This window comes from Pelodiscus sinensis, chromosome 30 (assembly GCF_049634645.1).
Source record: "Pelodiscus sinensis isolate JC-2024 chromosome 30, ASM4963464v1, whole genome shotgun sequence".
NCBI lineage: Eukaryota > Metazoa > Chordata > Testudines > Trionychidae > Pelodiscus > Pelodiscus sinensis.
Window position 1 is genome coordinate 6197219 of NC_134740.1, and position 70452 is coordinate 6267670.

At 53.6% G+C, this 70452-nt stretch overlaps 1 protein-coding gene and 1 gene segment (V, D, J or C); both read right to left on the reverse strand.

Moving 5' to 3' along the window:
* Positions 1 to 22887: 22887 nt before the first annotated feature.
* LOC142821185 (Ig heavy chain V region 3-like) lies at positions 22888 to 23917 on the reverse strand. The segment is given in 2 exon segments: positions 22888 to 23654; positions 23748 to 23917. Coding segments are annotated over 2 exon segments (540 nt in total).
* Positions 23918 to 46050: 22133 nt separating this feature from the next.
* Positions 46051 to 52865, reverse strand: LOC142821322 (Fc receptor-like protein 5). The gene is made up of 5 exons (XM_075912201.1): positions 52374 to 52865; positions 52231 to 52269; positions 49824 to 50120; positions 48559 to 48861; positions 46051 to 46777 (listed from the first exon to the last, which is right to left on the reverse strand). Exons 1-5 carry the CDS (start codon positions 52402 to 52404, stop codon positions 46311 to 46313), a joined length of 1137 nt encoding a protein of 378 aa, XP_075768316.1. The 5' UTR covers positions 52405 to 52865; the 3' UTR covers positions 46051 to 46310.
* Positions 52866 to 70452: the final 17587 nt, after the last annotated feature.

Below are 70452 nucleotides of genomic sequence, written 5' to 3' on the forward strand. Positions count from 1 at the left end.
ATTCCTGTGTCCTAAAAAAACCAAAAAGCAGGAGGTTCTGTGCAGACGTTTGAGACTGAAGCGCCACTATTAAGGAATTACGTTCTGTTTTCAAGCCTTCTCCTAAGGGAGAGCTGAAGAGTTTGGGGTTTCCCACAGGGAGACGTTCCCAAGCACTTTTTCCTGGCTTTCAAAGGGGTTTTGCATTTGGGTGGTGGATGCATGTACAAATCTGATCTTTCTTCAGTTAATTTAAGGTAGGCTGCATCCAATGACTGAGATTTTGGGAACTTGCAAACAGCCACAATCTCATCTCTGGGTGATGGTTTAAAATGTTTCTTTTGGTAGCCTGGGGGAGGTCTCCTGGTTCTCAGCAGACATGTGACTGGCTGTTGCTTTTCTAAACAGTGACGAGGATGCTCACCCATCCCACTGGCTCCTTAACACTTTGTATAACGTGTGTTGCTCCTGTCCTCACAGGCTCAGGCATGCAAATGGCCCCTTTCCCCAAGGATGGATCCCTGGTGGGACCTGCCTGTTTATCTGGATTGTATGTTCATCCTTCCAGCAACCCAGCCCTGGAAACAGGCCATGATGTTCTCGAGTGAGAGCCCCAGAGAGTTCAGTGTGAGCGTGTAGTGAGAGCACCCGATTCCCAGACTGAGTTCCTCACCCACAGCCAGGCCTGACACTGGTGTCACGTCTCTTGGCACCGCACTGAATGGGAGCCTGGACACGGGGTATTTTTAAGGCTAATACAAGCTGCCAATGTGCCCCCCCTTCGTTGCTACCTTTGTTCCAGAATAACCACTTCCTTGTGCTGAATGAATTGGATGGGCCTCTATGTTCAGCATCCAAATGACACTAAAAGCTACATATGGGACACTTACAGCCCACTCAACTAGCCTCGTTAGCACCGACACTTCAATGGACAAGAACATTTTTCTCCTCCTCTCCCTTTGTATTCTGTTCTAAATTGGAAGGTTCCCCCTTTTTTCTTCCACTCTCATCTGAGGCAGTGGGTTTTGTCCCCAATAGATATAGATATGATAGTCTCAATGGTACTACAGGACTTTCGTTGTGTTTTTAGTGTTACAGGTTAACAGGGCTCCCCCCTCTGACACTCCCTTGTGCTTGTCTTCAGCCCAGGTTTGGTTTTACTTTTGCTTTCTCCTCATCGCACTCAGACAGAATGTGAACCTGAGTTCCTGTGGCCAGTGTCCGTGGGAGAAAAGTTCCCGTCCCCTCCCTAGGCCAGGTCCAGTCCCGCTCCTCAGGCCTGCTCGATCCTGTGAGACACCTCTCAGTTAGATTGCCTGTCACTCAGAGCACTTGAATTACCAGTGTCTGGGATCCGCAGCACTGAGCAAAGTGTTTATTTTCTCATGTTTATGACTGAATATCGCAGAGGAGCACGCTGCTTGGGGCCAGGCTGTGATCCACATTGGCAAGACTATTCCCCACCTGGGCACTGCAAATGCAGAAATTGGGGGTTCCACAAGAGATTAAAATGACTAATGATTTTGTTCAAACTGTCCAAGGTCTCAGATTTGGTATCGCTGCCCCCACCCAAATGCAACAACCCCCTTTGGATCCCAGGAAACCCTCATGCTCTTTTACCCTCCCTCTGGAGAGAGCTTGGACCAACCCCTGTAATTGTTCTGAAGATTGGCTCTGCTATCTTAGCCAGATGCACCCAGAACCACTGCCTTCTAGGGCACAGAGCTCAGAGCACGCTCTGACAACAGTGATTTTATAAACAAAATTAAGAGAACATCCAGGTGAAAGTCACACCTAGCCCTTATGTATGAATCACACCTGGCCCTTCTGTAACCACACCCCACACATGGCTGCAGCAATGTGCACACACCATCTGTCTCTTGAGGTACCTTTGACAACTCCCAATGCACTGGTTATGATCCTCCTGGGGAGTATCAGTGTGAAATCCACAGAGGGAACCAGTCTGTCTTACCGGCTGCATGGTGAGAAAGAGGCACTAAGGCTATTGAGGGCTTAAATGCAAAAGAAGCAGGGGGCCAGCAGTGTCCCTCTAAGATTTTCCATCTGAGCGCAGTGAGTTTTGTCTTGTGACCCAATATTCAGGCCATGTGCACTGGTTCAGCTGGGTGCCACCGTGGTACACGCCAGTTACTAACAAATAGCTGAGCTGTATTTATTTTTTAAATACTATAGAAGAAAAATATTAAAACGAGGGATAATGAGCAATGTACCTGACTTTATTTCTTTATTTAATATGAAATCAAATAAAGGGAAATGAATACTGCAGATTTTTCAGTAGCCATTTGGTATCTTATACGTATCTGTTCCTTTGAGGCATAAAACTAAAACTCCGCCAGCGGAGTCATGGCTGTCATGTGCTAATGTGTGTTAAGTTTCTATTGGAGCAAAAGGGAACCAAGTCTGCCCAGGGCTTCATTAGAAATAAAGCCAGGTGAGCAGTGAGAAGGCAACTGCTATGTCCCTGTTAAGATCAATCAGGAATTGAGCCAGTGTGGAGAGGAGATGATGACTCAGCTATCAAACAGGTAGGAGATGTCCTGCTGACCCCATGCTGCTCCTGGAAGCAGGATAAATGCACGTGCATGCCTGCAGGGCAGCAGAGATCACAAAGCACGAAGCAGCCATCAGGGCAGGCATCATGGGATACTGGTGGAAGCCAGTTCTCTTGACAAAACAAACTGGCTGTTTGTTGACAATGAAGGGAGGAGAAAAGACAGGTCTCACGGGGATGGTCACCAAAGCTGGGTGTTTCTCCCAATAAAAGTAGGGTGTACGCACTCACTGTTTTGTCAACAAAAGGCAGGTTTTGGTGACAAAACATGCCAATATAAACAAGGCCCAAGTTTTTCATCCATCTTGCCCTCCCCCAGTGCAGAGAGAGCAACGCACCTGAGCCTGTTCGTGAGCACAGTGCCCCTGGCACTTTGACAAATTCCCCAGCCCAGATTTTGTTCCTAAGGTGTTTGCAGGTGGCGAGTTGCAGGAGTGAGGTCACATAGTGATGTCACCTCCCCTTTCACAGCTTCTCCTGTGTGGTGAGAATGTTGCTGTCCCAGACACCTCCCCAGTGCAGGTTATGGGAAAGCAGAGGCACACAGTGGCGTCCAGTGTCCCATGAGTGGGTCACATCCCCTGTGGGCTTTGGTCTGTCATAGCAGGAGCCATTCAAGCTAGAACGTTCACAGGAAATGCCATCAGATGGGATCTGAATCCCCCAAGGCCTGTTGTGTTTCCTAATGAGCCATCCCCCCGAAAGGTTCGACCACATGGTGCTGGTGGGACTGGATGTGAACTTCTCTGTGGGTGTCATGCCAGGAGCAAACAGATTGAAATGTGGGCACAGAGTCAGTGCTGATCCCGTCAGACACAAGGGCAGTGCACACAGCCCAGCCAGGTCTGAGCGCTCAGCAGGGGAGGATTTTCAGAATGATCCCTTATAGGCAACTTTGAACAAAACCTGTGTGATGGACCATCCCCGTCCTCCCCTGCCCCACGCTTTGTGAAATGGACTCATGGACATGAATATACACAACTCAAAGGTGGTTTGAGCGAATTATTTCATGTTACCCGTCGATCTTCATGTCATGATCCGCTGGTTCTGTTTATCTTACTCTGTTGTATGTAGCATTGTTGTGTGTAAAATTAGACATGTGGAGTGGGGAATACTTGGTGAGTTTCAAATGTGTGAATGGGAGACACAGAGGGTGTTACCTGCAACTTCTAGATGAGCCCATTAAACAATCTTTTGTCCTTACCTCTGAGCAGTGGTTGGGAGGGAGGGGCCTCAACTCCTTAACAAAAGGAATAGGAAAGGAGAGGCCTGGATCTTTTGGTTGGGCTGCACCTGAAGGAAGGAGCCTGAGACCCCAGGGTGGGGAAGAGAGCCCTTGTTTAGACTGGCAACTGGAAAAGAGGATTTAGGGTGAGTTTAAGTTTGCACTGAGGTTTCAGTGGAGAATTAGCCAAGCGGTTTTGTTTCTTTTGATTTCTAACCTACTTTGCTCTGCCTGTTCTCACTTATTACAACTTAAATCCTGCTGCTCCCACTTAATAAAACCATTTTTATTTTCTATCAAGCCCAGTGTAGATAATTGTTACCGGGGGGCGGGGGGGGAGGCAACCAGCATGCACATTCCCCCTTTCATTGTTAAAGGAGGGTTACCTAATTCTTTACCTAATTCTTTGGGGTGTGAGCCCATCCGGGGGTGCTCTCTCAGGAGGCTGGGCCCTAACCTGCACTCTCCTTCGACCTGAAGTGGTTCAGTGTCTGTGCTGCTCCTCGGTGGGGGCAGGGACCTCAGCTCGGGGCCTTGGCTGGGAGAGACCAGGGAGCTGGCCCAGCAGGGGCAGTGAGGCGCCCCAGAGAGCGGGAAGGCGAGTGCCAGTGGCTGTGTCAGCACCCCGGGAGGCCCCCCCAAGGGGTCGTCTGTGACCACCCCCCATCACAACCTGCCATCCTTCTATCACCACAGAGCCCTGGCCAATGAGGACAGAGATCTTAGAAGGAGCCAATCAGAGGGCAGCTGGCTGGAACTGCCCTGGCTATAAGAAGCTGCGTATCAGAGCAGAGGGCAGTTGGGTGCAGGCCAGGAAGGTGCAGGAGGGTTCCCAGAGATGCACCTTAGAGGCTCAGGGGGCTAAGGAGAGGGATGCTCCAGCCTGAGACCTGCCAGGCTGCTGGTCCTGATACAAGGTCCACTCAGGTGCAAAAGTGGCAGGGGAAGTAGCCCACGGAAAAGGCAGTTAAGGGAGAGTGAGGAAGTGGGAGACGGGAGGGATCACGTGAGGATTATTGTTGTGATCCCTCCCTCTGGGGCATCTGGCATTGGCCACTGTCGTCAGACAGGACACTGGGCTGGATGGACCATTGCTCTGACCCAGTCTGGCCGTTCTTATGTTCTTAAGGGAGGGCAGGACGAGGCTGATGCCAAAGAGTCCCTAGGCTGGGACCTGGAGCAGTGAGTGGGTGGGCTGAGTTGTGGACACAGCTGGAGGCAGTGTCCTGGGGGGAGGGGCTGCCAAGATCGGAAGAGGGACATGGGAGCAGAAGAAAGCATGGAGAGTGGCAAGAGCATGGTGTGTCAACGGATGAGACATGACCCAAAAGGGCAGGGTGGGGAACCTGCACCCCCTTGGCCTGCCTGGAGCTGTCCCCTGATGCTTGGGGCTCTCCCCCACAGCATTGGGGTGCCTATACTGATGCTCCAGCCTCTCCCCCTTGCTATGCCACCATGAGGCTGAAGCACACCAAATCTACTTGCCTCAAGGTCAGCAGCCCATGACCCAGAAAAGGTTCCCCACTCCTGCAGAAGGGGATGCCCTGCTGAGGACAGAGCTAATTATCAGTGTGACCGACAGGAGGCACCATGGGGGCAGGCAGAGCCCTGTTACACCCTGGCAAACATAGGGTTGCCAGGGGTTGCTTTGGGGTACACAATGCCTCACCATCACTTGGGGCTGAGTGTGGGGATTGGAACTCGCCTGGCCCTGTCACTCCCTGTCTGCACAGCGCTGCCTGGGATGGAGCAGAAACTCCAAACATTAGCTTAAGTCACACTCCCAGGCCACCTGGGTCAATGGGCCGTAGCTCCATTGGAGTCAAGGGGGCAGATCCCAGCGGAGGTCAACAGGCCAGGGCTACAGTGGAGTCAATGGGGCCAGCTGCCAATGGGTGTAAATCAGTGTAACTCAGGGGAGGTTCCAATGCACCAGCTGAGACCATGGGCCACTCCTGGAAGATTTGACCCCCAGAGGCTGCCCCCAGCCCCTCCCAGCAGCGCTGGGTGACACTGCAAAGCCCAGAGCCAGGCCGGATGGCGGGGGAGGAGGTGGCGGGAAGTGGGCAGTTGCTTTCAGTCCCGCCTAAGGTGAGTTGCTGCTGCTGGTCCAACCGCTGAGCGCTGTGTGCAACTGAGCCTGTGACTTCCCTTGTCTGTATTGGAGGGGAGGGGCCCATCCCCCTCCCTGCACTCACATGGGGCCAGAGGCTGAGATGAGAATCCAGCTCCCAGCCCAGAGCCACCAGCTCAGCATGGTGCTGCCTCTGCTCCTGCCCCTGCTGGGTAAGTGACCTGCCTCCGCCCCCAACCCTCAGGCCCCATGTGTCTGGAGACTCCCCCAACCCTACTCCACATCTCCCTCTGTCCCCTCTGTGAGCTCTCACCCCCTCTCTGCTCTTCTCTTCCAGCTTCTCTCCAGAGTCTCCCCAGCCTGGTGTCCCCCGCAGGTAATGACGTCTCCTGGCCTTGCTGAGATGCTCACGGTGGGGTGGAAGGTACTTGGGCAGTGAGATTGGGGATCCCCCTCCTCTTCCATTGTGTGTTTGGACTTGCCAGGATGGGGGGGTCTCTAGGTGTCCCATGTCATCCCATGGGTGGGTCCATCTGCCCCATTCACAGGCGTCTCACGTGGAACTTACAGCTGCAGCTCCAGTCCAGATCCACATCTGTGGGGGCAAAAAAGCAACCCCCGCTGATGGCTGCTTGGGGCATCTCTTTGGAGAGACCCAGCCCAGGCCATAGGGGAGAAGCTGCCCCCAGCCCCATGTGCACTGCCCAGCCCCTTACCGGTAGTCCCAGCAGAGAGAGAGAGGGCCGGACAAGCCATGAAGACTGAGCTCTCACCTCAGCGTGACACTGAGCCCCTGGGCAGAGCCCATTGCTGTGGTGCTGTGTGTGGGGATCTCTGAGCCCCACCTCTGGGATACCACAGACCGGGGCACAGACCCAGCACCACCCAGCGAGGCACTGAAAGCAGGTTCTGCAGAGACCCCAGGGGAGAGGCGGTGAGTGGAAAAACTCTCCCCTCCCTTCCCCACACCCAGCCAACCCCTCTCACTTCTGTTTCTCCTCCCTGTCTTCTAGTGAGTGGGGTCACTGTGTGAGTCTGTAACTAAAAGCCGAGTGGTCCTGCGGGAATCTAGTGAGCTGGCTCCACAAGCTTCGGTGGGCACCACCCGCTTCCTCAGGTGAGCAGAGACTCTGCTCCTCTGCCCACCTGGGGCTGTGGGTTTGCCCACCCAAGTGCATGACACTCTCTGTGTATCTCTATGGGTTAGTCTCTACGGTGCCACAGGACGACTTGTCTTCTAGTTAGTGCCAGGGGGTCTGGAGCCCGGCTGACGGGTTCTCCCCCATCTTCTGCCTCTGCCCCTGGCTCTGTGGGCTCAACACCTTGATGGAATGCAGGATGCTGGGGTTGAATTAGTATCAACGACCCGTCCACCACTTCAGTCCTGTCTGGGCATCCCACTGCCGCCAGTATGGGGGGGGGGGGGATTCTGGGGCTGCTACAGCACATGAAGGACCCTTCCTGCCCCAGTTCTGCTCTTGATCCCACAGTGAGAAGAGCAGATTCCCTCCTGGGCTCCTTCCTGGTCCCTGAATTGCCTCTCAGCACTGACTGGGTCCCATGCCCACGGTTCCTGCGCCAGGCATGGGAGGTGGCGGTGGGGGGAGTCGGCTGTGGAAAGATGGGGACAGGCTGGCGTTTGACCAGCTGCATGGTGGGTGGGTTCATCTCGCAGTGAGCGACTGCAGGTGCTGGAGCTGTTTAGCGTAACTCAGAGTACGCCCCGGGGGGACTCGATCCCAGTCTAGCAGCTCCTACGCAGGAAACAGAAATCTGGGAGGTGAGGGCTCTTCAGTGAAACCGACGAGGGTCCAGCGACCCAGGACTCAATGGCTGGGAGCTGAAGCCAATTGAAATGAGAGAGGAAATTAGCACAGACTTGCCCAGTGAGGGGCACTGATCGGGGGACAATATCCAGGGCTCACGGGGGATTCTCCAATGCTGGCCATTTCTGAGTCAGGCCTGAATGTGCTTCTCAGAGCCCTGCAGCAGGTCACAGGAGTCAGGGCAGGGGAGCCCTAGGGCCTGGGTGACATGGGAGCTGGGGCCCCCTGGCCACATTGGTCCCTTCCACCATTGGGATATAAAAACCTGAGTGTGTGAGAAGGAGCCAGGACAGGGGGTATTTGCCAAGGGCTATTTCCCAGCGTGGGGGCAGGTGCTGAGCAGTGAGATGAGGCTGGTTTGTGCTCAGATCTGACTAAAACTCACCTCTTCCCCCTTCTCCCCTTTCCTCCTTCCTCCCAGGTCCCTCCCTCCACACGGACCCCTCGGCCTCTGTTCTAGGTCTCCAGCCGGCCCCCAGGCTCTCTCACTCCCCTGGGAACAGAGAGTATCTCCCAGGGGACTCCGTCACCCTCACGTGCCAGGCCCCTGAGCAGGTTCGGGCTTCGGGATATAGATTCTTCTATCGAAAAGGGCAGCAAGATGCCATTGAAGTGCCACCCACTAACACAAGAACCCAGCTGGAGTTCCCAGCTGAGAAGGGACGGGCTGGGTCCTACACCTGTGCGTACTGGAGATGGCAACACACTCAGCAGATCTTCTCTGAGAACAGCAGCTCCATCTCCATCGCTGTGACAGGTGAGCCCCTGCTGTTTGGCACCTGGGTCACTGAGAATCTGAAGTTCACCCCAATCCCTCAGCCTGGCCCCCCAGCTCTGGTGAGGGACACTCCCTCCAGCACTGACGCTCTGTGGTGGAGTTGGGGGCCCAATTGAAGCTCAGAGACTGGGCAGTGCTATGGGTTTGAGGGGCTCGTGTAGGGTATGCTCTGAAATTCTGTAATGCTGCATGAATGCCCAGCTTACGGTGAGCATGGACCAGAGTCCTCCCCTGCCCACGTCATCAGTGGGGCAGATCTCAGCTGCATTTAGGGAGCTGTAGCCCCACTAGCGTCAATGCAGCAGAGCCCAGCTGGTGTGTGTGACACTATCTGGGGGTATCCACGGCTCTGAGGCACGTTGCAACCACCTGCCCTTAGTGCAGGGCAGCCTGGTCTGTGCCTGCTGGAGGCAGCACCTTGACACCCCAACCCCAGCTGCTAAAAACCTACCTCCCACCACATGCAGGCTGAGCTGGCCTGGGCAGGAGCTGCTCCCTGATGGACCCAGCAGTGGAGGCTGGTCCCACTGGGTTCCCAGCAGGGAGATCTCTGCTGCTCTAGGTTTGCCTGGCCTGGTGGGAACGTAGTTCCTGGGCACAGAGCTAGGTCTGGCTGGGGTCTGTGTCCAGGATCCCTCCCTCCTCTGCCCTTCCCTGGCTCTTCCTTTTTTCCTGTCCCCAATTGGGAACCGTCTCCACCCTCTAACCCCCTTGTTTTTTCAAGCCCCCCAGCTCTCCGTGTCCCCGCAGCATCCTGTCTATGTCACTGGGGAACCCGTGACCCTGATGTGCTCAGCTGCTGGGCTGCACACCCTGCCCGGGATCCGGTTCTTCAGGGATGAAGAGCAAATCCAACCCCAGGAATTTCTCTCACTCTCCTACCTTCATACGGCCAAGCTGCAGCTGTCGGGAGTGACCAGGGTGGATGCTGGTGCCTACAGCTGTGAATACTGGCACAGTGTGAATGGACGAGAGTTCGAATCAGAGCGGAGCCAGCACATCCCCATCGCGGTGACAGGTGAGACCCCCAGTCTGCTGCTGTTTGCTCCCGTGGCCAGAAGTCTGCTCCATGGATGGGGTAGGACCCCGCCCAGTCCCACAGCTCCTGACAGGAACATCCACTGGGTCAGTTTCCACCCCTGTCTCCGGCTCCTCTGGAGAGATGAAATCAGGCCTCAGTTGCAGTGCTGTGCCCAGGTCTGGTGCCGTATTGAAGGAAATAGGTGGGCAAATGGGAGATAGTGCAGAGAAGAGCAACAAAAAGGGTTAAAGGGCTAGAAGACATGAGCTATGAGGCAAGACTGAAAGAAATTGGTTTTTCTCTGGAAAAGAGGGGACCTGATGGCAGTTTTCAGGTACCAAATAGGGTGTTACAAGGAGGTGGGAGAAAAACTATTCTCTTTAGCCTCTGCTGAAGCAATGGGCTTAAATTGCAGCAAGGGAGGTTTAAGTCTGATGTTAGGAAAAACTTCCTGGCTTTGTGTGACACTATCTGGATTTGCCTGGATTTGCATAATTTATGCACCCCGTTTTTGCGCAAAGGTTTTTTGTGGAAAAAAAGTAGTGTGGATGGAATTTTTTTTTCCTGGAGAGGCATAAGGATTTTGCAGAAAACAGGGTTTTTGCACCAAAGAAACCCCATCCATGCTACTTTTTTTTCCCACAAAAACCCTGTGTGCAAAACCAGTTGTTGTGCATAAATTATGCAAATGAGGTGCAGTGATATGCTAATTTGTGCCTCATTTGCATAGTCACTCCCGGCAAAACCAGCAGCGTAGACGAAGTCCCTGTCAAGATGGTTAAACACTGGAATCAATTGTGGAGGGAGGTTGTGGAATCTCCATCCCTGGAGATATTTAAGATCAGGTGAGACAGACACCTGTCAGGGATGGTCTAGATCAGGGGCTGGCAACCTTCTCAAAGCAAAGAGCCAAACGACATCAAAATTCAGAACAAGGGGTCAAAAAAGAGCCGTATAAGAATACTCATTTGCATGTCTGAAAATATTCATCCTGATATTATTGATAATTGACATAATGATTATTCATAGCAGAAATAAACCGTTGTATTCACAGACTTTGTTTAATGGGACTTCTCCTGCTGCATCTTTTCACACAGTTCTTGGCAGTTTACATCATAACTGGTCAAATCCAGCTTCAGGCAGGCATTCAGGCTGTCTTCTGTCAGTCCTATGGCAGGGGCTGGGCATGTGGGGGTGCAGGAGTCTGGGTTAGAGTGCATGAGGGGCTCAGGGCAGGAGACTGGGGTATATGATGTACTAAAGCACAAGGTTGGGATGTGAGGGTGCAGGAGTTTGGGGATGTGGGGGTCTGAGGGCTCAGGGCAGGGAGTTCAGGTGTATGGTGGGTTCTGGGTTGGTGTGTAGGGTGCAGGAATGTTATGACGCTGCAGCCAGATGGGGACTGGTTGGCCAATAGATATAAAGTAAAATATTATGTCCAACACATGAGGTTTCAACACCATGTCAGGCCCTGGTGTCAGGCACACCGGGGGTGAGGTGGGGGTGGAATGTTTGGGCACCCCAACCTCCGGGAGAGGCTCCTAGCTGATCAGTTATGTCTGTCACAGAGGGCACTGCGGTGGGGGAAGCTCACAGCCCTGGGCATGGCTGTAGGGGAGCTTCCAGCACTATCCCATGAGCTGAGAGGGCCGTAGCTTCTGAGCTCCCATCCCTGCCACTACATCCATGATTGTGTCGCCAGGAGGGGCCGGGTTCTGATGTCACCCTGACCCCTTGCTGGCACCACCCATCAGGGTCCCTATGGCCCATATGGGGAGGGAGTTGTTACCTTGAGAGCTCAGCTTGCAGGGAAGAAAACCCCACCAGGTTCAACTCCTCCTCCCAAAGCAGGTTTGTCCCTAGCAAGATTTTCAGCCCAGGGGACTAGCTAGCTGGTGCTCACAGCTGACACACACACACACACACACACACACACACACACACACACACACACACACACACACCCTGGCTATGCTCTGGGAATCCCATCATGAGGTCCCTTTCCCGTTGGGTAGCACGTAGGCATGGGGCAGAGCTGGGGGCAGGGAGTTTCCCCTGGAGAAGTCTCTCTCCACCCCCAATATCCAAGATGAATTTTGCCTGGTACCATCTGTCCCTCCTCCCCCCTACATCCTTCCAGATATCCCTGCTGGGTGCAACCTTCTGTATGTAATGCTAAGCCTGCCCCCGTGGCTGTTTCATCTCCCTGAGCTGCAGGCACCTCCCCACAGCCTGTTCCCCACACGCTGGTCTGGCCCGGTCACAGAGCTGCAGGATCCAACATGACAACACATGAAGCATCCCAGCTGGGGGTCATTCAGGGAAGCTTCACTCACCCCTGGAGCATCGGAGAGCCACGCACCTCCCTGTGCCAAGAGCCCCACCCAGCCTGGAGCTCTGGGCTCGGCCCCTCCCTATGCAACTAACCCCACCCACCCTGGACACAGACCTGGCTGCCTTGACTATCTCCCCTCTGGAACAGCTGGATCACAGCAGGGCCCAGCTCCCAGCCAGTCTGGCATGAGAGGGCAGGACCCCAGATGCCCTGGGCCCTCCCTGATGGCAGATGGAGCCTGCGGCTTTAGCAATGGAGGGAAAGTGATTCACGACCCGGTGTCTCTGGCAACTTCTGACCTCACATCCCAGCCCCTCACTGTATCTGAGGGAAACCACCTCCCCCCAGCCCAGCTCTCACTCACTGCTGTGCTGAGACCCTCAGAGTCCTGCGGTGAAGCAAAAGGCTCTGGAGACAAAGCACAGTTCAGCTCTGAGTACAATGAATTCTGGGCCCCTTCTCCACTACGGTTCCTGCCCTGTTCCTGCTGACTCCTCTCCTTTCCTGCTCTCCACAGATCCCCCTCCCCAGCCGGCGTTGAGTGTGGATCCCCTGTCTGGAGCAGTGAGTGAAGGGCTCCCCCTGCTCCTCACCTGCATGGCCCCAGAGAACAGCGGCAAGCGGAGGTTTCATTTCTACAAGGACGGAGTTGAGATTGTCCCTGGGGATGCAGAGTCTGAGATCAATGCAACAGAGCCCAGCGCTGGTTCTGTGAACATCTCTGTGACCAGCATCCTCAGGGCCGGTCTTACTGACACGGTTGAATTCACCTGTGGGTATGAGAGGAACGTGAGTGGGAGGTGGGTCCCGTCCCCCAGGAGCCCGGCTGTGAATGTCCCCAGGACAGGTGAGACGTCCCTAATTCCTTCATTCAGTCCCCTGTGTTGCTCCCAAGGGAGGAGAACAATCCTCAGGGGCTCTGCTGGGAGAGGGAGGTCGGGTGGGACAAGAGATGCCATGTGCAGATAGAAAACAAAGGGGCAATGACAATTCTGTCACACGCCCACCCTGTTCGAGCGATGACAATTTCATGGCCCAGGTGTCTGGTCTCCTTGCTGTGTCAGTAGCAGATTGAGCCCCTCAGGGCCCTTTTTAGAGATGGGGAAGGGAGGCAAAGACAGAGCTAGTCCCCCAGGGATTGTGGTAGAGCAGGGAATTAAACCCCCATGGCCAGTGCCCCAGGCCAGGCCCATAACTACTGGATCTCCCTTTCCAGCCTTAGAACGAGGAGCCGGCTGGTACAGACAGAACATGTCAGTGAAGGGCTGGCTCAGCAAACCATTGTACTGGTGGATGGTCTGTGGGTCCCGCCCTTGTCCCAGGGCTGCCTGGCTGTTCTCACCTCCCCTTCCCTCCCTTTTGTCTTCCTGCTGCGTAAACAGCCTCACCAGATACCCGGGATATTCTGCTGACAGCAGGCGGTGCCCTGCTCCTGCTTGGAGCCCTGGCTGCTCTGCTCTGCTGGGGCTGGAGGAAGACAAGAAGTGAGTGACAGGAGCTGCCGTTGTGATCTCCCATCTGCTCTCTCAATATGGTGTAGCCTGAAACGATTGTGCAGTTAAACCATTAACAGCCACAAATCACCATGCCACCGTGTTTAGGAAACCAAACCTAAGGTATCCATGGTAACTGAGGTATTCACCTCTGAGTGGGAAGTGCAGGTACAGAGAGAATTGAGCTGTTAAAGTAAGAGTGTTTCCAGTCACAGATTGGTGCATGTTTGGCGTCAATCACACATGATGTCACAGAACCAATTCAGAGGAAGTTTGATTAGAGACAGTTGATCCGTCCTTTCACAGCAGTGTCCAGAGAAGAGAAAGGGAAACCTACAAGCCCTCTGAGACTGGAGAAGCGCTGGCACCTTTCCTCTCTTCTAGCACACACCCCAAAATTCATCCCTCACATGCCGCTGTAAAACAAAGGAAACCCCTTTCTTAGGATTGATTTCAATTTGACTCAAAAACCCAGTGAACCCCTGCCGGTTCCTCAGCACTGGGACTGTCAGTGTCCACAATGAGTGTTAAATGACTCAGACATTAATGAATACATCACTCAATGATTTGTAGCTGTACTGATTAGATCAGGCCTGTGCAAAGTACGGCCCATGGGCTGAATCTGGCCTGCCAAGCCACTGGCTCTAGCTAGGGATGTAATAGTGCAGTCGATTAACTGATTAACTGGTAAGCAAAAGCTTGTAGGTTAATGCTAGACTACATGCAGTCCCTCCCCCCGCCTTGCCAGCAATTTTTTTAGCAGGCTGGCCAGCAGCCCAGCTCAGTGCCAGCTTTCATCAAGTCTGGGCCCTACCCCCACTGCAGCTCTGCATTTAACGTGTATTAGGAGCCAGGCAGGCAGGCAGCCCTGCTCAGTCCCAGCTCACGCTGGGTCTGGGAGCTCAGACCCACTGAATCAGAGGCGACAGCGCAGGGCAACAGGCAGCCAGTCCATGAGGGGAGCTGGTTTTTAAACAGGCTCCCTGCGCAGACCAGCTCCCACCTGGCCCCCGCCCTGCTGCCTCTGTATCAGCAGCTCACAGTGGCAGGGGGTCCTTGGGAGTGGGGCCAGAGTGCACTGGCTGCCGGCCCCGCCCCAGGGACTATGGAATAGTCGAGTAACCAATAAGAATTCCTGAGGTTAATCAACTAGTCAATCAACTGATATTTAACATCCCTCCATCCGGCCCGTGGATGCAGCGGGAGCCCCAGGCAGGCTCCTCGCTTGCCCTGCCCCACCCGCACGCGGCTTAGAAAAGCGGCTACTGGGACATTTCTGTTTCACAGCTGTGAGCCTGAAAAGGAGGGGGGAGGCTTCATGAGCTGCCTCCGCCCACAGCACAATCCTATTGGTCAGAAACCAGCCAATGGGAGCTTCCTGTTTGAATAACAGGCTGCACAAAGCACCACGCCCCCTCCCCTCTGATTTGTAGTTATTCACACATGCACATGGCCCTGCAGCCTGTGGTGGGGAGGGGCAGGTAGGCAGGCTGGCTGAGAAACGTGCTGGGCTGCTGGCTGGGAGTCACCCAGATAAGTCTCCTGGACAGAGCCTGCCTCTGCCACCCCAGCCCCTCCCTGCCCCTACCCTCTGCCCCCCACTCTACATACCCAAACCCTCTGCCCCCCTCCTGCACCCATTTCCCCTCCTAGATCAGGCATTCCAACCCCTTGCCCCAGATCAAAATCCCCTCATGCCCTGGCACACCAATCCAGTGCAACAGGTCACAACTGCCTCCTTCACCCAACCTCCATCCCAGAGCCTGCACTTCCTCCATTGCTATCATGGCAAAGGACCAAATTCATGGAGTGGCCCCCCCATCAAAAATGATTGCCCAGCCCTGGATTAGAGCATATCTCTGTTATAACTAATATTGCCTCTCAATATTGGTAATTACTAGTATTTTACCAACTGCAGTGAGCATTTATCTGAATCCTGTATAAACAACCCTCTAATCCATTCCAATTCATGTTCTTTGCTGTCAGTTGTTTTCTGGCCAACCTCATGCTACTTCCCACGTCAGCTCCATTCTTCTCTGGTTCTGTTTTAGTTCTGAAGCCTTTGAAGAGCCCTGAGGGACCTCAGCCCAGAGCGCACACCAGGGACGTGGATCCCAGTCATGACGATAAGCAATCAAATGAGCGATCCACAGGTGCTGGAGAAAAGCAGGTACCATGAATGGGTTCATAGACCTCGCTCTTGTGCCCGGTCCTGAAATGCAGCTGCCTGTCTGGGGTGGGGCAGCCAGAGAATAGCCACAAAGGATGCTGCCCGGGGTTTGTTCAGGCAGGAGAGCTGGACCTGTCCCCATCGCCCCAAACCTGCACTGAATCACACCATTGTAGGGCTGGAAGGGACCTCAAGAAACCATCTAGTCCCGCTCCTCTGCTGCCCCAGGATTCCTTAAGCCTAGCCCATCCCAGCCCGTGTTTGTCCAGTTCATCTCTTAAATCTCCAATGATGGTGATTCCCCAGCATCCCTAGGTCGCCTGTTCCAGATCTAAGCAACCCTTAGAGTTAAAAACTTTTTTCTTAAGATCTTGCCTAAACCTCCCTCAGCACAGATTAAGTCCATTGCATCTTGTCCTATGTTTATTGGACATGGAGGACAATTGATCACAGTCCCGTTTATAACATTGTATTAGAAGACAATTATCAAGTCCTCAGCTTTCTTGTCTTCTGACTAAACATGTCCCACTCATTCACCCTTTCTGTATAGGTCACATTATCTAAATATCTGTTATTTTTGTTGCTTTCATCTGGACTCTTTGCAGTTTGTTCACATCTTTCTTCCAGTGTGATGCCCAGACCTGGACATGTTTCTCCAGCCTAGGCCTCCCCACTCTCGAATAGGGAGGGATCATTAACTTGATTCTCTAACAGACGACAGTCCTGTTGCCTCAAATGCCATTTGTGCTGCTCTGAAACTCTTTTTCTGCAGTGCTGCTGCTGTACCAGTTACAGCTACTTGCGTTCAGTTGCCTTTAATTTTTCCTTCTTCCATGGAACAGCTCACAAGTCCCTGCATTCATAGAATCATAGAATCATAGAACACTAGGACTGGAAGGGACCTTGAGAGGTCATTGAGTCCAGTGCCCTGCCCTCATGGCAGGACTCAGTACTGTCTAGACCATCCCAGATAGGTGTCTATCTAACCTGCTCTAAAATATCTCCAGAGATGGAGATTTCACAACCTCCATTATTCCAGTGTTTAACCACCCTGACAGGTAGGAAGTTTTTCCTAATGTCCAATATAAACCTCCCTTGCTGCAGTTTAAGCCCATTGCTTCTTGTCCTGTCCTCAGAGGCCAAGGAGAACAATTTTTCTTCCTCCCCCTTCTGACACCCTTTTAGATACCTGACTGATCTCTGAGCAATCCTCTACTTTTATAAAAGATCATTTTAATCCCGTCCTCCTCCAGCCTTGTTATCACAGATGTCTCTGCCCCATCATCCAATAATTTAGGGTGCATGCACCCCTTCCCCTCACTGTGTCTTTTTTCTCCCCCACCAGGACTCAGATGTCACCTATGCACTCGTAGAGTTCTCGGCCTTGAATGCTCACAGATCCCCATTGAAAAACAAAGCCCAGCCTGCTGAAGAGGAGCATGTGCTGTACAGTGAGGTGGTAACAAAACCTAGCAGAAGGCAGCTGAATAAGGAGGAGAAACCCTCTCTACATTCCTCTGCGTAGTCCCCTCATCCTCCAAGCATCTATATCCTTAACCCTTTATACCTCAATGCCCCTTGTATAGCATGTGGCCAAGCACACACCAAAGTCACTGTTGTCAGAATATTTATCCTACCAGCATCTTGTAAGTTGTGGTGGATGGGAGGAAAACTCCCTTTGTCTTTTAGAAATCCCAGCACCGAGTTAACTGAATGTTCTGTAAAAGGTTAAACCCAGAACAGTGGTTATACAGGAAATGTTGGCACTGAGCCAGGAGAGCCAATGGGAAAAGCAAGATTTTTAAACCAGTTTTGTCTGCGTCAGTCTCCTTTGTGTGTGAGTTCAGAGCAGGAGCTGGGGAGAGGAAGATGAAAGAACCAGGAATAAAGGCTTGGATTTTGCAATGATAGTCATGCCTAAGGAAAGACTGAACCCTGGAACAAAGGAGATGTAAGGAGCAGGGAATGTTTAGTTAGATGTAATCAGGTTATTTTCTCTGGGTTTTTTCTCATAGGTTGGCTAAATTCCTCTATGCTAACCCCCCATGTACACTGTAACTGAAACAGAATCCCAGGGAAACAATTTCTTAACGTTTCTTTGTAACACCTAGCAACCAAGGATGCTTTAACAAATATGTCATATTTGTTTTCTTAATAAAAATCAACTTTTTAAAACTAAAAGGCTATGTCAAGACTGCAGGCTTCTTTCAGAAGAAGCTTTTCTGGAAGAGATCTTCTGGAAAAAAACCTTCTTCCAAAAGAGAGCATCTATAAAGCAAGAGTGCATTGAATAAGCAGTCTGCGTTTTTGAAAGGTAGCATGCACACTGAATGGATGCTATCTCACATTTAAGCTGTGATTACTGTGGATGGAGTGGCCACTAGGACACCCCCCCGACCGACACACACACACACACAGTCTTTTCAGCTGTATCTATTTAAAGGGCTTGTATCTTCCCCACAGCTGCTAGGCAAGGTGCCCTTTAAATAGAAACAGCTCCAAGGGATGCTGTGCCTGAGGCAATGCACTAGAGGGGGGCGGGGGAGCTGAGCCCTTTCAGCTGTGTCTATTTAAAGGGCACTTGTGTTCCCCGGCTGCTAGGCAACCAGTTGCCTGACAGGCTCAGGGAAGGCACCAACCCCTTCAATAAAAGCACTTAACAGGGCTCACAGCTCCCCCAGCCTCTAATGAGTTGTTAGGAGGCCAGAGATCTGAGCCCTTTCAACAGCTTCTATTTAAAGGGCATGTGCCTGCTGGGGGCTGCATTGCCAGGCAGTCACCCACAGGTGCAAGCCCTTTGAACAGAAGCAATTGAAAGGGCTCACAGCTCTGCCCCACTGGCCAGTAGTCTGGGAGCTGCCCAGAGGTGTGAGCCTCACCTGCTTCTATTAAAGGGCTTGTGCCTCCCAGGCAGCTGCCAGGCAATAGGTTAGAAGCTCTTTGTAAAGAATGTCCTCTCACACCTGTGACAGACAATGCTCCAAGGGTGTGTCTAGACTACAGGGTTTTGTCGACAAAAGTCCACTTTTGTCAACAAAACTATACCTGCGTCTACACTGCCACTGAGTTCTGTCAACAGAACATTGACAGAATTCAGCAGTTTTGTCGATGGCGGTAAACCTCATTCTACAAGGAATAATGCCTTTTGTCGACAGAGTTCTGTCAACAAAAGGCTTTATTGCATCTGCACTGTCCTTTGTGCCTACACTCTCATATCGACAAAGCAGTTTACTTTGTCGACAGAACTGGATGTACTGTAGACGCTCTTTGTTAACAGAGGTTTTGTCGATAGAATCTGTAGTCTAGACATACCCCAACTGACCTCCAAATGGAGCTTATTGACTTCCAGAGCGATGCCTTGCTTGCGGAGAAATTCAAATCAACACCACTTCTGGAATTGTGCGCATTTCTCTATGAACAAAGCTTTCCAAAGTGCAAGGCTCATGCCCCAAAGATGCTTCTCTTGTTTGGACCAACTTACATCCCTGAGCAGACATTTTCTGTGATGAAATTCAATAAATCTAAGGACAGATCTTCTATCAGTGATGGCCACCTTGCAGTAGTGCTCTGCACTGCAACATCAGCAACACATAGACTTTCTTCTTCACACTGAGTTGCACTTTTTCTTCAACACTTACATTTATTGAACATAAGTTGCATTAAATTCATGTGGGCAATAAGTCGGATGTGGCTTCTGCTAGTGCTTATTAACCTGTGCCCCTGCAGGTATGGCCATTTAAAGCTCCTGTTGTCTGTGGATCACCACTCCTAACCCTTGTGAGCTGTAGGAGGTGGTGTCCCAATTCACACAGTGCCCATTGGCTGGAGATGGTGCTCCACGGTGAATGGGAGATTCAAGCAGCTGTACCAGTGGAGGTGCATGTAAATGAATCACAGTCGGCCTGCTGGTGCTAATCCTGGTGAACTGTGTCTGCTCCATGGGTTGGATACTGACCACCACTGGTGTAACTAAAAGTTTAGTGTTGTTGTTATTACAAATGTGACAAGTGTTCTCAAAATGTTAGCATTATTATTACAAATGTTACAAGTGTTGCCTTCTACGATAATCTTTGGACAATGCTGTATGCAGTTAATTATTATTAAAATGTAATTACTTTGTTGTTTAAAAACATATTGGCAACTTTTTACAGCACTGTGATGGTGCATTGCGGTTCCCCCGACTCTTGCACCCCCGAAATGGCACGGACAGACTCCACCAGCCAGTAGAATAGAGGTGGTTTATTGCTTCTCCAGGATACAGCACAGCACAGATGGAATCTGGTTACAGGGCAGGCCTAGGATGCCTCAGCCCCCCTTGATATGGGGGGGTCTCCGCTTCTAAACCCCCCAGCCTGTTGCTGAGGCTGCTTCCTCCATGCTCCCAGACAGAAACTAACTAACTCTCCTCCAGCCCTGCCCCCCAGCCAGGGGCAGCATTCCACCTTCCTTTGTTTCTCCCCATGGGGGGTAGCTGGTCAGACAGGTTTGGAGCCCCCTTTGCATAATGACCAGACAGCAGAGGTCACCACAGCCCTAGCAAGGCACCCCCACTACGTCACAAGCACATGGACTGCCCCTTCTGCCCAAGGCCCCGCCCCTTCTGGGTCTGCCTGCAGACACTTCTGAAATTTGTGAAGTGGCTCCCCCTCAAAAATTATTGCCCGCCTCTGCCCTAGGTGCCCATGCCCTAGGTGGTGGAAGGAGACTTCACACGCTCCCCTGCCCTCAAGCCCTGATTGGCCTGGAGGCAGAAGGGGGAGCACATGAAGTCTCCTTCCACTGCCGGGGGCATGGGCACCTCTTGGGAGGTAAAGAGTTCACATGGTCCCCCACCTCCAGGCCAATCATGGTCTGTGGGTGAGGAAACAGGGAAGTATCCTGGCCCCACCCCTTCTAGTTGAGGCCTCACCCCTTCCCATGCAGCTCAAGGGCACTTCAAACATTTCTGAAGTGGCCCATGGTAAAAAATTATTGCCCACCCCTGATTTGTAGCTCTTTGCAGTGTGCCTGGAATTAAACTATTGTGAGTAGTTTTGTATCATCTGCAAATTCTGTCACCTCACTGCTTACCCCCTTCCCCAGACCACTCACGGGTATGCTGAATAGCACTGAGTCCAATACAGGCCCTTGGGGAACACCATTGTTCACAGCTCTCCCTGCTGAACCCTGGCTTCTAAGGAAGTTTTAGAAAGTGTCCCAATATGCACTAGCAGCTGGTTTCTGTATTGTGATGGTTTTCATGTTTGCCTAACATGCCAAGTGTCTCTGGTTCAAACACAGAGGCTATGTCCACACTGATGGGTTCTTGGGCCAGAAATATGAGGCTAAGCATGGAATATCCCGAGCCTCATTTGCATACCTAATGAGCTGCCATTTTTGCAGAAGAGGCTCTTGTGCCAGAAGGAGCTGTCTACACTACCTCTTCTTGAGTAAGAACAACCCTCTTGCGCAATGCCGTTACTCCTGAAAATAACCAGCGTAGCGGCATTGTACAAGAGGGTTTGTCTAGCGCAAGAAGGGGCAGTGTAGACAGTTCTTTCCGGCGCAAGAGCCTCTTCTGCAAAAATGGCAGCTCATTAGGTATGTACATGAGACTCAGTAATATTCCATGCTTAGCTTCATTTGCATATTTCTGGCACAAGAACACGCCACTGTAGACATAGCTAAAGCAGCATTTCTTTTCTTTCCTACAAAGTCTATTGGCCTTTCACTACCTGCTGGTTTTTAGAATAATCTTAAACTCTCATGCTTACCTGCTCCTTATTTAAGGAGGTGATTAGCCTGCCTGCATGGGCGGGGGGAAAGGAGGGAAGGAATAGAGCAGGGGTGGGAACCTCAGGCCCAGGGGCCAGAGGCAGCCACCCTCCTTACCCCCAGCATCTGGGAGCCAGTGCTGGCACTCCAGGATCCCCACTGCCCCACCGCAGGGCTTGAGCACACAAAATCTACTGGCTGCCCTCCCGCCCGCCCCCCCCCACCTTTGGAGGGGAAAGTGGGAAGTGTTTTTCTCAGAGGGGTCACATCAGTGAAGGGTTTTGTTTTTGTGTTTTTACTTCTTGCTTGTGTGTGGCCGCTGACAGATTTTTCTGTGGGTCAGTGGCCCCAAGCCAAAAAAGGTTGCCCACCCCGAGAATAGAGCATCGTTTGAGAGCTTGGCTGCCGGCTACTCAGCAAATGTGAGCATAAAACAATTCCAGCCTCTCTGCCAGCTGTTCCCACTGTTCTGTTTCTTTCCAGCTTACAACAAACCACCTTCAGCTTCAGGTGAGGATGGCTGTGTATGAAAACTACCTGCACTGAGACACTGCTAGGGGCCCTACTCTGCCTGCATCATCCCCTACAGCACAGAGGGAGTGAGCCAGCCGGCTGCCTGTTCAGAAACCCGCTTCCCCTTTTCGTGCCGGGCCCTGCGTTGCTCTGTGTCACTGTGGCCCTGGCGCAGTAATAGGTGGCGGTGTCTGTAGCTGTCAGCGAGCAGAGCTGCAGAGAGAACTGGTTCTTGGAGGTATCCGTGCTGAGCGTTGCGCGGCTCTGGAAAGCCGGGCCATAGTTTATGCGCCAATTAGAGTCACTCCAGTCGATCTCTCCTACCCACTCCAGCCCTTTCCCTGGAGCCTGTCGGATCCAGTCCCACCAATTACTGGTGACAGAGTCACCACTGATGGCGCAGCTCAAGGTCAGGGTCTCTCTGGGTTTCACCGCGCCGGGCCCAGACGGGATCAGCTGCACCTGAGAGCAAGCACCTGACGAGAAAACAAAACAAAATGTGGCAGAAATTCATCCGATCAGCCCCCCTCGCTGTGTGATTCCCGGCCCCTGCAGCAGCCACTCACCGTCTGGGGCGGCCACTAGGGCAAGGAAAAGCACCAGGCACTTCATTGCGTGTGATCGAGAGCGACACTGCGACCCGCGGGCAAGGCTGTGTCTGGGGAGAGATTGAGGCTCCCAGAACCAGGGGCCGGTGTTAAAGAGGAAGCCCGGGGGCAGGGATTTGCATGTGGCTTGCACCTAGCGAGGGTACAAAGGGACCGGCAGGGGCTGCTCTGGCTCACAGGGGACGTGTCATCCCCAGGGGACTGTCTCAACGACTTAACTACCTGCATCCTGCTACAAAGACCTTTTAAATCTGCACTTGAAAGGGAATCCCCTGAACTGTCATTCATGCTAAAATTTGACACTTTACATCTGAGTGTAAACAAAGGATCTAGTTATCTTACCCATTACAAAGATAGCTTCCCTAATGATCACCTCTAATATCATTAGCCCACAGACATTCACCTCTCCCCCCCATTCTCCTTCTGTTCTGAAATGTGATTTGTCCTTTTCATATGTGTTCATTTTTTAAAATTGTATCCTTTGGTATATATGGTTGTGACTATTTTCTTCCACTATTTGACCTGAGGAAGTGGGCCTGGCCCACGAAAGCTCATCATCTAATAAACCATCTTGTTAGTCTTTAAAGTGCTACATAGTCCTGTATTTTGCTTTGTCTATAAGGTGCATGTAACATGGTGTCATAATCAGGCGTGCTGATCTAAGGGGTTAACTCTGTATCTAACAAGGCATTGGGTGGAGGTAGGAATTTCAGACTGGAAGAGAGAGGGAAAATCTCTCCTTTGTGTTAAGAGCAGTTTCTTCCAGGTATTAGAGGAGATGGGAGATGCTTCTCTGTCCAAGAACCGACTTCTTAAAATGTGTAAGTAGCGAAAGAGTTAATTTGTGACGTCAGAGCGTTCCATCCTAATGGCCCTTCGCTCTCCGGCGCTCCAGACAGGGCTGTTTGGCGCGTGTCTCTGCTGCCCCCGTGCGGCAGACGCGGGAAGTTCCGCAGCTCTGGTTTGCGTAGGAGCAGCCGCAGGGTCCGTGTCACTGTGTGTCTGGCACAGTAATAGCGGGCGGTGTCCTCGGGCTTCAGGCCGGTCATTTGCAGGTGCAGCAGGTTGTTGGGATTGTCCCTGGAGATGGTGAAGCGGCCCTTGAAGGCCTGGGCGTAGTTGATGGAAGATGAACTTGGGTGTATTTCCCCGATCCACTCCAGCCCCTTCCCCGGAGCCTGACGGACCCAGTTCATGTAGTAGCTGCTGAAGGTGAAGCCGGAGGCTTTGCAGGAGAGGCGCAGCAAGTCTCCGGGCTTCTTCACATCCCCTCCGGACTCCACCAGCTGCACCTGGGACTGGGCATCTGCGAATAAAGGGATAAGAAGCGGTAAAAAAAACAACAGCCGATAATTGTCTGAGCTTCTGACTCTGTTATTTGATCAGGGACAAAAAATACCTTCCAATGCTGTTACAAGGAAAACAGCTGCGACCCAAATTCTCATTGTCTCTAGTGCTGGAGGGGGAAGTTCTCAGGGGACTGGCTGATCACTCCCCAGACCCAGCGGGCTTTGGATTGTCCTTGCGGGTGCAGCCTGGTCTAAGAGAGGGGCAGCCTTAAACAGGAAACTCACTCCCTTATTTGCATATCCCCTCCCTGCAACACCTAATACCGCCTCACTGAACTAGCCCAATTCACCTCCTCGGAGATGCAGAAGGGAGCGAGCCAGGATCTCTCAAGGCGCTCACCTTTACCCTGCACGGCCAGGCTCGGTTCCCTGCTCTGGCGCATACTTCCTTTTATCACCCGGGTTAAGGCGCCTTCGCCCAGGTGCAGAGCGGGGTTTTCTGAAGCACCGAGCGCCCAACTCCCATAGGTGCGTCGGTGCCAGAACACCCCGGTACAAAGTCCTGGCGTAACCGCACTCGCTGGAGACGACACAAGGACACCCCGACCCCTCGTACCACTGAGGGCGGGGGGGGGGGGATGCTTGGATCGAACCAGCCTGCACAAGGCAAAGGGGGGAATCTATCCCCCTCCGTGGGGCGACACGTGACCTCCTTGTGTCACAATAGGGGGCGTAGAGGAGGAGCCTTGTCTGGCTGGGAGGGGACCGGGAACGTTCACGGGTCTCCGCGTCGGGCCATTCTCATGGGCATGTCAGGCCGGCTGGGCCCTGAGCCAGGCAGAGACACGGGAGCTTTGTGAACAACAACCCCGGGAAAAGGCACCGAAGGGTCACAGCCAGAGCCCCCCGCGTGTGACCAATGACCCAGTCCCCAGTGTCTCCTCACTGTGGAAAACCCCCTTCCCCCTGTTAGCGCAGGCGCGGCTCTGCCCTGTCACTGTGTCTCCGGCGCAGCACTAGGGGGCGCTGTTTGCAGCTGTCAGCGAGCGGAGCTGCAGCGAGACCTGGTTCCTGGCGGTGTCTGCAGAGACCGTGACTCCGACCTGTAGCACGTGCGCCCCGCCCGTTCCAGCCCCTTCCCCGCGGCTGCCGGACCCGGTCCCAGGCGGCGCTGGCGTGGAACCGAGTCTCCGGAGATGCTGCAAGTGAGTGTCAGGGACTCCCCGGGCTTCGCCCCTCCCGGGCCCGTTTCCCGCAGTTGCACGTGGGAGAGGGCACCTGGGAGGAAACACGGAAATGACGGAGAGAGCCAGGCCCTGTCCTCTGGGATCAGGGGACATGTGAAAATGACACACCCTAAAACGGGCCAAAGGGACTGAGGCACCCAACTGCCACTGAATTGCATTGGGATAGGAGCACCTCATGCCCTTAGGCTACCTGGGACATCTCCTCTTCTACAGGCAGTGCAACAGGGATCCCTCCAGTCACATCCCCAGTAGCCACGTACTGAAGGGGCCTCCAGCACCAAGAGGAAAATCAGCAGCAGGTTCATCTTCAGTGAAGGTGCAAACTGTGCCCAGCAGCCAGGCCCAGGCAGATCTGAGCCAGGGGGGAAACTGAGGCTCCTACCACCAGGGTCTGGTATTAAAAGGGGAACCCGTCGGGCGGGGATTTTCACATGGGTTGCCCAGAATGAATGGGAAAGGGGCCAGGGTGTGAACTGAGTCTGCACAAGGGGATCCCAGCCTGGGTGTAGCCAGACAGACCGCCCCCCCCCCATCTCATCCATCTTATTTGCCTCTCTGAGGATCCTGAAGCATACAGGGCGGAGAAGGAGCAGTAAAATCAGCATAGTCTATGCTGGCTCATCTGATCCTGAGAAGCTGAAAACATAGATATGAAGAGAGAGAGCGATTAAGGCAATCAGCATAGCCATTAAGCTTTGATCTGCTTTGATGCAAGATCAGGATATGCGAGTGTGCCCGGCTGGCACCCATGTTGATACGAACACACAGTCCCTGGGAGAGGAATCCCCCACTGAGAAAAGAATGCCCAGTACTTCCAATTTTGTTATCTCTCTTACAAGTGTAAATTAAGTTCACAACTCCCTTGTAAGAACTGGTCTCACAAAAGGCAGACCAGCACTATTTGGCATCACAGATAAGAAAGAGAAATACGTGACCCAAAATGGGTATAAAAGATGGGTCCAGCACACACTCACTTTGAGTGTCATTCTACCCTCTACCTGCTGGTCGGTTAGGTGTTTGACCTCCCGAGGTTCTATGGGGACGCCCACCTCGTATTTTCATCTTTCCTAGGAATTGAGGGACCGGCCCTGGCCTGACATGCTGGAGTCGAGAGGCACAGAAGGGGGTAAAAATTGTACCTGGATGTGGTCCTCTGTCTTAAGTGTACACATAGAAAGAGTAAGCTGTTACTTGGTACCATTATTTCTATTTTTCTATCTTTATCTTCTTTGTAACCATTTTTAAGATCTATATTTTGCTAGTAGTTAAGAAATAGAGCAATAGCCATTGTAACCATATGATTTATAAGCTTCCTCAATAAACCTGTAACTGTTTAAGCTTTAACCTGATTCCTTCAGTTGCTGTAACAGAACCAGGCACAATTTAAAAGAACTTCAGCAGGTCATTAGGGACAGTATAGGAAGAGCTTGGGCGTTTGGATTTGTGTCACACCCAGGTGGCAGAATCCACTGGGGCACCTTTCAGTCTTTCCCCAAGGCTTCCCGCTGCGAAGGAATTACGAATTCTAGCAGCTGAAATCTAAGGTGTAATAAGCTCTTCCTATAAACTCCAGGCATCTGAGAGCCTGTTGGCTGCCCTCTGCGATGGGACCCCGGTCCTAGCACTAAAGTCACAGATGTTAAACTATTTTTCGGGGCACCCTCCAGCCTTCTAGGCTGCCCACTGCAATGAGACTTTGTGTCTCAGCAGTTGAAGACTTGGGTGTAACACACACGCACACACTGCCCTGACCGTCGGCTGACACTGGGACGTGACCTCCCCGACAGGGGAGGAGAATGGGAATCCCCCCAAAGATCTGCAGCCTTAGTAGTCTCCGGGCACTGGGAAATCTCCCTCCTGTGGGTGCTTCGGCTCTGCCCCGTGTCACTGCCCACAAAGCCCCTGAGACATTCAGTGCCTCGCATGTCTGCATGGGAACCGTTTCCTCTTTTCAGGCCAGGCCCTGCATTGCTCCGTGTCACTGTGGGACTCTTTGGCGCAGTAATAGGGGGCGGTGTCTGCAGCTGTAAGTGAGCGGAGCTGCAACAAGACCTGGTTCTTGGCTGTGTCCGCAGAGATGGTGACCCGGCCCTGGAGAGACTGGGCGTTGCTTGTGCTCCTGTCATATGGACGCACCCGCTCCAGCCCTGTCCCAGGGAGTTTCCGGATCCAGTGCCAGTGGCATATCCAGCACTGATGGAGAACCCGGTGTGACATAGTGGGGGGGAACTTACTAACCCCCACTGGCTGCCGTGGGTACCGCGGCCCAGAAGGACAGGCCATGAGTCATTATGCAAAGAGGGGCTCTCAACCGGTTTGACCAGCCACCCCCAAGGGAGAGGAACAAAGGAAGGTGGGATGCTGCCCCTGGCTGGGGGGCAGGGCTGGAAGAGAGAGAGAGTTAGTTCCTGGCTGGAAAGCAGGGGAGAAGGAACTGGGGAGGGGGCTGGGATTCCCTTATCTCAAGGGGGGCCCTGAGGCCTCTTAGCCCCAGTTCCTGTAACCAGATTACATCTGTGCTGTGCTGTATCCTGGAGGAGCAATAAAGCACCCTCAATTCTACTGGCTGGTGGAGTCTGTTTGTGCCATTTCGGGGTGCAGGAGACGGGGGAACCCCAACGCGCTGTCACACCCGGACACAGCGCAGCTCAGGGTGAGGGTCTCTCCGGACTTCACCACGCCAGGGCCAGACTGGACCAACCGCACCTGAGCGAGAGCTCCTGGGGAAGGTGAAACAAAGCGACAAAAGATTTAGCCACCGAACGTCTCTCTGTGTGTCCCTGACTCCCCCGCTGCCCGCCGACACTCCCAGCTGAGGGCAGAGAGCAAGGAAAGGAGAAGCAGCAGAAAATCCTTTTTCATTTCCCATTGAGAGACTCTCTCCAGCGGGGAGGGCCGGGCCGGGCTGTGTCTGGGCGGAGACTGAGGCTCCTAGAACCGGGGTCTGGTACTTAACCAGGAACCTCCAGGCAGGAATCTGCATGCGGCTGCCGCAGGGAGGGTATAAGAGAGGCCGGGGCTGAGTGCTCAGTACGGGGCGATGCCCCCTCGGGGTCACGTCTCCCCTTTACACCCCAGACAGGCCGGGCGCTCAGCGCAGCGCACACGTAGGTGGGAACATTTCTCCTCTCTGTGCAGATTCGGTGGGAATTGTAGCTCCAGGCCCGGGGGTTCAAAGAGGCTCCTGGATCCCGCGGACGGTCAATTCGATCCTGGCTTCGAAAGTCCTGGCCGGTGTCGCAGTAGCGGGACTGTGAGACCAGGGCTCTTTCATACAGCCCGGGGGAGGCTGCCGGCTCCTAGGCGCCCCCTGCCGAGTCCCAGCGCCCGCCGCAGGCTGCAGAGTGGCTCTGCCTGGCTCTGGTGCACCCGCTGGTCAGTGCCGGGGCAGGAAGGGCCCTGAGCGGCCAGAGGGCGAGTGGGGAGAGCAGCCCCCATGCACGCTGGGAAGGCAGAACCGGGGGGGGGGGGGAGCCGATCTGTGGGGGGTAAAGTCGGGCACTGGACTGCAGGGAGCTCTGGCAGAGGGGGCGGAGGAACCAGGCAGGGAAGAGAAAAGAGCGGCGGGCTAAAGGTAGGGGAAGGCAGGGACACTGTGAGAAAGGAGCCGAGTTGGGCCCAGCACCCCTGGGGGCAGAGCGGGGCTCTGTAGCTGGAGCCAGACAGGGGAAGGAGCCGGGCTGGTCACAGGGCTGCTGGGGTGGGGGAGGGGGCAGAGAAGAGAAGGAGGGTGGGACGGGCACCTCAGGCAGGTGGGGGTGGGGCTGTGAGCGACCAGACACCAGAGTCTCCTCTCACAGAGGGGTGACGCTCGGGGTTTCTCTGGGTAGGGGGAGAAGAAGCTTGTGGCTTCCCCCAGGGCCCACTGATGTGTTGCCGGGGGGGGGGGGGCGGAATACCTGTGGGGGTATCAGGTGAGCATCTGTGTTCGTAGGGCGGCACCAGGAGTTGGGAACCTGACGCGCGGTTAGACTCACAGTGACACCAGGGCTGGGGGAGTTTTGAAGGATGGTCCAGAGCGTCAGTGCCCGGTGCCCAGCTACAAAGTGTTTAACCTCCAGCGGCCCGGGCGGCTCCATTGCTTTTCCTGTTTCTCCCCTCACCCTGCAGCTGAGGGGGACGTGGGGATGTCGGGTCCCCGCTAGGAGGCACTTTGGGAAATCCAGAGTCTAGTTACTGCACCTCGAGCAACCGATCCCCACGTCTGGCTCTTCCGAGCTGCGCGTTTTTACCTCCGTGTCTGAGCCTGGCCGCACCGAAACGTGAATAGTCGGGAAGCCCTGGGGTTCATGGACACAGGGTCATGGATGGATCATGGATGTAGAGACCTGGGGCCTAGTGAGAGGGATTCTGTTTACACTGCAGTCATAGATCCCGTTGCTGCGCCTGGCGCGGGATTCCCTGTGGAAGTGCTGCCCCCGCGCGGCGCAGGGGAGCGATTCTGCCGCTGGAGTTTTTGTATCAGCCTGTCGGGATTTCCCTCGCTGTGTCTCGCACAGTAATAGCGGGCGGTGTCCTCGGGCTTCAGGCCGGTCATTTGCAGGTGCAGCAGGTTGTTGGAGTTATCTGTGGAGACGGTGAATCGCCCTTTGACCGCGTCGTTGTAGTATATGTTCGAGCTGTAAATATAGGCGACCCAATCCAGCCCCTTCCCGGGAGCCTGCCGGACCCAGCCCATGTAGTAGCTGCTGATGGTGAAGCCGGAGGCTTTGCAGGAGAGGCGCAGAGAGTCTCCGGGCTTCTTCACATCCCCTCCGGACTCCACCAAGCTGATCTGGGACCGGGCACCTGGGAACACAGACAAGTTATCAATATTGGTCTCCACGCAAGGGGAATTTAATATTCTTCTGCCGTCAGTCAGAGGAAGAAAATACCTTCCCAAGCCGCTACAGCGACACAGAGAAGGAGCAAAAATTTCATGTTTCCTGGCGCTGGAGCGGAAAGTTCTCCGGGCACTTCGAATTGTCCCTGCGGGTGCAGCCTGGGCAGAGCGAGGGGCAGATTTAAACAGGACGCTGACTCCCTCATTTGCATACCCCGCTGCTTATAAGAGCCCCGCCCTGCTCCTGCCAAGGATGAGCTTGTCTCGCCCTAGGGCTCCGAATGCAGGAGTCAGACCGACCCGGCCCAGGTGTCTGTGTAGCGCCGGTCACAGGGCGCTGGGACCCTCCTGACACTTTCGGAAGCCGGGGGGGATGAACCCGCCAGTGGCTGTGTTTCCTCACACAGGGATTGAGAGACTGGCCATTGTCATGTGTCATGGGAGCCAATGGCCTGGCTCCCAAAGCCCTTTTGGGAGAGCATCGATCTATGTACGGGCAGGGGGTTCCTCTCTGGGCTGGTCCGTCCCTTTGGAGCAACAGCGCCACCTGCCGATAAACACGCGGCACTTTCCCTACAGGAGATTTTACTAGATACTGGGGAGTGATTCCCGTGGCTTGTGCACCTGCCTCTGACCTGCCCGGGGGCAGGGAGCTGAAGAGCTGTGGGGCTCTCCCGGGACTGAGCTGCACTTGCTAGAGAGCCCCGCAACTCTGCCCATGGGCTCTGGAGGCTTCTCTCCTACAGGGAGTACCGGGTACTCAGGACTCAGCCCTGCCACTCCCAGCTAGGGCCGCAGCATTCATGGCTTGGAGGGGGTGGGGGGACCAGGGGACCTTCAGCAGGATGTATGTGCTCTGGCGATTCAGGGTACCACCACAGATAAGGGATGCTAGGACTTCAGGGGCGCTGTGGATGGATTACGGCTACAGCCTGGAGAGGTGCTGGAAACTCAGGGGGTTGCAGCGGGTTCGGGGCTTCAAGCTGGGGGCCGCTGGGAATTCAGCCAGGGATCAATTTTCAGGCTCGCAGCTGGTGTCAGGATTTGGGGCACCGCTGTCTGAAAGAACTGAAATCTCTCCCCGTTGAGGAACTCTGCTTTAAGGTGCACGTGGGGTGGGGTGACACAAACCTCTAACTCACCCCCGCACCCTAACCCCTCTATCACACTCAGGCTGCCTCTTCTGCTAGTGGCTAGCTGCCTGAGCGCGCCCCCTGCTGGCACCACCTGCAGCATTCCCCTGAATGTATCCCTCCCCGTCTCTCACACAGTAGCAGCGGGCTCTAACTTCCCCCGATCCCTTTCCTACTGCGCTCAGTGAGTTCGATGCGGTGAGTGGCGGAGGCCGCTGACCCGTTTCTGGCCGCTCACCCAGACCGGGATGCTTCCCAGCTGTTCCCCTAACTCCATTGTGCCCCTCACTCTTGAGCCGCAAGAGGCCGTTGCAGGGGAACCCTTGGACCCGATAGATTTTCTAAGGTACAAACTGGGAGACTTTTGATCTCTCCTGACTGGCTGCGGACAGACTGGAGCGGGGCTCTTGGCTTTAGCGGCCTCCCAGCCCGGCTACTCTGTTGGTAATTCCCTGCCCTAAGGAAGCGACCAAGGTTCCCACCTGAGCTCAAGCCCAATCCCTGAGACTAAGAGCCCCACACTCGGGAGGATCCGTGTTTGCTGCACTTCTCCCTCCCCCGGAACCTGCCAAACCCCTGGCAAGGCAGAATCACTCCTGGGGAACCAGCCAGAACTACCTAGCCAGATGCCCTGAACTGCAGATTCCTAAGCACCTGTTCTTGCAGTGAGAGGGGAACATGGAAATGAGGTGACCTCTCCACACAGGAAGCAAAGGCGGTGCCGGAGCGGGATTTGAACCCAAGGCCACACAGATAAATAGTAGAGAAGAGGGGACCACAGAGAAAAAGAAACCAATAGAGAAACGAGGGTTTCACACGCACACGTGTTGACATGTGAGCTCTTGCCAGACAGAAAGGGAGCAGCCTCCGTTTACTTTAAATCTTCTCAGCTCTCCCCTTCTTGTGGAGGCAACAGCTGGGATCCCCTTTTCCCCAGCATCGAATTACCTCATTTCTCTGGACTGTGTTTGGACTTGAGGAAATGACCTGGCTCCTGGCTGCCCCTGTTGCTCAGCCAAAGGCCCTGGCTCAAGAGCAAGGCCTCAGGCTGTCAATGACCCATCAGCCTTCAATGACTCTCCCTCCAAATCGGGCCCGGCTCATTGCAAAGTGTAAGGGCTCCCATTGTCCACAGTCCTGCTTTAGCTTCCTCTGGGGATGGGAGCGGGCACAGAGTCACACATATTCCCCTCCCTCTTCTCCTGCCAAAGGCTCCTGCCTCCAGCCCTCTGACCCCAAGGCCACGGAGAACAGTGGGAGACAGTTTCTCGGAATGAGCCCCCAACACCCGCTCCCTTGAGCCATGGGATGCTCCTCAGGGACATGCGGTCACTTCATCCCTTTATAACAGGCGACCATGCAAAAGGGGAGAAGGGATCTGATTTAAATCTCTCCCTCTGCTTGCCCAGACTGCAGCCGCAGGGACAATCCGCAGCCCTCTGTGTCTGCACAGTGACCAGCCAGTCCCCGGAGAACATTGCCCGCCCGCACCAGGGACAATGGGACTTTGGCTCTGTTTGGTGTTTATTCCAGGCGCTTTGAAAGGTATCTGCATCTTTTAAATGCACTGTCTACGTGTGTGTGTGTGTGGGGGGGGGGGTTGGGAAGGGGGGTTTATTGTGTCATTGCTCTCAATGACATTTTTAAATGCGTTTTAACTCCCAGGTGCCCGGTCCCAGGAGCTGGTGGAATTCGGAGGGGCTGAGAAAAAGGCCGGAGACTTTCTGCGCCTCTTCTGCAAAGCCTCCGGGTTCAACTTCGGGTCCTCTGGAATGAGCTGGATGCGGCAGGCTCCCGGGAAGGGGCTGGAGTGGGTGGCGCACCTCTACTGGGATAGATGGGACAGAGCTATTTACGCGGACCGAGTGAAGGGCCGATTCACCACCTCCAGGGAGCCTTCCGCGAGCCTGCTGTACCTGCCAATGACCGGCCTGGAGCCGGAAGACACTGGCCGGTATCACTGCGCGCGAGACAGACAGTCACCACAGTGCGGGGAAGCCGGGCTGAGCTCGGACAAAAACCTGCCGGCGCTGACTCAGAAACGCTCCCCTAGGGGGCGCTGCGGTTCTACACTCGCAGTGGGGAGACAGGGAGCCTGAAATCTCCGGGCCTCGTCACAATGGCCAGGTTCCTTCTTTCCCGCATTAGGCACCCGGGCAGGTGCCGCGGGCCGGCCGGGCTGGTGAGGGAACCGGGCTCTGCCTGGCCCTGCCTGGGCAGCTCTGCCCCAGCCTCCCTGATGAGCGGGCAGCCGGGAGCTCATTAGTGACCCCGGGGCTGAGCTAGGAGCTGGGGCGCTGGGGGCAGCGAGCGCTCGTGCAGCAGGGCGGGGCGGGGGGCTCAGAACCAGGAGGCAATGTCGGAGTCTCTGTGAAGCGAGTGGCCATGGGGGGCAGCGAGGGGAGGTGTAAAGCGGATTGTGTGAGTGGAGAGGGCGTGTTGGGGTTTTCCCGTCTCCTGCACCCCCTTAATGGCAGGGACAGACTCCACCAGCCAGTAGAATAGAGGGAATTTATTGCTTCTCCAGGATACAGCACAGATGTAATCTGGTTACAGGATAGGCCTAGGATGCCTCAGCCCCCCTTGAGATTGCAGAGCCTGGGCCCCTAAATCCCAGCCGGTTGCTGTGACGTAGTGGGGGTACTTGCTGGGCTGTGGTGACCTCTGCTGTCTGGAGCAAGACCCAGCAGGGAAAACCTCACTATGCACAGGTGACGCCACACCTGTTGAACAAGACACTCCCATGGAGAGGAACGAAGGAAGGGGGAATGCTGCCCTGGCTGGGGGGCAGGGCTGGAAGAGTGGGAGTTAGTTGCTGTCTGGGAGCATGGAGGAGACAGCCTAGGGAAAGGGGCTGGAGTTTAGGGGCCCAGTCTCCCCCCATCTCAAGGGGGCCTGAGGCATCCTAGCCCAGCTCTGTGACCAGATTACATCTGTGCTGTGTGGTATCCTGGAGAGGCAATAAACTTCCTCTATTCCACCGGCTGGTGCAGTCTGTTTGTGCCATTTCGGGGTGCAGGAGACGGGGGACCCCCAACGCGCCATCACAGTTGCCTAGGCTGCTTCCTCCATGATTCCAGCCAGAAACCTAAATACTTCACCTCCAGCCCTGCCCCCAGCCAGGGCTCCACTCCCTTTCTTCCCATTGTTCTGCTCCCTGGGAGATAACTCATCAGACAGGTTCGAAGCCCCCTTGAAAAATGACTCTTCCCCTGCCCTGCTGGGCCCTGCTGCAGACAGCAGCCAGTGGAGGTCACTCACAACCCACTGCCCAGCATAGCAACCAGCAAGGTACCCCACACTACATCACACAGTGTCACACCCCCTCACTGACATGTGTAACTGAAGGGAAAGGGACACAAGGATCAGAGCAATCAGCAGCCAATGGGAACTTGGATTCCCCAGTACCTGCAGAGGTGCAGGTAAATATAGCCCAGCGGTGTGGGGGCCCAACCAGGGTTAACCCAAGTGCACCATGTGAGGCCCAGAGGCTGGTATTGGCCCACACCTACCTCAGCCTTAGCCCCCACAGGCCATTTTTTCCAGTTACCTGCTTCCACATTGAGCACTGAGTCACAGAGGTGATCTGGAGAAGGTTTCCCTAAATCTTATATAAAGTCAAAAGTATTTAAGGTCCTAAACTCTAAAATCACTCTTGAAAAATGGGGCATAACTTCCTGAGTCACTTAGTGGTTCCAAAATGTTCTTTGTCATTGTTGAAAATGGGATTTATGGCATTAGATGCTTTTAAGAAGTTTACCTTCGATTTGTGTATCAACAGCTTTAGAGCAGGGGTGGGCAATAATTTTTGATGGGGACCATTCCAAGATTTTGGGAAGTGGTTGAGGGCCACACTCTTCCATGATATTAATGGAGGCGATGTGGGGTGTGGGATGCAGGTTGGGTGTAAAGGGCAGCTTGGGGAAAGGGAATGGGGTGCAGGAGGAAGACTGGAGTTTGGGAGGAGTTTGGATGAAGGAAGCAGTTTTGACCTAGTGCAGGGGACTGGAGTGCAGGGATTTGGGATGTGATCTATGGTAGGTGAGATTGTGATCTGGATCATATCTGGGAGATGGTAACAGGGGGCCAGAGGGTTTGGGTATGTTGAGTTCAGCAGGGGTGGGGGTAGCAGAAGGTTGGGGCAGGGAAAGGCTGGGGTTCCAGAAGCAGGCAGTGGCCGGGAGACTTACCATCCAGAAGCCAAACTAGCCTGCCTGCCTGCTGAGCTAAGGCTTATGTAATCCACACACCAAGGCTATGTCTACACTGGCGCGATCTTGCACCAGAAGTATGCAAATGAAGCTAAGCGTGGAATATCGCCGAGCCTCATTTGCATATCTAATGAGCAGCCATTTTGCAGAAGAGGCTCTTGCGCCAGAAGGAGCTCTCTACACTGCCCCTTCTTGTGCAAGAGGGATTTGGGAGCACAACCAGCTCCTGCTCTTCCCCCCACCTTCTACGCCCCGCCGCCTCGCTCTTGTCTATGCCGGCCGGTGGCATGCCCCTGCTTGCCGTGCGTGCTGGCTGCTCCTCCTGGGGTCCCCAGGTCTGCTGCTTTTGGCCCCGGATCTACCATGCCTGTGCCCTCCATGCCCTGCTTGCCACTCACAGAAGTGGCTGCAGCGCCACTGGGGCTGCCCGTCTCTGCCGCAGGCAAGCGGGCGCCAGTGCAGGGAGCGGTTTCTCTGTCACAAGCAGGTATAGAAATGTAGTCTTTCGAACTTGCAAATGAAGCCCAGGATTTAAATATCCCGGGCTTTATTTGCATATTCCTGGGCGCTGCCATTTTTAAATGCCCCGAAGTTCGAACTACCTGCCCGTGGCTACCTGCCCTCATTGCAGGAGGAGTAACAGTAGTTCAAATTAGGATCTTTATTCGAACTACCTAGTCTGTGCCTCGTGCAGCCGCAGGCATGGAGTTCGGACTAAGGGGGATTTAAAAATGGTGGCGCCCGGGAACATCTAAATAAAGCCCGGGATATTTAAATCCTGGGCTTCATTTGCAAGTTCGAAAGACTACATTAGCCACCCTAGTTCGAACTAGGGTGGCAGTGTAGACATACCCTAAGGTGCCACAGGACTTCTCCTTATTAGCCCATTTTCTGTAAGCATGACTTTTGGATCTCCCTCTCCAATCTATCAATTTGGTTTTGGTAATTGTGATTTTATTAAAATTAAATGAGTAAACTAGTAGGAAATTTATTTCACTAACTACAAATTTTCTGTTTTCATTTTTTTAAAAATTTTAAACAGTAAAAAAAAAACATTGGAAAGTGCAAACATATGTAAAAGCCAACAAAAAAAGGGGGCGGCCAAAAATGTTTTTGCTTGGGGTGGCAAAAAACCTAGAGCTGGCCCTGCTTGGAAGGCTGCATATGGCCTGCAGGCTATATTTTGCCCTGGCCTGCTCTAGGCAGACTCAGGCGGCAGCCCTGGGGATCTCTTGTTTCAGTTTAGAATCTATGGCTCTTCTGAGTTGAAACAACCAAGATCCATTTTTTTCTTGTCAGGGATTTGTATTTCCTTCCCCCAGAGATCAGGAGGATGGGACCAGTTCACATGCAAGTCTCCAGTTCATGGATCAGGGGATCCAAAGAACAAAGTGTTGTGTCCTCTGATGTTCACAATTGTTTGTCTGATATCTAGAGGCCTTCTTACATTGGGCAGAAAATCGCCCCTCCCATTGTAAACTCATATTTCACTCTTGGTCATGCTTCTGTGTTCCATTTTAGAAGAAATACTTAAATATCACCTGATAACAAGGGGTATGCACATCATCAGTGAGATTAATGCAGACAACAACATATAAGCATTTCGTAGAGTCTAAACATTAAAAATATTTGTGTAAATTTAATATTTATATTAAGAAACATTAAAAACATTCATATAAGTCTAATGCCAATATTGAGCAAAACACCCAAGTGACTTAGCCTGGTCTCCAGTTATGAGGTTGGTTCTTAGCTAACACCAGCAGCTGAAGGAAGAGCTGGCATCAAACGTGCCAGCAGCACACCAGCCATACTGTGTTTCTTAGCTGCCAGGTCGCTTGATCCACACAAACTCACAAACCCACTCTCCTGTGTCTAAATCTGGCCAGTCTTCCAAATACCTTCAGAATGTATTTCCAGCTACATGGGCAACCCTTTCCACACAGCCCAGACACATCACACAGTGATATTCATGGCCACAAGTTTTTCCATGATCTCTGATAAGATGCTGGCTGGCTAAATATTCTGACAGCAGAAACTTGGGTGAGCCCTTTGGTACATGCCATACAAGGACTGCAGGGGTGTAACAGGTTCAGCATGTGAATTGTTAAGGGGGAGGAGAAGATGCAGAGGAACAGAGAGGGATTCCCCTCTTATTTAGCTGTTTTCTGGGTGTGGGTTGTCACCACCTCACTGTACAGCACATGTTCATGTTCAGCAGGCTTGGCTTTGTTTTTCAACTGGGTGGTGTGGGCCTGTGAAGCTGACAGAGCTAAGAGTGCGTAGGTGACTTCTGAGCCCTGCTGGGAGAGGAAAGAGAAATGAGGAGGAGGAGGGGTGCATGGATGCTACAGCTGAGAAAGAGGCTATGGCATTCTTGAGGGTATGAACAGGAAGAGACCTGGGAGATAATCGTCCCTGTCTATGCTGCACTGGTGAGGCCACAGTTGGAGTGTGTCTCCAGTTCTGTGCATCACACATTAAGGAACATGTAGAGAAATTTGGGAGGGTCCAGAGCAGAGACAACACGTCTGAGAGGGAACATGAATCCAACCTTATGAAGAGGATGGTGACCAACTGTTCCCCATGCCCACTGAAGTTCGGACAAGGAATACTGGGTGTAATCTCTGGCAAGGGAGGTTTAGCTTCGGTATTAAGAAAAATATTCTACCTCTAAGGGAAGTTAAACTGTGGAACAGGTGACCAGGGGATGTTGGGAAATCTCTGTCATAAAGCAAACACCCATTAGGCTGGTCCAGGTTTAAGTAATTCTACCACAGCACAGGAGGCCAGAACTGATGGCCTCTTGTAAGTCCCTTCTCAGCCCTACAGTTCTGTGATTGGGTGGCAGTTTGGAGAAAGGGATGGACAATTCCCAGCCCTTCCTTCTGCATCATCAAACTCTGTGCAGTGTCGCCTAGTGGCAGTTTTCTGATGGCCACACCCTAGAGAGTCAGAGAGATCTGAGACCTGGGCAAAAGATTCAAAGAGGTTGGATTCTGATGGTTCTTTAACTTAGCCTCAGTGTATTCATGTTACCTGTTCCATCTGCTCTGCTCCAGGACCCGTGGCGTTTGATCCTTTGCTATCATGGCCCGGATCCAGGTTCCTGGTGTGTTCTGCAGGCTCAGACCTTTCAGTGCTTTTCAGAGTCTTTGGAACTAAAACAGAACCAGGGAAGAGCAGAGCTGTGATGGGGACAAACCCTGAGGAAATGCCCAGCTACAGAGCATGCCCTTGAGTAAACTCAGCCCATCTCTCCACTTGCCAGGCCAGAGATTGATTCTCCAGCATTCAGTTTAGCAGGTCTAGTTAAGATCCACTAAACGGAATGCTGAGAGAGGCTCCGGTTGACACCAATTCTCCTTGCAGTCGCAAGGACTAAGGGAAGCCAATGGAAGCATTTGCTTGGCTTAAGGTAAGTCAACTCCAGCCACATATTTTACGTAGCTGGAGTTGTGCACCTTACGCCGATCTCCCAGGTCTAGTGTAGAACTTTGTGCCCAAAGTTGCTCTGCATTTGTTTAAAGATGTATTTTAGCATCCCTGAGGCATGGAGACGTCTGTGAGTTTTGAATTGTTTTACCCTCACTTCACCCTAAGCACAACCAAAAACCTTAATAGTGACATCAATTGAAATCATTTGTCTGAAATCAAACTTCAGCTGAGTGGGTTATTTGACATCAGGTGATAAAGCTGAATTTGCGCCAATACACATTTAATAAGCTCTCAATGTCATTTTAGAACTTTGTCTTCTTACTATGCTTCATCCTCTCATTCAAAGTTAAATGTCTCACCTGCCCTGCATATTCCAGACTAGAGAATTTACCGGGTGTTTTTTGGGTCCTCCAGGGCAGGGAGCTGATGATGTGGTGGTTGCAAGAATCAGGGCATGGATGTGGGAGGGCAAGGAAAGACACTAGGGTGTGGGGGTGCAACAGTGAAGACTGGGGGGGGGGTGAGGATGGGCTCAGGACAGGGGATCCCATCCTGGATGACATGAGCCTTCTATCTCTGACCCAAAACCCCAGTTGCCGGGGCCTTCTGCCTGCACACAGGCTCCCCTCCCCTAACCCTGTGGTCTAAGGCCAGGGGGAAAGGGCTTTGTGGCAGGTGGCTACTTACTCATTCTGGTGGCAGGAAAGGTGGCAGAGTTCCAGTCCTACTGGACACTCTCTGGGAAGTGCAGCTGGCCCCAGTGGCCACTCTGCATATAGCTCTCCCCTGTGGACTCACTGCCCCCAGTGGCCACTATCAGTATCGCATCTCTCCTCTCACTGCTCCCTCCCTTTCCATAATCTGGATAACAGTCCCATTCCTGGCACTTCCATTTGTCTTCTACATCCAAACCCCAACCTTGATGTAGGATAAGAGGAAGCTGCATATCAAATTTAGTGGTTTTACTTCTTACCATTTAGGAGGCATTCTTGAAAAAGGAGATTCACAAACTGACAGGCAGACATTCATAAAATATAGGGGTCAGTTTGGTTTCCATACCTGCACCATAGTAGGATTCTTTGTGGTTGTCAATATTTTAAACTCTTTACACTGATCCCTACAGAACAGTTTCTGACTAGACCAGATCTGAGGTGCAGGTGAAAGATCCCAGACTCTCTCCCTTTTCACTCACCTCTCTTCTTCCTATGGCAGTAGCAGATCAGAGCAGCCAGTGCTGCAATGAGAAGCAAGATGCCACCAGTTATCAGCAGAATGTCATGGGTTTGGGGTGAGGATGTCCCTGGTGCAAAGGAAAGAGAAGGAAGGGCAAATGAGAACAGCGAGACAGTCTTGATAAAAAGTCTGAGGCGCACAGAGGAATCTGCACTGGCAACAAACTTCCTGTGAAGGAAGGTCTAGTGGTTATGGTACTGGTCTTTGACATTGGCTGTGGGGGAGGATTAACTCCCTGATATACCACAAGATGACTGTGGGACTTGCGTCCTCTTTGCCTCATGTCACCATCTCTAAAACGGGCACCAAGGGGTGAACCCCATTAACAACACTGTGAGGGGCCCGGATCTTAGGCCACTGAAGTGTCATAGCTAGAAAAGTCATAGGGGGACATTGGGGTTTCCTTTCCCCTTTTTTTCCATCACACGCAAAATCTGTCACTCCATCCAATCTCCTTTTCCCAGAGCAGCACATGGGTGTCCTGCAGTGGGAGCAACACAGGGAGCTGGATTAAGACATTAGGGAAATCTCACCTGTCTCAGTCACAGTCACTGTCTGGATCCTGGGGGACTGGATCCACCTCCCACTCACATTCTCTTCATACCCACAGGCGAATTCCTTGCTGTTGTTCAGACTGGCCCATGGGATGCAGAGCAGAGAGATGTTCATAGATCTGGTGCCGGGCTCCATGGTGCTGATCTCAGACACAGCTTCCCCAGGAACATACTTGATTCCATCCTTGTAGAAGTGAAACCTCCGCTCGCCAGCATCCCTGGGGGCTGTGCAGGTGATGAGCAGGGGGAGACCTTCTCTCACGGCTCCAGATGGGGGATTTGTGGTTAGTGAAGGCTGGGGAAGGGAATCTGTGGGAATAAACAAGGGGGGTTCAGTAGGGGAAGTGGAGATGGTGCCCAGATTTCAATATACTCAGAGCTGACCTGTGCTTTCTCCAGAGCTTCTGGTTTACTTCAGGACTGCACAGAAATGAGCAAGATCCAGGCCAGGAGCTGAGGGTGGCTCCCTTCAAATATAATGTGGGGCTGGGATTTCTTGTCAGCAGGTGGACAGGGTTACCACAATGTGACTTGGTTTCTGCTAATCCTTGAACCTATGATATTTATGGAGCCCTCTGCAGACAGGCAGGGCCATGGGAGTCTGGTGATCTGGTCCCTCTGGCCAGACTGACTTAGGGCTGGGTGGCTCTGCTGGGATCCAGCATTCCCAGAGGGTGGAGGCACAAGGCAGCCATGTTCTTGGCCATGTTGAGTGGCCATCTGTTGTGCTCCTGTGTGAAGGGCGGCTATGTTGGAAAGCAGGCAGCCATATTGGCTAGAGGTTTCCTTGGCTGTGCTGATGTACAGAGAGGATACAGAGGATAGATATACCTACTGGTCTGTGTCACCAGAAACAAAAGGAATCCTCTTACGGAGTCACAAATGTAGCCGGGCATAAGATTTGTGGGCAAGAGGACATGCACATGGAGGCCCAAATTAATGTGTTGAACTTTAAGGTGCCACAGGACCCCTCACTGTCTGTACAGCAGTTGTGTTGTCAGTTGTTGGGTGTTTGGGATAGTGAGAAGGCTGAGGCCATGGCTCAGGAGAGGCAGGAGACACTGGGATGGGGCTGGGGCTGTAGCTGGGCAAGGATGAAGAAGGGGCCTCCTCAGTGAATACCCACATGTCTCACCACCCCCAGGTGGAAATAGGGTCTTCCCCAACACTGACCCCAGGGCAAGAAGGCTCAACTTGGACAGGGTCTGTCACCCAGACTCCAATCTCCATTGCAGATAGCGTAGGAGTGGCTGTTTGCTGTCAGTTGTGCTGAAAAGCCAGGCACCCTGGCTAGAGACCTGCAGAAGGTCTGTTCCCTTCCCTGACTGAAGAACCCGTGACCCACACTCTCCTTCCCCAGAGAGCTAAGCACCCCCAGCATTACCGGGTTCACTGGTATGCTGATGGTTTCAGGGGGCCCAGTGAGAGCATGGAAAGCTGGTGGAGAGTCAGAGAGGAGGAGGGATTCATGAGAAAGTCTCTGACACACAGACACACAACTACAATCCCCCTGCACAGACTGATGGATACTGTCTCTTTATAGCCAGGATCTCTCCAACACTGACAAGTGCATGGCCCAGAATCCTTTGTGCTTTGCACATTCAGGGTTAGAGGAAAGCAGCCCCTGGCTGAGCTGCTCCATCTACCTGCTTTGTCATACTGGGATCCTGGGGCTTTGTGACCTACAGAGCAGCCCAGAGTTTGAAGGGAACAGGCTCTCCAGGGAGGTAACTAGAGAGATCAGAACTCAGGAAGAGGGATGCGGGTTGGGATCAGGACTAGATACAGAAAGAGACTTTGCATTAAATACAGAAGAAGGGTCACAGATGGAAGAGCTCTAGAAGGGGCAGAGGGTAGGGGCAGATGGTACCAGATCAAACTCATTTCAAGAATTAGAAGGAGACTTTTCCATGGGAAAGACCCTGCACCTCTGTACCTCAGCCCTGCCCTGTGTGCACGTTGGCCAGTAGGAGACAGGGGATTATTGCTCAATGTCCATATGGAGGTGACAAAGGAACAGGCAAGATGCCATTTCTGTCTCCTGAAGATTGTCATATAGGAAGTGGCAGGGCTGGAGGCAATGGAATGACCTAACCACAGAGGTGCCACCTTGCTGCATTGCTGCATTTCCCTGCTGTTGGGCTGCTCACCCCCCTATGGCTTGACAGAGAGCAGAGATGGGGGAGATTTTGCGTTGGTTTAACATTCACGGTCCCCAAATTTTCAAATGTTCCTGTTGGCTGGGAGCCCCTTATCTCCAGCAAAGCACTGATGAACCTTCAGATGGAGCCAAGGACAGTGACCAGAGACCGGGATTGAAATTGCCCTGACCTGCACCTGAGAAGCTGGGCTTTGTCACATCTGATGCATGGAGCAGACAGACCTGAAGTTGTTTGTTGGTCCTTGTGATGGGGTGATGCAACCACACACTGCCTCAGGCCCCCCTCCCCCGCGGAGGGTGGGGAGCGACACACCGGCTTCCCCCGCCATGGGAAAGGCAGCAGCGGCAGCCGGAGTGCACCACGCGGCCAGCACTCAGGCCAACGCTCCGGGTGAGGCCCTGAGGAATATGGGCACCTGCGCCGTAGGAAGTAAAGGAGGTGGGGCCCGCAGGGGCGGGGAAGGAGCAGAGAGGAAATGCCAACGCAGGCGTACTAGGGTGGAGGTCAGACGACCCCCGCAGGGGAAGGGGCGGCACCCAAGGCAGCATAAAAGTGGCAGAGGCACTCGGGCTGGGAAGGCCAACTGGAGGAGCGGATGAAGGGCCTCCAGACCTCGGGAAAGAGGTGGACAGGGCACTCGGGTGAGCAGGGGGTGAAGAAGCAGCCCAGGGTGGGTGCAAATAGGATCACCTGCAGGCTGATGCGTTACGGCACGTAGCCCCATCAGCCAGGTGAGGGGGAGCAGATATTTCCCCCCCACCTTAGGGCCCTGGGCTGCGGCCTGGAGAGAGGGTGGGCCCGGGCCCCCCTTACACCCGGCTCGGGGTGAGCATTGGAGTCAGGATAGACAAGCTCCCCCTCCCCCACTTGCAGGAACAGAGCGCGGGCAGAGAGTGGGGCGGAAAGGGGGCTGAATGTCTTAGGGGAGTTGGCACCCCTTGACAGTCCTGTGGAAAACAGGGGGGCTTACCAATCACTCTGATGGAGATGGGTTGACTCCTTTTCGATGGGATCTCTCGCCCAGACTCTGTCTTCCAGTAATCACAGCTGTACACTCCGGCTTCTGATTTAGACACATTTGAGAGCAGAAGGGAGGTGCTGACATGGAACCAAGATTCAAGAAGCTTTCTGGAGTCAATTATCTGCCCATCCCTAAAAAACCGGATCCCGGATTGGGTGGAAGCTCTGAGAACTGAGCACGTCAGGTTCACAGATTCACCAGGTAGGAGGATGCCGTGTGGTGGGCTCACAGTGAGCTTGGGGACCAACGGCCGGGCTGGATGGAGGAAAGAGGAAAGAGAGAACTCTCTTTACAAGCAGCACCCCATTCATGTAACCCCCCTGCACCAGCCAGTCCCATCCAGAGCTTCTCCCAGCCTCCCTTTTGTTCCTCCCAGGCTTCTGCACAGCTCTGGGGCCCCCTTCCAAATGTTATCAGCTGCATCTTTGGAGGCTGCCAAGGTGGACACACTAAGGCCTGGACAGGTGACTGGGGACCCAGCATAAGGAGCTGAGGGTCCTTGGGAGGGGCAGAACTCAAACGCAGGGCAAGGAGGGAACCAGGGTCTCTGATGCTCTCTCCTTACCCCTGAAAGGTACAGATGGAGCAGCCCCTTAGTGATCCTGGCAGGTCAGGCACCTACGACAGCCAGTCAGGACACCCGCGGCTTGGGGTCACATGACTGGCAGGCATACCCTGCTGAAGCCAGGGAATGAATGAATGACCTGGCTGGGACCTGGCTGAGAAGCTGTGATGTCCTGCTGCTGCAAGGGATCTTGTTCCTTGCCAGGCTCCTGCAATCAGTATCCAGCCTATTCCTGCTCCACTCTCAGCCTGTGCCTGCCTCGCACCTCCCTTGTTCCCAGGTCTGGACCCGCTCTCGCCATCAGGCCAGGCCGCTTCCATCCTGGCTCCCAGCACCCAGAGCAGGGCATGGGGTGGCATCATCACTGCTGATTTTCCAGCCAGCACTGACTGGCTGTGTCTAGACTGGCCAGTTTTTCCGGAAAATCAGCCGCTTTTCTGGAAAAACTTGCCAGCTGTTTACACTGGCCGCTTGAATTTCCACAAAAGCACTGACTTCCTACTCTAAGAAATCAGTGCTTCTTGTGGAAATACTATGCTGCTCCTGTTCGGGCAAAAGTCCTTGTGCCACAGGGCCACTGTAGACAGCTGAGATTTGTTTTCCACAAAAAAGCCCTGATCACGAAAATGGTGATTGGGGCTTTTTTGCACAAAAGTGCATCTAGATTGGCATGGATGTTTTTCCTCAAAAAGTGCTTTTGCAGAAAAGTGTCCGTGCCAATCTAGACGCTCTGTTCCGAAAATGCTTTTAACAGAAAACTTTTCTGTTAAAAGCATTTCCGGAAAATCATGCCAATCTAGACGCAGCCGGTGTGTTTTCTGAAAGATGCGCCCCGTGCCCAGCAGGATTCACTCAGGGCTATGCCCTGTGCCCTGCGGGGTCAGGGTAGATGATCACTCAGCCCTTCAGGACTCAGAATTGATGATTCTGTGATGCTGATGAATATTACAGACCTGGTCTGAAACATGGGTTTCAGTTAAACACCCCAGCTACTCAAATCCTGCTATACATTCAGGCAGCTTCTTTGGCTTGCCTTGGACACCAGCCCATTCCCGTTTCAGCATTGTTAAATGGAGGAGGGGTGGACCCGCTGCCCATTCCTGCCCTAGATGCCCCCAGGCAGCAGTGATATCTCCTCAGGCCCATGTTACTGGGCTGCCAGCTTGGGAGTGAGTCCGGCCAGAGCTGCCCTGGCTCCCCCTGCCTCCCCTATCACGGTGCTGTCCAAGGTACTGCTTATCCCTGGCTCCCCCTGCCTCCCCTATCACGGTGCTGTCCAAGGTACTGCTGATCCCTGGCTCTCCCTACATGCCCCCAGCGTGGTGCTGTCCAAGCTACCTCTGTGTAGGGGAGCCTCGACAGCCCTGCCTTGATGAGAAATGGTGATATCCGCCTTTTCCACAGTAAGGCTCCCTAAAAGCAAGTCTCATGCACAAAAGCAGGCAGGAAAGGTTTGGAACCCAGAAACTGTGAGAGGAAGGAATGTTTTGAATAACAATGCAAATTAAGCATGGCACGCGAGACAACTTCAAGAACACAGGACAAGCAACCTCGCGCTGGTAGTTCAGTTTCTGATAAGCAAAAATTACAGCTGCAGCCATAAAACTGTCAACTACACGTGGGCTGTGTCTAGACTGGCAAGTTTTTCCACAAAATCATCTGCTTTTGCCAAAAAACTTGCCAGCTGTCTACACTGGCCGCTTGAATTTCTGCAAGAACACTGACGATCTCATGTAAGATTGTCAGTGTTCTTGTGGAAATACTGTGCTGCTCCCGTTCGGGCAAAAGCCCTCTTGCGCAAATAGGGCCGGTGTAGACAGCACAGTACTGTTTTGCACAAAAAAGCCCCGATTGCTAAAATGGCGATCAGGGCTTTTTTGCGCAAAACCGCGTCTAGATTGGCACAGAAGCTTTTCTGCAAAAAGTGCTTTTGTGGAAAAGCCTCAGTGCCAATCTAGACACGCGCTTCCGAAAATGCTTTTAACGGAAAACTTTTCCATTAAAAGCATTTCTGGAAAATCATGCCAGTGTAGAAGTAGCCATACAGTTTTGGCCACACCCCAATTTCCAAGGTACCACTGCTAGCAGTAAGCTCCATCCCTCTCCCTCCAGGGCTTGAGATTGTCTGAGTGTCTCTTGGCCAACCATCTTTTTATGTTGCCCAACAGGGCTCTGATTGGATGACTCTAGCCTGCTTCTCATTGGCTCCCTGCCTCAGCCCTCATTCCTTATGTGGGGTTAAGTTTTAACCCCTTATGTGCCAGTGCAGGACAATCACCCTGTCACACTGTCATTCAGCAGACAGGGGCGTGTGCGCATGCAGGTATGTTTGTACCAGTGGAAGTGACCAGTCTTGCTCTGTCAGTGCAACATCCATCTCATCAGCTGCGGGTGCCAGATTCCCACAGGAAATGTGTCTCCATAGCACAAAGGCACCAAGGGAAACTAGGACAGCCCAGCACTCGCCTCTCACACTGATGGAGACAGGGGGACTCTCCACAGACTGGATCTCTCGTCCGGACAGATGTATCCAGTACTGGCAGGTGTACGACCCGGAGTCCCATGACCACAGTGTTAAGTTCATGACATCGGAATAGCTGCTGCCAGATGGGAAGATCCTTTCCCCGTTCTTGGAGAATTGAAATTTTGTAATTGCCACATCACCACTGGGAAGAGAACACGTGAGCTGAACAGACTCCTCAGAGAGGTAGAGCTGGTGCAAGGGGCTCTGGGAGAGGGTGGGAGCTGCTGGGGGGCCTGGAAAAGACAATGTGTAAGATTTCAAAGCTGAAAGGACTCAGTGAGCTGAGAGAGAAAGATGAAGGGCAGGAGGCTGTTACTACCTAAGTGGAGGATGAGGGGGATTCCCACAGAGAAATAAATGCCCCCCTGAAACCTCACTGCCCCCAGTCAGGTGTCTCTCTGTGGTGCTGTATTACACGGCCTTCCAAAGGTCACAGGTTTCATCTGGAGGCACCTGGGGTGAGCGGGGTTCAGGGAGAGGGACAGGGCTACAGAAGAGTCTGGACACCAGGGCTGTGTCTACACTAACCACTTATTCCGGAAAATCAGCCGCTTTTCCAGAATAACTTGCCAGCTGTCTACACTGGCCCCTTGAATTTCCAGAAAAGCACTGACGATCTACTGTAAGAAATCAGCCGCTTTTCTGGAAATACTATGCTGCTCCCGTTCGGGCAAAAGTCCTTTTTCCGGAAAACTGTTCCAGAAAAGGGCCAGTGTAGACAGCACAGTAGTGTTTTCCACAAAAAACCCTCTATTGCAAAAATGACGATCGGGGCTTTTTTGCAGAAAAGTGCGTCTACATTGGCACGGACGCTTTTCCGGAAAAAGTGCTTTTCCGGAAAAGCATCCTGCCAATGTAGATGCACTTTTTCTGGAAAAACTTATCACAGAAAACTGTTCCGTTTTAAGCATTTCTGGAAAATCATGCCAGTGTAGACCTAGCCCAGGAGTCAGTTAGGTACAGAAGAAGGGGCCCAGACAGCAGGGATCTCTGGAGGGATCTGGGAGCAGGGGCAGATGTTTCAAAGCTAAATTCATCTCAGGGGGAGTGGAGTTTCCATGGGAAATGCCCTGCACCCCTGTGCCTCACTGTGCCCACGTTACCAGCAGCAACCTCAATCCCCCTGATTCCAACACTTTCTGGGGAAAGTGTGTGTGTGTGTGGGGGGGGGGGGGGAATGTTGTTACAAATGGATTAAACCCAACACACCCAATCCCATTAGGATATTCACCCCCACAGTCCCAATCCATGGACAGAGGCAGAAAATTGGGGAGAACCTATCAGTCGACCACCAGACTATGGCGCCTGCTCCTGGGCACTACCCCTCAGCAGCACCTAAATGCTGGATTCCTCCCCTCCCAGGGAGCCCAATTACCCCACAGCTCACCTTGCCTCTGTGATTCACAGCCACCCTTCACCAAGCCTCTTCTATCGATGCAAATAGCACTGGGCACTCAGCATCAGCAAGGAGCGTTGGACCTGCAACCAATTCCTACCCTAGATGCCCCATTGCAGCCCTGGTATCTCCTCAGTCCCATGTCGCTGGGCCCCCAGCCTGGGAGTGGGTCGGGTCGGGTCGGGTCGGGTCAGGCCAGAGCTACCCTGGCTCCTCCTGCCTGCCCCCTGCTAGCAGCCAGCTGCATCCCTCTCTCACCAGGGCTAAGAGAGACTGGGTGTCCCCTGGACAGCCACCTTTTTATGCTGCCCAGCAAGGCTCTGATTGGCTGACTCTCTCCTGCTTGTGATTGGCTCCCTGACCCAGCCCTTTCCCTTTATATGGAAGCTATGTTTTAACCCCTTATTTGCCAGTGCAGGACCACCACACTGTCAGACTTTCATTCACCAGATGTGTGTGCACGTGCACACACACACGCATCTTTGTACCTATGGACGTGAGCACCCTGCTCTGTCTGTGCAACTCTCATCTCATGGGCTACAAGTCCTGGATTCCATGCAGGGAATGCGTCTCTAACAAAAACCAACCAAGGGAAGCTGGGGACAGCCCAGTACTCACGTGTCACAGTGATGGTAACAGGGGGACTCTCCAGCGATTGGATCTCCCGTCCCGGTGGGTGTATCCAGTACCGGCAGGAGTATGACCCAGAGTCCCCGGGCTTTAATTTTAAGTTCGTGACATCAGAGTAGCTGCTGCTGGGTGGGACAACAGGTAGGAAGATCCTTTTCCCCTCCTTGGAAAATTGAAATCTTGTAACTGCCTCATTACCAGTGGGAGGAGAACATGTTAGCTGCACGGATTCCCCTGAGAGGTACAGCTGGTGCGGGGGGCTCAGGGCGAAGGTGGGAGCTGCTGGGGGGTCTGAAAAAGACAATGGGTCAGATTCCAGTGCAGGAGAAGTGACACAGAGTCGAGAGGCAGAGATGCAGAAGAGGAGGCTGTTACTGCCTAAATGGAGCTAGAGTGTTTCTTAAACTCTGTGCCATGGCCTCTTTTAACGTTTTTTCCCCCTGCCCCCAGTAGAGATGGAAGCTCAGCTGGGACAGCACATGCAGAAATTAAAGGGGCCACGACCTCTTCTTTTTTCTTTTTTCCCCCTCAACAATTTTCCTTTAGTGTTTCACATAAAAATGATTGTTTGGTTTTCCACGGTCTTAAAAAGTTTAAGAAACACTGAGCTAGAGAGATTCCCATAGAAAAATAAATGCCCTGCTGAAATCCCAGTGCACCCCGCCCTTCCTCCCCCGCCCAATGTCTCACCTTGCCCCTATATCACACACCCCTCCAAAGGTTCCCTGGTGGGGTAACTGGGTGGGCAGGGTTAAGGGAGAGGGGAAGGGTGTGGAAGGATTTGGAAACCAGGGTTGGGGTTAGATACAGAAGAAGGGGCCCACCCAGCAGGGGTCTCTCTGGGGATTCCATCCCTGCTTTGAGAGAAGAGTTTGTATCCACTGCTGCTTTCACCCCAGGGGTAGCTTCTGCTCCTCTCATACATGTGTCCCGTAGGGGGTACTGACATATTTGTGCCACCAGGGTCTGGCGTAACAGGATAGACACCAACCCCTGTTTTGACAGAAATCAGATTGTGCTCCTCCGGCAATGCCCACCCAGGACCCCAGAGCTGTGAGCTCTCCACAGCAGTGCCCTGGCAATGCCCAGTCTATGCTGAGCAGCTGGGAACCCCAGTCCCACCATAGACTCTCTGAGATGCAGGGAGGGAGGCTGGGCAGACAGAGGGTGAAGGTGAGGTGCTGGGGTGCTGGGGTGGGTTTCAGGTCCCCAAAGACTCCTCCCATCCAACGGCAGGGAAATCAGGGGCTCACCTCTCACAGTGATGGAGACTGAGCTGCTGTTCCCAGAGGAGATCTCTCCATTGGATTCCCGTCTCCAATATGCACAGGTGTAGGACCCAGCCCTCCCTTTCTCAGCGATGAGTTCCAGCCGGGCCCCTGCATTTGGGTGTGGGACTGTGCTGGGCTCCTGCAGTTCATTTTGAAGGAAGAATCTGTATCCTGAGACCAATCCATTTGAAGGAGCTGAACAGGTGAGGGTAACCTGCTCCCCTGGGAGATAGACTTGGTAGCTGCGGTCCAGAGAGAGGCTGGGGGCCGGCAGGGGATCTGGAACAGAGACACGGGGTCAGTGGGCAGGGAGATGCCAGGATGGAATGAGGAGAAGGGAGAAGGGGTAAAAGATCCGTCCTGGGCAGACAGGAACACAAACCAGCCTCACTCACTGCCTTGCCCCCACTCCCACACACCATGGCAAGTAAACCTCATTCCGGGCCCTTTTCCGAGATCCCAGGCCAGAAGGGCCCATTGTGCTCATGGAGTCCAACCCGTGTGTCACCCAGCCCCTGGGATTGCCCTGGATGGTTCCTCTGTCACCCAGGGCAGATCCCTGGGAAGCACATTGAGGCTTCATTCAGAAATCGTCAGTGCTGGAGAATCCACCCCAGAGCTTTGGGAAGTGTCCCCCTGGTTAATTCCCCCACTGTGAAAATGCCCCCTATTTCCAGCCCGAGTTTGTCTGGCTCCAGCTCCCAGCCACTGGGTTGTGTTTGCAATTGAGCTGTTGATTAATCCCCAGATAGGAGCTTCTAGACAGAGACCACGTCCCCCCGACCCTTCTCTGTGTTGTTAAACAGCTCCTGGACTGTCTTTCTCTAAGATGGACCCGCTGTGGCGGCGCGTTCGGGTTTCCCTGACTCCTGCACCCCCATAGTGGCAGGAACAGACTCCACCAGCCAGTAGAATAGAGGGAGTTTATTGCTTCTCCAGGATACAGCACAGCACAGATGTAATCTGGTTACAGGGCAGGCCTAGGATGCCTCAGCCCCCCTTGAGATGGGGAAGACTGGGCCCCTAAATTCCAGCCCTTTCCCTAGGCTGGCTCCTCCATGATTCCAGACAGAACCTAAAACTCTCTTCCAACCCTGCCTCCCCAGCCCAAGCTGCACTCCACCTCCCTTCCTTTGTCTTTCTCCCTGGAAAACCAACTTGTAGGACAGGTTGGGAGCCCCTTGCATAATGACTCATCCCCTGCCCTACTGGACCGTGCTACAAACAGCCGCCAGTGGAGGTCACACACAGCCCACCGCCCAGCATAGCAACCAGCAAGGTACCACACTACATCACACCCGCCCTCCGTGTCACCGGACAAATTCCAGCTCCCTCCATCTGTGCAACTTCACTCCCATCTCACAGCCTGCTCCCTGCACCCCTGAACTCCACTAACCCTCAGTCAGCTGCTCCCCATCCCATACAGGCAGGAGATGGCAGGATGATGGGAGGGACCCAGACTGTGCCAAGGGGCAATTCAGGGACAAGGGCAGGGGCTCTGCAGATGTCCACATTGGGCAGCAAGGATCGTCCATGTGACTTGGAACCAGCAGTTCCCCTCGCTCTCCATCCAGAGGAAGCAGGTGAGCTCATTTGTGGGGGATGGAAGGGCCCTTCCTCCACTTGGGACCCCCAAGATCCCAACACTCTCCATTCTGGGGGAATGTGGGGTGCAAACAGAGGGGCAGGGATGTTGTTGAAATGGATCGATCCCAACACCCCCATTTCCATCAGGACAGTCACCCACAGTCTCCATCCAGGAGCAGAGGGATAAGTGGGTGGGAAAAACTGTCATGTGACCATCAGCCCTGCCCAGCAGTAGCTAGAAGGCGCTGACTAGAAATGAGGAAGCTCTGGCAGATGTGAGGGAGGAAGGGGGGAGCTTTTCTGCCCATGATGTTTCCTCTGGAGCCTCTGCAGAATCTGCTTTTACTGCCCTGCTGCATGTGGCTGGGTCCCTGTCCCTGTCCCTGAGCCCTCTAATCTGAGAGCTGGGGCAGAGAGCTCCACATGGGTGGGCCCTGCCCAGGGGTCAGTGTCATGTGGAAGTGGGAGCTCAGTCTCCATGGCCCCTCCCACCCTCACTCTCTCTGATGAGGCTGCGAATGAGGGGCTGGGTAGTGCCCAAGAGGATGGGGGCAGCCTCTCCCCTACGATCTGGGCTGGGACCCACCGAACAGACCCTCCCAGCAGGCATCGGATGGAGTCGCTCTTCCACCCCTCTGGATGTCAGGGAAAGTCATGGGGACATCAGGGAATGATCCCCCCTTCCTTTCAATTCCCATCACCATGGTGTGAGAGGATCAGGATCCCAGCCCCACTGACAGAACCCCTCTCCCCTCCCCCATCCCACTGCCAGCATCTCAGGGAGGCCAGGAGACGTCGTTACCTGCAGGGGACACCAGCCTGGGGAGACTCTGGAGAGAGGCTGGAAGAGAAGAGCAGAGGAGGTGAGAGATCTGGGGATGCAGAACTGGGAGGATGCAGACAGATAGACACAGACACACAGAGGGCCAGAGGCCAAGCACTCACCCAGCAGAGGCAGAAGGCGAGTTAGCTCCATGCTGAGCCGGTCACTCTGGGCTGGGAGCTGGGTTCTCGGCTCAGCAGGGGAAGTCACAGCTTCAGGCGTGGCCACCACTCAGCTCGGGCTGGAGACACACTGGTGTGTGGGGCACAGAGTGTGGGGGAGGGGAGCTGCCCATTTCCTGAACTTGACAGTGGGGCGGGTGGAGGGTTTCCTGTCGCCAAACACTGACCCCCTCTGATGGGACTGACCCCGCTGTGGGGAGCGGGAGCTGGAGGCAGGGCCAGGCCCAGCTGGAGATGGAATCTGGCTGAGGAAGGGCTGAGGGGGAGGGGCATCCCAGCCGAGATGAGGCCGTGGGGAGAAGCTCTCCTGTCTCTTGGTTTATCCCCAGAGGGGAGAGTCTTTAAACTGAGGGGGCTGCAGCCGTGAGTCCCTGCTCCCCCACCAGCTAGACCCTGCCCAGGTGTAATTTCCATGTCTCTGGAGGGAAAGAATCCGACATTTTCTGATCATTGTGAAACTTCCCCTTAGTCACCAGCTGGGCCGTTGCTGTGGCTTTGGCTTCCTGTTCTGTGGTCTGAGCGCTGTGAATTTCAACCCCTCCCATCAGGCACAGATTCCCATTTGCCCCGTGACCAAGGTTTAATTTCTCTCTCCCTGAACTGCCCCTGAACGCCGTGCATGGAATGGGGATGGTCCCCTCCCTCCCCCATCCTGTATGGAATTGTCTTATGGACACTGTCATGATTATGAGGTTAGCCAGCAGCCTGGCGATTAAGGGGTTAACACACCTAGCCAGGTGGAGTGACCAATAGGAATGTAGGTGGGACTTTCAAACTGGGACAAAGGAATTTGGGTTTTTTCCTTTCTCCCCTTTTGTCTCTCTGGGAGAGTTCTCCTCAGCTACAGAGCGGGACAAGCATGTCTCTCTCTCTCTCTCTCTCTCCAAGACACCAGTCTTCATTTTCTGTAAGTAGGGTAAAGTTTAGGTAGTTTCATTAGGTTTTATTGTGTTATGGATTGGGTATGGGATCTGAGATCTGGCACTGCTTAAAAGATGTTTTGGCTTTTCTTTGTAACTAAGTTCTAGGCCTATGGAGTTTCTCCATGAGTATATTTTGTTACCTTCCTGTCTAGTCATTATACTTGCAACAGGAATATTGTTGTAATAATAAAAGTTCTTTCTTTTCTTTTTATTAACCTGGCAGTGGTTAATTGTGTGCCTTGATTTTTATTTTAGGGGTAAGATTTCCCAAATGATCTTTCCCCTGGTTTCTTTAGCAACATTTGGGTGGTGGCAGCGGAAGTTTTATTCCCAAGATCTAGGTTTTTAAGATTTTGGGGGAAGTTTTATACCAAAGCCTGGTAGATAAGGCTTTGGGGTACACTTGCTGGCCCCCACTTCTGCATTTATCATGCCAGAGTGGGGAAGGAGCCATGACAAACACGAATTTGCATAAATCAAAGATGCTTTGGACCCAACACCCCATGTATCCGATTAGTTCGACTGTCACACTCGGCTGGATCTCTATCTCTTATTCTGGTGCGTGTCTCACTCCTGTGAGTGAGGTTAGCGACACGGAGTGTGGAATGGTTTCTGGTTTTAAATGTGCACAGGGAAGCCATCCCCCATCACAGTCTTTTCCAAACTGTGCAGCCATTGCACAGCTGTGTGATGGGATGTTCTTGCCCTGCCCTGGACTTTGAGATGGAGCTGCTCTTCCTACAGGAGATCTCGTGAGGGGATTCTCGTCTCCAGCACCTGCCTTCTCAACTGTGAGCTCCAGCCAGGCTCTTGCCTTAGGGGTGGGGCCTTGTTGCCCTTTCTGTGAGAAGACTCTGTAACCCGAAAACTGCACGAATCAAGTAGCCAAGCTCCTGGCGCAGATTCACCCTCCGCACAGCTGAACAAATTCCTGGCCCCCTACATTTGTGCAACTTCACACCCCATCCCCCAGCTTATTCCCCTCAGATAACCCCATTCAGAGTCCCAATCGGCTGCTCCCCCTCCCACGTGTGGAGGAGAAAGGAGGGTGGGTGGGATCCAGACTGTGGTTAGGTGCAACTCAGGGTCAAGGGCAAGAGCCTAGGAGACAATTTGCCTTCTCCAGAGGGGACTGGGGCATCAGAAGTGGCCCTGGGGCTGGAAGGTCCTAAATGTGCCTCAGGAATCCTCTAATCCCCACTCTGCCCATGCAGGGGCAGCAGGGGAGGGCAATGGGCGTGTGGGAGATTCCTTCATTCTCCTGGGACTCTCCTGGCTGGGGCTGGGGAAGTGGGTGGAAATGGGGGGGAAGGGTTGTTAATACAAATGGATCAACCCAAAGACCACCATACCCATCAGGGTATTCACCCTCCATTCTCCAAGGGGGGGAAGGGAGTAGAGGTGGAGGTGGGGTAGAACCCATGAGCCCAATCTCAGACCTGCCCATCAGGAACTAAAAGGCCCTGAAAGCTGGAAAGAGAAATGAGGGAGTCTGGCCGGACAGTTTAATATTTGTAAGTTTAGTATGTTGTTAAATAAAACAATTGTTGTTACAGCGCTTCCTGTTTGACTTGACTGATGCACGGTGATATACATATTCAGTGCAGGTGTGTCCCAATAGGCAGGATTCTGTCCTGGTCTCACAGTTACAGCCCCCATGGGCACTACCCAGTCTGTACGTCCGTCTGTCCCTCTCTCTCTCTCTGTCTCTCGTATTTCCTAAACCCCAAAGTCAGAAGGGACTGTTGTGAATTGGAGTCCAAACTCCTATGCCCCCAGGTCCTAGGAAATCCCTGAACTGGCCCCTCTGTGACCTAGAGCGGGTCTCTTAGAAACACACTCAGGCTTGATTCAGAAATCACCAGCGCTGGAGAATCCACCACAGCCCCTGGTGTCCCTGTGGTTAATTCCCCTCAGTGTTACACGCTGGGCCTGGTTTCCTGTCTGAATTGGTCTAACGCCAGCTCCCGAGCACTGGGTTGTGTTTAAAGCTTGTCCACCCTCTCCCCTCCCCTCCGCTCACTGAGCCAGAACCTCTGGTCTCCCCCAGCAGAGCGCAGAGTTGGGATGAGACACCCCCCAGCAGAGTAAGGCAGACACTGATAACAGCCCCGCTCGGGGAGGGCTTAGCTACAGGGATGTGACAGCACCCAGGGCACAGGCCCAATGGGACCAAACCCCACATCGGCCCATCTCACTCTGCCTAGGGCAGCTCCTGGGACGTTCGTCCCACTGACACTGGGCCCTGCGGCTCCGGTTCACGTTCTGCCGGAGCGAAATCACAGGAAACCGAAAGTAAAACGCGAGCCGGGGCCAAGGCAAACAGAAGGACGAGGTTATTGAGGAACAAATGTACGGGTGACGGGTTAGGGCGTGCCCGGCTTGCATTACAGCTGGTGACAGACTTTGCCCCGCCCTGGACAATGGGAGGGGGCTTGACTCCGAATCGGCAGGAAAGGGCAGAGCCTTAGTTTGGAGGGGTAGGGCTAGCAGCAGCCAGTCTTCAATCCCACTCTGACCATGCTGCCCCTCCCCCAGCCAGACCTCAGCGCTGCCCTGATGCGGCTCTACTGACAGCTTAAAGCATCCATAGACCGGTGTCAGACCACAACTTGTTGGCTGCTGGACCACGGTGACTGCTGGAAATTTTGCCCGTCTGTGGTGCTGGGGCTGATGTGGCAGCAGGAGGAGCAGAGCAGGAAGCGTCTCCCGCCTTCCCGCTCCTACTCAGCTATGATGGCATCCTGGCCCTGCATCCTTGGGGAGGGGAAAGAGGAGGGATCATGCGCACTGCCCACTGGAAATAATAACCATGCGCCCTACAGGTGGCAGCCCTAGTCTGGGGAGTGCTGGTCTGGGGTGGTGTCAAAGAGCAAAGGGGTATTGGGAGGGGGCATGGTGGGGTCATGGAGCAAAAGGGTGTTGGCAGAGGTTAAAGGGTCAAAGGGCATGGGTGTGGTGGGGGGGTCTGTAACGTAGTGTGGGTACCTTGCTGGTTGCTGGGCTCGGGCTGTGGGTGACTCCCACTGGCTGCTGTCTGAACCACGGCCCAGCTGAGTAGCTGATGGGACAGGGAGTTTACCTGTTCTACCAGTTACCTCCCTGGGAGAGGAACAAAGCAAGGTGGAACGCCCCTGGCTGTGGGGCAGGGCTGGAAGGGATGGTTAGTTAGTTTCTGTCTGGGATCATGGAGGAGACAGCCTAGGGAAGGAGCTGGGATTTAGGGGCCCAGTCTCCCCCATCTCAAAGGGGGCTGAGGCATCCTAGGCCTGCCCTGGAACCAGATTACATCTGTGCTGTGCTGTATCCTGGAGAAGCAATAAACTCCCTCTGTTCTACTGGCTGGGGGAGCCTGTTCATGCCACTACGGGGGTGCAGGAGACGGGGGACCCCCAACATGCCGTCACATGGTCAAATGATATTAAACACTGGGGAACAAGGGGCTGGGTTGGGGCTAGTTAGACTGGCAACATGTTATTTCCATATTCATTATTTGCATAATCAATATGCAAATATAATGTTACTGGTCCACCAAATGTTTGTGAATGGGTTTGCTGGTCCACAGTATAAATAAGAATGGAAACCACCAGTTTAAAGAGCTCAGAGCCCATTAACCCTGGGGCAGTGCCCCCCCCGGCCTCCTCCCCGCCTCCCCAGTGGTCCTGCCCAGCATCAACCATCAAAAACTTCAGCACAGTCTGTCTAAACCTCGGCAGGCCCCGCCCACCTGATGGCAGGTTCTATGGCATGATGAGTTCAGCAAGAGAGTGAGAAATGTGAAGTCCCGATGTGCTGCACCAGTCTTCCCCTGGAGGCACAGAGTCCCCTGGATGGTCCTCTTCATCAGTGGGGGACACAGTCAACTAAGCATTTTGTTCTGTGATGTGCCACAATCATCTGTCTGGTGTCTCTGGGCCTCGTGCTGCTGGGCAGGAAAAAGCCCCTTCTGGTACAAATGCATATTGCACACTTGGTCCCACTTCCCACCAGACTGGGAGTGTTTATAGTGACAGAGCAAACACTGAACTATCCCATTAAACACGGGGCACTGCCAGTATCCGCGAGATTAACGCAGGCAGCAACTTGCAAGTGTATCCCAGCACCTAGCTGCTAAATACTGTCTTTGAAGTTGAATCGCTTTGTAGAGTAAAGGGAATGTAACCCATGAGCTGGTCTATTTCCAGGTAGGAGCGTGTCTGTTCTTACCTCGTACCCACAGACTGGGCAGCAGCTAGCATCAGACATGCCGGTTGTGTACAGGCCATGCTATTTGGTCCATGCAGATGTGCAAACCCATATCCCTTTGTCCAGTGTTGGGTTTTTTATTAAGCACCTCCAGAATATAGATCCAGTGTCTACATACGTGCCTGTGTACACGCCATACGTATGTCACACAGGGATCGTCATAGCCGGGGTCATCAGCTTTCCATGATCCCTGACAAGACACTGGTGTGATGAAGCAGGAGATCTCAGGGGTTTCGGAAGGGTTGGCAGGCAGAGGAGAGACCCCCAGTGTCCCTGGGTGTTACTGTTTTCATCAGGAGGTTTGTTGTTCAGTGGTCAGCACAGAACTGGGGATTCCAGCCACGAGCCTGGAGAACAGAGACCCCGGTGACTGGTGACCTGCTGGTAGGGAGGCCCAGATCGGGTGGCACAGCTGCATCTGGCCACTGGAAGGACAATGGGCTCTGGGGAGGACCCCAGTGACCTGCCCAGCTGGTTCCAGCCTGGGGGAAACAAAGGGCAGAAGAGAGGAAAGGCAGAGAAGAGAGGAGGCCAGGTGACCCTGTTTAGCTGGACCAAAGACAAAGGACAGGGGAGAGGCTTCTGGGGGCAATATCAGAGACTACGGTGGGAGGAGAAGGGGACATCTGGATGAGGCAGAGAGAGCTGGCAGAGCATCCCAGCTGCAGGGGAGACCGAGGCATGCTGGGTTTAGGGAGGCCAGACCTACAGGCCTGAGAGTTCCTATGCTGGTTTCAGATGCACAAAAACCCCTCCAGTTTTATTCTGGCTAAGTCATGCCAGGGTAGAGATCAAGGTGCAGATGCCTGGGTGTCCCGGCCCTGAGGATCCAGAGCAGGTGGACTCTCGGACAGGGACCACGGTGAGAGACAGGTGTGCTGGAGGATCACCTTGTGGGGCGACTCCAAGCCACAGAAGGAAGGGCCCTTCCCAGAAGAATCCAGTCACATTTGTTTACAAGCAGCAGTGGGAGAGGAAGATGATGAGGCCATTGATGATGAAGAAGGAGCCGCCCACGGCCAGCTCCCGGGCCCAGAGGAAGCTGGGAGCTGCAGAGAGAGAGAAGCATGGTGGAACCAGGAGCTAAGTGTCACTGCTGAGAACGATGGGTGTGATGTCCGTGTATCCCTGCCTCCTGAACTCAAGGCAAACTCCCCCAGGGCTCACAAGCCATGAAGCTGAGACGTGAATCGCACGCCAGCCCATCTCTCTCACACTGATTCTTCCCCACACTTTGTCTGTCCCTCTCCTCTCTGCATGTCCCCCAGCCCACGTGTGCCCTGTCCTGGCCTCACTGGTCCATCAATAGAGCTGGGTAAGAACGTGTGGGAGTGAAGAGGGTGAATTTCTCTAAGGAGACATTAGCGCCCAAGGGCCACCTCACCTGACACTGTGATGTTCTCAGGGATGGTCACAGCCTGGCTCCTGGGGGACGGGATCCACTTCCCACTCACGTTCTCCTCGTACCCACAGGTGAATTCCCCGGTGTTGTTCAGACTGGCCCATGGGATGCGGAGCACGGAGACCTTCACAGAGCTGGTGCTGGGCCCCATGGTGTTGATCTCAGATGCTGCTTCACCAGGAACAACCTTGACATTGTCTTTGTAGAAGTGAAACCTCCTCTCGCCGTCATCCCAGGGGGCCGTGCAGGTGAGGAGCAGAGAAAATCCGTCCGTCACCACTCCAGATGGGGGATCCATGCTCAGGGAGGGCTGGGGAAGGGTATCTGTGGGCATTACAAAGGGTAGGGTGTGACAAAGTGGGGATTGTGCTCCTTCTGTTTGCTTTGTTATCTTGTGTGTGATTCCCACTGTCCTGCGCTGCTCTGTTGTACCCACGTTTCCCCGGGCACTGCACTGGTGCCTGGCTGGGGATGGGAATGTTGGGTGCTGCTCTCACTGAGGGAGGCTGCCCCAGGCTTCCCCATTGTAGCACATACCAACAATAGCCCAGGCTGTCTGGTAACCTGAGCCTAGGTGGGGGGTGCAACCAGGTGACACCTTGCCTGGAATCTAAGCAAAGGAGGGGGTGGGGCTGCCTAAAGGGCTGAGAGCAGTTGCTGGGTGTGTGAGCTCTCTGGGCCGGGGAAGGATGCAAGAAGGGGGCCAGGGCAGTGGCTCTGGGCCCCCCCTCCCGCCATGGTGGATTGCACTGACTGCTCCTGGTCCCTGTGTTAGCAAGTGTGAGCTACGCTGTGTGGCTGCCAATGAATAACCCTTCTGTTCGACGTGCCGGATGAGAGTCAGTCTGGCTGTGGAGGGGGGTGCAGGGCCCAGGGACTCTCCCACACTCTGTGACAGTGAGGTCAGTAGGGACAGAGCCTGGGAGGGGATGTGGCGATTTTGCCCAGAATTTAATATACTCGGAACTGACCTGTGCTCTCTCTCCAGAGTCCTTTGTTTCACTTCAGGAAGAGTGAACATAGAAATGAGTGCGAGCTGGGCCGGGAGATGAGGGTGGCTCCCTTCGGATGCAAAGTGGGGCTGGGATTTCTCGTCAGCGGGTGGACAGGGTTACCAGGGCGTGACTCGGTTTATGCTAATCCCTGAACCTGTGGTATTGACGGAGCCCTCTGCAGACAGGGAGGGGCATGGGAGTCTGATTGTTATGTTGTGGGGAGTATCACAGCATAGGAAGAAATCAGTGGAAAGGCAGAGAGCTGGAGTAGCTGCAAGTGTCCATTTTACTGCATAGCACAGAACTAACTAGAAGAAGCCCAAACCAGCTGGGCTGACCCCAGTGGCCTAATTCAGTTACTATAACAACAAGATCTACATCTACAACCCAATACACAACACTAGTGATCTGTCCTCCCTAGTGCTGGGTGGTCCTGCTGGGATCCAACGTTCCCAGAGGGCGGAGGCAGAAGTCAGCCATATTGGGTGCCCTGGTCTCTGTCTGTTGGGCAGCTATGGTCTTGGCCATGTTGAGTGGCCTTGTGTGGTGCTCCTCTCCGAAGGGTGTCCATGTTGGAAACGAGGCAGCCATATTGGCTAACGGTGTCCTTGGCTGTGATGCACACAGAGGGTACAGAGGGTAGACATGCTGGTCTGTGTCACCAGAAAACAAAGGAATCCTCTTACGGAAGAACAAATGTAACTGGGCATAAGATCTGTGGGCAAAAGGCCATGCACACTGAGCCCCAAGTGAATGGGTTGATTTTTAGGTGCCACAGGGCCCCTCAGGGTATGTCTATACTACAAAGTTAATTCGAACTAACAGCCGTTAGTTCGAATTAACTTTCATAGGCGCTACACATGCGCTTAATTCGAACTAGATAAACCTCATTCCACGAGGACTAAGCCTAGTTCGAATTAAGTAGTTTGAATTAAGGGCTGTGTAGTCACTTAATTCGAACTAGTGGGAGGCTAGCCCTCCCCAGCTTGCCCTGGTGGCCACTCTGGGCACCACCAGGGAAACTTGTCTGCTCCCCTCCTGGCCCCGGAGCCCTTAAAGGGGCACGGGCTGGCTACGGTGCCCGTGCCAGGTGCAAGCCTGCCAGCACCCAGCCAGCAGACCCTGCACCTGGCACAGCATGAGCCAGCCACCCGCTGCCACCCAGCCCTCTGCCTCTTTCCAGGACCAGGCTGGTGACTCCCAGGAGCCTGCCCGGGATCGCAAGAGGCGGGCGCCTGACTGGTCTAGTGCAGAGATTTTGGACCTCATTGAGGTTTGGGGGGAGGCCTATGACATCCACGACCTCCGCACTAGGCACAGGAATGCAGCCGTCTAGAGCAGGATAGCTGCCAGCCTGGCCACCAAAGGCCACATGCGAACCCAGGAGCAGGTTTGCAGGAAAAACAAGTTGGTCCAGTGAGACACCCGACCCTGAGACCTGAGCTTAGAACATAAGAACATAAGAACGGCCGTATTGGGTCAGACCAAAGGTCCATCTAGCCCAGTAGCCTGTCTGCTGACAGCGGCCAACACCAGGTACCCTGGAGGGGATGGACCGAAGAAAATGACCAAGCCATTTGTCTCGTGCTGTCCATCTCCAGCCTTCAACAAACAGAGGCCAGGGACACCATCCGTACCCCCTGGCTAATAGCACTCCATGGACCCAACCTCCATGACTTTATCTAACTTCTCTTTAAACTCTGTTATAGTTCTAGCCTTCACAGCCTCCTGTGGGAAGGAGTTCCACAGGTTGACTATTTGCTTTGTGAAGAAGAACTTTCTTGTATTAGTTTGAAGCCTGCTACCCATTCATTTCATTTGGGGTGTGTCTAGACTACAGGGTTTTGTCGACAAAAGTGGACTTTTGTCGACAAATCTATACCTGCGTCCACACTGCTTTTGAGTTATGTCAACATAATGTCGACAAATCTCAGCAGTTTTGTTGACGTATGTAAACCTCATTCTACGAGGAATAACGCTTTTTATCGACAGAGTTCTGTCGATAGAAGGCATTATCGCATCTACACTGTCCTTTGTGTCCACACTGTTATGTCGACGCTCTTTGTCGACAGAAGCTTTGTCGACAGTATCTGTTGACAAAACTTCTGGCGACAAAACCCTGTAGTCTAGACATACCCTTGGTGTCCTCTAGTCCTTATATTATGGGAACTAATGAAGAACTTTTCTTTATTCACCCTCTCCTCACCACTCATGCTTTTATAGACCTCTATCATATCCCACCTCAGTCTCCTCTTTTCTAAGCTGAAAAGTCCCAGTCTCTTTAGCCTCTCCTCATATGGGACCTGTTCCAAATCCCTAATCATTTTAGTTGCCCTTTTTGGAACCCTTTCCAAGGCCAAAACATCTTTTCTGAGGTGAGGAGACCACATCTGTACACAGTACTGAAGATATGGTGTACCATAGTTTTATACATCCCCTCTTCCCCTGGCTTCCCCCTTCCAGCTCCCTCCTCCCAGGTTTCCCCCTCGCCTCTCCCACCCTCTCTCTTCCCCTCTCCCACCTCCTTTTCCCAGTCTCCCCAGAGGTTCATCCCCCCCTTCCACCCCCAGTTTTGTTAAATAAAGAGAGTTTTTATTTTTGACCACACATGTCCTTTTTTACATCAGGAAGGGGGGCTAGGGAGGGGTAAGTGGAAGGAGGTGAGGGAAGAATGGGGTACGAGCCCCCCATGGGGAGGACTGGGGTGGCTCTGTGGGCTCCTCGGGGTGGAAGCTCTCCTGCAGGGCCTCCTGGATCCTGACAGCCCCCGATGGACACCCCCCACCCCCGGATGGCAGCCTGCCCAAGTGCAGCCGGGCTGATGGCCGAGTGCTGTGATGTGCCGAGTGTGGGCACTCAGGGCACTCCAAGCCAGGACTGCTTTGCTGTCCCTCATCGAGGTAGACAGGCAAGCGGGGAACCCTGAGAACTGTCTGTCCGGGGTGGGGGTCGGGTCCCTTTAAGCACAGCCCTCGGCTAACCTGAGGCAGCAGCTCCATGCTCTAAGTCCTAACCTGATGCCCTGCCGGCACTGCTTCCGGCCAGCCTTAACCCCGGTTCAGGGGCCACTCAATGTGGACATGCTAGTTCGAATTAGCAAAATACTAATTTGAACTCGTTTTTAGGTCTAGATGCACTAGTTTGAATTAGCTTAGTTCGAATTAACTAATTTGAATTAAGTTAGTTCAGATTAGTGCTGTAGTGTAGACATACCCTCTCTGTCTATATAGCAGCCTTGTTCTCAGTCAGGTGGGTGTTTGGGATAGGGAGGAGGCTGGGAGCCTGGCTGGGGAAAGTCAGGGGACACTGGGAGCATGGCTGGGGCTGCAGCTGGATAGGGATGGAGAAAGGGCCTCCCCACTGAAGACCCACATGTCTCACCACCCCCAGGTGGAAATAGGGTCTCACTCAACACTGACCCCAGGACAGGAGGGCTCAGTTTGGACAGGCTCTGTCACCCAGTCTCCAATACCCGGTGCAGACAGTGTAGGCTTGGCTGTTTGCTGTCAGTGGTGCTGCCCTGGATGGAGACCCCACTGAAGGTCTGGTCCTTTCCCTGACTGAAGAACCCATATCCCAAGAGCTAAGCACCCCAAGGTGATCAGCTTCACTGGTACACTGATGGTCCCAGGGGGCCCAGTGAGAGGATGGCGAACTGGTGGAGGGTCAGAGAGGAGAGGGGACTGGTGAGAAAGTCTGTGACACACACACACACAATCCACCCCAATACCCCACCCCGCCCAGGCTGATGGATACTTGCTGGCTCTCTGGAGTGTGGATCTCTGATGTACAGACACGTGCATGGCCTGGAGCCCTTTTTCTTTGCACATTCAGGGTTAGAGGGAGCAGCCCCTGGCAAACGCAGCTGAGACGCTCCATCCACCTCCTTAGTCATGCTGCAGACGTGTGACCCCCGGAGCAGCCCAATGTGAGGGGACCAGGCTCTCCTAGACAGTAACTAGGGAGATCAGGACTCAGGAAGAGGGATGGGGTTTGGGATCAGGAGTAGATAAAGAAAGAGAGTTGGCATTAGATACAGAAGGGTCACAGCTGGCAGGTGGAAAGCCCTGGGAGATGAGGGGCAGATGGCTTGGGGGGGGGGGAATAACTCAGTGGTTTGAGCACTAGCTTGTTAACCCAAGCGTTGTGAGTTCAATCCTTGCAGAGACCATTTGGGACAAAAAATTTTCAGGGATAGTATTTGGTCCTGCTCTGAAGGCAGGGACTGGACTTGGCTTGATGACCATTCAAGGTCCCTTCCAGATCTAGGAGATAAGCAATCTCCATTAATTTAAGTTAATCAAACTCATTTTAAGTATTAGAAGGGGACTTTTCCATAGGAAAAACCCTGCACCTCTGTACCTCAGCCCTGCCCTGTGCGCACATTGGCCAGTAGGAGACACGGCCTTATTGCTCGATGTCGGTACGGAGCTGATGGGGGAATGGGCAAGTCTCCTGAAGATTGTCATATGGGAAGTGGCAGAGCTGGAGGCAATGAAATGAGCTAACCACAGAGGTGCCACCTCGCTGATCAGCTGGGAGCATCTCCCTGCAGTTGGGGTGCCCAACCCCCCATGGCTTGACAGAGAGCAGAGATGTTTCTGGGGGCCAGGAGCCCCAGATCACCAGCAAAGCACTGATGAACCACCAGGTGGAGCTGTGACAGTGGGGGTACCTGGCTGGTTTCTATGCTGCTGGCTCTGGGGTAACCCCCACTGGCTGCCGTGGGTACCACGACCCAGCAAAACAGGATGAGTCACTATGCAAACCAGTGGCCAGACACCCCCCATGGAGAGGAACAAAGGAAGGTGGAGGCTGCCCTGGCTGGGGGGCAGGGCTGGAAGAGAGTTAGTGAGTTGCTGGCTGGGAGCATGGAGGAGACAGCCTAGGGAAAGGGACTGGAGTTTAGGGGCCCAGTCTCCCCCATCTCAAGGGGGCCTGAGGCAGCCTAGCCCAGCTCTGTGACCAGATTACATCTGTGCTGTGCTGTATCCTGGAGAGGCAATAAACTTCCTCTATTCCACCGGCTGGTGCAGTCTGTTTGTGCCATTTCGGGGTGCAGGAAACGGGGGACCCCCAACGCGCCATCACAGGAGCCATGGACCCAGGGAGCAACACTGACCAGAGACACGGACTGAAATTGCTGTGACCTGGACCTGAGAAACTGGGCAGTGTCACAGCTGGTACATGGAGCAGAAAGACCCTGGGGCTGTTTGTTGGTCCTGTGGCAGACAGGGGCACTTACCAATCACTGTGATGGAGATGGGTTGAGTTCTCTTCGATGGGATCTCTCGCCCAGACTCTATCTTCCAGTAATCACAGCTGTATGCTCCGGCTTCTGACTCAGACACATTCAAGAGCAGAAGGAAAGTGCTGACATGGGACCAAGATTCGTGGAGCTTTCTGGAGTCAATTATCTGCCCACCCTTAAAAAACCGGATCCCGGATTGGGTGGAAGCTCTGAGAACTGAGCACGTCAGGTTCACAGATTCGCCGTGTAGGAGGCTGCCATGTGGTGGGCTCACAGTGAGTTTGGGGACCAACGGCCGGTCTGGAAGGAGGAGGGAGGAAGCAGAGAAGTCTCTTTACAAGCAGTGCCCCCATTCGTGTAAACAGTGACCTCCTCCCCCTCAGCCAGTCCCACCCAGAGCTTCTCCCAGCCTCCCCTTTGTTCTTCCCAGGCCTTTGCACAGCTCTGGGGACACCTTCCAAATATCAGCAGCTGCATCATTGGAGGCTGCCAGGGTGGATGTATCCAGACCCGGACAGGTGAACACGGACCCAGCGTAAGAAGCGGAGGCTCTTTGGGTGGAGCAGGACTAGAAGGCAGGGCTGGGAGGGAACCAGGGTCTCTGATGTTCTCTCCTCAGGCCTGTAAGACCCATAGGATGGTCCGTTCAAACACACAGGGCTTGGGGTCACATGACTGGTGGGCACACACTGCTGAAGCCAGGAAATGACCCGGCTGGGACCTGGCTGAGCAGCTGTGACGTCCTGCTGCTGTGAGGAACCCTGCTCCTTGCCAGGCTCCTGCAGTCAGTATCCAGCCTCTTCCTGCCCCACTCCCAGCCTGTGCCTGCCCTGCTCCTCCCTTGTTCCAGGTCTGGCCCCACTGTCACCATCCAACCAGGCTGCCTCCATCCTGGCTCCTAGAACCCAGAGCAGGGCCCAGGGCTGCATCATCACTGGTGATTTTCCAGCCAGCACTGGGTGTGTTTTCTGAAAGATCTGCCCTGTGCCCAGCAGGGTTCACTCAGGGCTGTGCCCTGTGCTCTGTGGGGTCTGGGCAGAGGATCACTCAGCCCTTCAGGACTCAGAGCTGATGTTTCTGTGACAGTAACACCCCAGCTGATAAATCCTGATATGCATTAAAGCAGATTCTTTGGCTTGCCTTGGACACCAGCCCATCCCCATCTCAGCACTGGCAAGGTGCCCCTTCCTGACCTAGATGACCCCATGCAGCCCTGGTATCTCCTCAGGCCCATGTTGCTGGGCTGCCAGCCTGGGAGTGAGTCAGGCCCGAGGTGCCTTGGCTACTCCTGCCTACCCCCAGAATGGCACAGTCCAAGATACTTCTACTCCCCTGGCCCCCCTGCCTGCCTCCAGTACAGTGCTGTCCAAGGTAGTGACATGTAGGGGAGCCTGGACAGCTGTGCCTTGAGGATAAATGGTGACGTCAGCCTTTTCCACAGGGCATGTCCCTAAAAGGAAGTCTGGTGCACACAAGCACACAGGCAGGTTTGGGAGGGAGAAACTGTGAGAGGAAGGAATGTTTTGAATAAAAATGCAGATTAAAAATGGTGGGTGAGACCACATCAAGAACACAGGACAAGCAGCCGTGTGCTGGCACTTCTACTTCTGATCAGCAACAATTACAGATGCAGCCATAAAACTGTCACCTGCACATATAGTTTAGGCCACACCCCAATGTCCAAGGCACCACTGCTAGCAGTGAGCTCCATCCCTCTCCCTCCAGGGCTTGAGAGCGGCTGAGTGTCCCCTGGCCAACCACCTTTTTATGTTGCCCAGCAGGGCTCTGATTGGCTGACTCTAGCCTGCTTCTCATTGGCTCCCTGCCTCAGCCCTCATTCCTTATGTGAGGTTATGTTTTAACCCCTTATGTGCCAGTGCAGGACAATCACCCTGTCACACTGTCATTCAGCAGACAGGGGCGTGTGCGCGTGCAGGTATGTTTGTACCAGTGGAAGTGACCAGCCTTGCTCTGTCAGTGCAACATTCATCTCATCAGCTGCGGGTGCCAGATTCCCACAGGAAATGTGTCTCCATAGCACAAAGGCACCTGGGGAAACTAGGACAGCCCAGCACTCGCCTCTCACACTGATGGAGACAGGGGGACTCTCCACAGACTGGATCTCCTGTCCAGACAGATGTATCCAGTACTGGCAGGTGTACGACCCGGAGTCCCATGACCACAGTGTTAAGTTCATGACATCAGAGTAGCTGCTGCCAGGTGGGAAGATCCTTTCCTCGTTCTTGGAGAATTGAAAATTTATAATTCTCTCATCACCATTGGGAGGAGAACACGTGAGCTGAACAGACTCCCCAGAGAGGTCGAGCTGGTGCAAGGGGCTCTGGGAGAGGGTGGGAGCTGCTGGGGGATCTGGAAAAGACAACGGGTCAGATTTCAAAGCTGAAGGGATTCAGGGTGTGAGAGGAGGAGATGAAGGGCAGGAGGCTGTTACTGCCTAAGTGGAGGAAGAGGGGGATTCCCACAGAGAAATAAATGCCCTCCTGAAACCTCACTGCCCCCAGTCAGGTGTCTCTCTGAGATGCTGTATTACACGGCCTTCCAAAGGTCACAGGTTTCATCTGGAGGCACCTGGGGTGAGCAGGGTTCAGGGAGAGGGACAGGGCTGCGGAAGAGTCTGGACACCAGGGGTCAGTCAGGTACAGAAGAAGGGGCCCAGCCAGCAGGGATCTCTGGAGGGATCTGGGAGCAGGGCAGATGTTACCAGGCTAAATTCATCTCAGGGGGAGTGGAGTTTCCATGGGAAATGCCCTGCACCCCTGTGCCTCACTGTGCCCACGTTACTGAGGATCAACCTCAATCCCCCTGATTCCAAAACACCCATTCCCATCAGGATATTCACCCCCACGGTCCCAATCCATGGACAGAGGCAAAAAATTGGAGAGAACCCATCAGTTGACCACCAGACCAGGATGCCTGTTCTGCAGGGTATTACCCCTCAGCGGCACCTCCATGCTGGATTCCTCCCCTCCCAGGGAGCCCAATTACCCCACAGCCCACCTTACCTCTGTGACTCACAGCCACTCTTCACCAAGCCCCGTCCATCAAGGCAAATAGCACTGGCCACTCACCATCGGCATGGGGGTTGGACCTGCTCATTCCTGCCCTATATGTCCCGATACAGCCCGGCTACGTCTACACTGGCATGAATTTCCGAAAATGCTTTTAACAGAAAAGTTTTCCGTTAAAAGCATTTTCGGAAAAGCACGTCTAGATTGGCAGGACGCTTTTCTACAAAAGCGCTTTTTGAGGAAAAGCGTCCGTGGCCAATCTAGACGCGGTTTTCCGCAAAAAAGCCCAGATGGCCTTTTTCGCGATCGGGGCTTTTTTGCGGAAAACAGTACTGTGCTGTCTACACTGGACCTTTTGCACAAAAGTCTTTCGGAAAAAGACTTTTGCCCAAACGGGAGCAGCATGGTTTTTCCAGAGAAGCACTGATGATTTTACATGAGATCGTCAGTGCTTTTGCGGAAATTCAAGCGGCCAGTGTAGGCAGCTGGCAAGTTTTTCCGCAAAAGCAGATGATTTTGCAGAAAAACTTTCCAGTCTAGACACAGCCCCCTTGTATCTCCTCAGGCCCATGTTGTTGGGCCCCCACCCTGGGAGTGGGTCAGGCCAGAGCTCCTCTGGCTCCTCCTGCCTGCCCCCCTGCTAGCAGCCAGCTGCGTCCCTGTCTCACCAGGACTAAGAGAGTCCCCTGGCCAGCCACCTTTTTATGCTGCCCAGCAGGGCTCTGATTGGCTGACTCTATCCTGTTTGTGATTGGCTCCCTGCCCCAGCCCTTTCCCCTTATATGGGGTTATGTTTTAACCCCTGATGTGCCAGTGCATAACATCGACACTGTCAGACTTTCATTCACCAGATGTGTGTGTGTGCGCGCACACGTATGTTTATACCCAGGGACATGAGCACCCTGCTCTGTTTGTGTAACACTCATCTCATGGGCTACAAGTCCGGGATTCCACGCAGAGAATTCATCTCTGTAGCAAAAACCAACCCAGGGAATCTGGGGACAGTCCAGCACTTACCTGTCAGAGTGATGAGAACTGGGGGACTCTCCAGCGATTGGATCTCCCTCCCGGGCGGGTGTATCCAGTACCGGCAGGTGTACGACCCGGAGTCCCCAGGCTTCAATTTTAAGTTCCTGACACCAGAGTAGCTGTTGCCGGGTGGGACAAAAGGTAGGAAGATCCTTTTCTCCTCCTTGGAAAATTGAAATCTTGTAACTGCCTCATTGCCACTGGGAGGAGAACATGTTAGCTGCACGGATTCCCCTGAGAGGTACAGCTGGTGCGGGGGGCTCAGGGCGAAGGTGGGAGCTGCTGGGGGGTCTGGAAAAGACAACGGGTCAGATTCCAGTGCAGGAGAAGAGACACAGAGAGCTGAGAGGCAGAGATGCAGAAGAGGAGGCTGTTTCTGCCTTAATGGAGCTAGAGTGTTTCTTAAACTCTGTGCCATGGCCTCTTTTAATTTTTTCCCCCTTCCGCTTGTGGAGACAGAAGCTCAGCTGGGACAGCACATGTGGAAATTAAAGGGGCCACGACCTTTTCTTTTTTCTTTTTTTCTCCCTCAACAATGTTCCTTCGGTGTTTCCCATAAAAAAATGATTGTTTGGTTTTCCATGGTCTTAAAACGTTTAAGGAACACTGAGCTAGAGAGATTCCCACAGAAAAATAAATATCCCCCTGAAATCCCATGGCACCCCCTCCTCCCCCGTCCAGTGTCTCACCTTGCCCCTATATCACGCGACCCTCCCAAGATTCCCTGGTGGGGTACCTGGGTGGGCAGGGCTAAGGGAGAGGGGAAGGGTGCAGAAGGGTTTGGAAACCAGGGTCGGGGTTAGATACAGAAGAAGGGGCCCACCCAGCAGGGGTCTCTCTGGGGATTCCATCCCTGCTTTGAGAGAAGAGTTTGTATCCACTGCTGCTTTCACCCCAGGGGTAGCTCCTGCCCCTCTCATACATGTGACCCGTAGGGGGTGCTGACATAGTTGTGCTACCAGGGTCTGGCGTAACAGGATAGACACCAATCCCTGTTTTGACAGAAATCAGAGTGTGCCCCCCTGGTAATGCCCACCCAGGACCCCAGCACTGTGAGCTCTCCACAGCAGTGCCCTGGCAATGCCCAGTCGATGCTGAGCAGCTGGGAGCCCCACTCCCACCATGACTCTCTGAGATGCAGGGAG

Bases quoted from the DNA above. Each gene is read 5' to 3' on its own strand.
- LOC142821322 (XM_075912201.1), bottom strand. From the start codon at position 52,404: ATGGAGCTAACTCGCCTTCTGCCTCTGCTGG. The intron at 52,270-52,373 runs GTGAGTGCTTGG...CTTCTCTTCCAG, and splicing joins TCGCCTTCTGCCTCTGCTGG to CCTCTCTCCAGAGTCTCCCC. The intron at 50,121-52,230 runs GTAACGACGTCT...TCTCTGTTCCAG, and splicing joins CAGGCTGGTGTCCCCTGCAG to ATCCCCTGCCGGCCCCCAGC.